The 72,089-nt window shown below is 41.7% G+C and overlaps 1 protein-coding gene across 2 annotated transcripts; it reads left to right on the forward strand.

Annotated features, from left to right (window-relative positions):
• The first annotated feature begins 8,529 nt into the window (after positions 1-8,529).
• Positions 8,530-33,024, forward strand: LOC121853537 (extracellular signal-regulated kinase 2-like). Of its 2 annotated transcripts, none has more exons than XM_042347735.1 (8): positions 8,530-8,773; positions 14,731-14,861; positions 15,479-15,648; positions 20,939-21,078; positions 24,233-24,428; positions 26,274-26,860; positions 27,732-27,940; positions 31,009-33,024. In XM_042347735.1, exons 1-8 carry the CDS (start codon positions 8,770-8,772, stop codon positions 31,237-31,239), a joined length of 1,668 nt encoding a protein of 555 aa, XP_042203669.1. In that variant the 5' UTR covers positions 8,530-8,769; the 3' UTR covers positions 31,240-33,024. The 2 variants fall into 2 exon arrangements, with proteins under 2 accessions (XP_042203669.1, XP_042203670.1); XM_042347736.1 differs by having other exon boundaries at positions 27,732-27,842; positions 31,009-31,171.
• Positions 33,025-72,089: the final 39,065 nt, after the last annotated feature.

Here is a 72,089-nt window from a genome sequence, read left to right on the forward strand (position 1 = left end):
CTGCGATATAATTAATTATTATTTAGATTTTTGATAGAAGACGAAATACAACTGAACATTTCCCATCTTCTGTGATAACTTAAGGGTGACTGGCATAATCATCCAATGTTTGTTTTTTGCGTTCTATATAAACATCGCAATTTACTAACTTGCTAATTTCTGCTGAGAAAAAGTCACAAAAGTATTTGACATGTAAAGAATAAAATATAGTATCAGTGATATATGTAGGTCAGTGATTAGTGTCATTGTGAATATTATATTATCATGTTGGTCGTGAGAGGACAAGTATAACACGCACCAGTATAGTTCAACACGCTCAATATAGATAATGTATACCTTATTACTAGACCTGTGGGTAGCGAGCACACGTGTCTCTGTTTTGAGAGAGAGAGAGCACCAGAGTAGCAGGGTGTGAGAAAAATATTACTGTGAACATTACGTGTTGGTTCATCATGATTTAAACAATGTCATTTCCTCCATACCAAGGAAAGACACCAGATAGATATTATAAAACACTAAAAGGGAGGAATTTATCTCGGTTGTTGAATGATATAACCTTGTGATGATAGATTTAGTTTGAGAAGATTGATATGTGTTTTTCTAATACAAATTGAGGAAGTGCTAAATATAATCAGATGATGATGATTATGATGGTTGTAACGATAACATAAAAAGGAATGAGATGATTTGTTTGTGTGAATAAAAGTCGTAAGACGACAGGATTGAAACTTCCACCGGACTTGTGACCGCCTGGACTACGTTTCTGAGAATTTACATGTAATAGTTCATGTTTTTGTGAATATTTTTGTTCGACTTTTTTATGATAGTAACTGTACCAATATGAAACTTGATTGCGGCTTTGTATTACATCTGAAGTGTTTTATTCCGCTATAATATATTTATAGTGTGGGTGATTGGGTGTCTTGAGTTTTGTCAACCGTTTATACCGGCGTTTATTCTCACACCCACCAAGTACCAAAATATATCGGTGCATCTATTTTCACATGCACCAAGTACCAAAAAATATTTCTCTTTAATTCAGTTATTTGGAGTTACAATTATGCTCATAATCTAATACTCATTTAGTAATTTACGGACAAAATACTGATGAGGTAGTATTGTAAGTTTGTCGGGGTAATGTTTTAAGAGGGAAGGGGAGCGCGCTAGTCACAGGCCACAGCGGGTGAGCTTCAAGAATGTGTGGTTCATATTGTGACATATTTGGCATTTTTGAGGAGCAGCGAGCTACACCATGTGACGTGTGGTGGCTGGGTTGTTTGTACAGTGTTGTGGTATTGTAGTGTTGTGGTATCGTACAGTGTTGTGGTATTGTAGTGTGGTATCGTACAGTGTTGTGGTATTGTACAGTGTTGTGGTATTGTACAGTGTTGTGGTATTGTACAGTGTTGTGGTATTGTACAGTGTTGTGGTATTGTACAGTGTTGTGGTATTGTACAGTGTTGTGGTATTGTACAGTGTTGTGGTATTGTACAGTGTTGTGGTATTGTATAGTGTTGTGGTATTGTACAGTGTTGTGGTATTGTATAGTGTTGTGGTATTGTACAGTGTTGTGGTATTGTACAGTGTTGTGGTATTGTACAGTGTTGTGGTATTGTACAGTGTTGTGGTATTGTACAGTGTTGTGGTATTGTACAGTGTTGTGGTATTGTACAGTGTTGTGGTATTGTACAGTGTTGTGGTATTGTACAGTGTTGTGGTATCGTACAGTGTTGTGGTATTGTACAGTGTTGTGGGTATCATAGTGTGGTATTACAGTGTTGTGGTGATGTTGTGGTATTGTACAGTGTTGTGGTATCGTACAGTGTTGTGGGTATCGTACAGTGTTGTGGTATTGTAGTGTCAGTACTTAGTGTTGTGGTATTGTACAGTGTTGTGGTATTGTACAGTGTTGTGGTATCGTACAGTGTTGTGGTATTGTACAGTGTTGTGATGTCTGTAATTGTGGATTTTTTTTTACACGGGGATTAGCCCACCCGGGGCACAGGTCACTGACCCACATCAGGGCCTGGGGGGCGAAAATGTAATAACCTATGACCCTTCAGACTTCTATGCCCTTAACTCATGAGACATAAAGGCAAGCCTGAACGTGGCATGCTTCCCAGATGGCCCATCTGAGATGGGCGCTGTAAACGCTTCTGCGCTTCACCTTGCACAGGATGTAGGGGGTGCGCCCCCCAAAAAAAAATAAATAAATAATAATAACAATAATAATAATAATAATAATAACTAAATTAATAACAAATAAAAAATATAATAAAAAATACATATAAATTTATAATAAAAATACAAATAAATTGGTGATAGTAATAATAATAATAAATAAATAAATAAATACGAAATAAAAAAAATACATGGAGAGTGAGAAATGATACACATTATGTATGTTGTGTTGTCAAAGTAAGAGAAACAATTTAGATCTTGCAATTGTGTGTAAATGAGGCAGAAAGTCAGATCATCAACCTGGGACTTGGTCACATACAGCAGCAGGGTCTACCATTAGACAACACATGCTTCCAATATCTTCCGCCTGTTGATAGGTTGACGGTTTATATTTAACTTGAACTTCCTTGTTTCTGATATATTTTTTTCCGAAATGAAGACTCACTGTGTTATCTCTTCGTCCCCTCTCTCATATCTTTATATTTCCTCATTGTCTTCATTTTTGTCATATTGTTCATTCTAGTCTTCATTCTTTTTAGTTTCGTATTACTTTCTACTACAGTATCTCTTTGTTCTTCAGCGTATTCATGTAATTCCTAAATTATCTTGCATGTTCTTTCGTCTCGTTCTTCGTGTTCTTCAAATATTATCTAAACGTGTGTGTGTGTGTGTGTGTGTGTGTGTGTGTGTGTGTGTGTGTGGTAACATTCGTGACTTAGCATGTTTACATTTTATGACTGCATGTTTTTTCTAATGAGGAGGATTTTCTCATATTTCCTAGTTAGACTAAGAATATGACACACACACACACACACACACACACACACACACACACACACAGGAATATGAGAGTTGTCCATACACTATACCGTGCACACCATGACTGCTATATCTGTAGAGTGAATGACGGTCCCACGTTGACCCGCCAGTCGCCTCGGGTATCGTTGAGTCACCTGGATATACATAACCCAAAAATATACACTGGATAAACCTTGTATGACTAAATTACAGCAGATAATGACAAGAGTGTATACTATATGGTTACATTAGTATTGTTTTGAAACTGTATAAATCGATTTAATTTCTTTCCGGGGTTGTTGCACGGTTCGGAAAAATACTTGTAAATTCTTGTTCATTGTACTGTACATGATTAAGGGATATTGTAGTTTTTTTTTCTTTTGTGGTCACGTTATAACACCAAGCATACATCTAACGTATTACAGTCAGGGGACACGTGGTATGTTACATACAATATATCGCATGTAAACAGACTGGCGGAGGAAGATCCGTGTGTGTGTGTGTGTGTGTGTGTGTGTTTGTGTGTGTAGGGGGTGTTTGTGTGTGTAGGGGGTGTTTGTGTTGACAATTGTCAGAGTTGAAGTTTGGTAATTAATAATAATAATAATAATGGTTGCCCCTCGTGTAACGAGGATAGCCGGCCCGAGGGCCACCTAGGCTCGAATTTCTTTTAAGGTGTAGAAGCTGTCGTCAACACAACCACACCCTGAGTTAACGAGTTACATGACCCAGCGTCAAGGAATAGTCCGAGAAGACCGGACAACTCGCCAACTGCACTGGCTAACCATTACCCCGGAACACGATCCATAAATCGATTAACATCCAGGTTTCCAATTACTGCTGGGTAGACAGAGGCAAATGGCGTAAAGAAACTTGTCCATAGTTTCATCCTGCCCGAGGATGGAACCCGGGTCTGCTCGCTTGCGAGGCGAACACGCTGAACATTACGCCACAGGTCGCAGGAGTGGTAATTCCTTCCGTCTGGTCCACACAGCCGATTAGACCTAACCTAACTCAACCCAACCCATGACCAAACTGATTAGTTAAACGTCTTTGGCTGATTCAATTTACTATTTATCATTGCTATCCTTACAGTGTCTATGTACCATTGTTCCTTGCGTGCACCATTGTTCCTCACGTGCACCATGCAGTCCTCGAGTGCACCATGCGTTCCTCACGTACGCCATGCAATCCTCACGTGCACCATGCAATCCTCTTGTGCACCATGCTTTCAGTAATATGTGATGGTGCCAGAACTGCCGTCCTCCTGTTTCCTTTTGTCCATAATTCTTAATCTTCCTCATCTTACACGTGATATGAGACTGAAGGTGAAGTAAGGCAAGAAATATCCCAACAGGTTATCGAAGTGAGTGTAAATGTCACTAGATTAAGTTTGTGTGTGTGTGACCAGACTTAGTTTTACAGGAAGAACAGCCAACCCCGGAAGGTCATTTTTGTTCAGTCGCGAGTATTATGTTTAATGTAGTTTCATTTTTTGTCGGTCTAGAGTCTAGATGAAAAAAGTAACACGTAGCAGGAACTGAGTGACGGCAGCACAGTACTGTGTTATTATACCGTAAGTAACGCAACCCATCGCCACAATTAGTTTCGTCTGTGTTTTTGTCTGTTTGTGTTTGTACTGTGCGTGTGTTTGTACTTGTATTTGTGTATGGTTGTGTATATTTGTAACAAGTATGTGTTTGTGTTTCTGTGTACCTGGTATAAGTGTGAGTGTTTGTTTTTAGAGTGTTACTTGGGCCCCTTGTACCTTTATAATTAAGCTTACATATTCTAATAAATAATTGATTAATCGTGTTGTCATAACTGCACTTAACTTCGTAGTTAAATTTTTCTTCGGTCATGATAAGTATTTCATTGAAGTTGCTTTTTTAATAGTTTGCTGTTGGCGAACTAATACACACTTGCTTTTCGTTTCTTTGTGGACAATGTTTTTTTTTTTTTATAGATTCTTGTGATGTTTGCTGAGATAACCGGAACGTTAACTAATAAAGAATAATAATAAGTGTTAGGATGTTCATGTTTGTCTCAGCCTTTGTGGTATAAACTAGAAACGTGAGGAGTGAGAGGTATCTAGCTACGATATCTTGGTTGTGATGGTGAACGTTTTTCCCGCCACAGTAGTACAGTACGTCATTGTTGACATCCGCTCCGTATTTTCAACATTTCCGTAGGTAAATAGAACGGTTTTGTATTATTTCACTGTAACGGTTTTGTGGTTACAGATTGTGTAATCCAATTAGTGATAGATATTGTTAGATCGAGTATATCGTGATGTGTGATTGGGACAAAAATTATTTAGTTTCTTGAGCTACGATGGGTACATTTTCTGTGACCTGTTAGGGAGGCTGTTTTCAGAGTGGTCTTATTAATGGTATTTATGAACAATGTGTGGTATTGGCAGTGTTTAGGTTGTGTGAAGGGTACCAAGAGCCCTCGAAAAAGAGAGAAGTAAGTTCAGTCAGCCAAATATTGTCTCGTCCACCACCCACACAGTTGTCATGTTACCCGTCAGTTTACAGAGGACTACTGTAGATCATCAGTCAGTAGAGGGGCTGGGGGGTTACGTGTGTTACTGTACAAAATTATGAATGTAAAACTTTGTAGTAAACCCGAATGAGAATTATACTCGTATCTTCGTTTATAAATTTGAATATTTGTATAATGCTTGTGATTTCCTAATGTTGCTGACTTAATATCACAAGAAGTGTTATCGAATTCCTGACAATAATTTAGTGTATAACATTACACTACTACGTGCTGTGTCGTGAAGGACGTGGGAATACTGTATACGTCAGCTGTAGCCGCAACCTTCACACAAGGTCCTCTCCCAGTGCTTTGTGTAATGACTCCATATTTGTAACACCCGTACGAATATATCTGATGACTTCATAAGGTTTCTCGTATCTTGTTAGTACACTATTACGCACGCTAGTCTTAGAATAAGTGCTATTGAGAAATTAAAGCGTCAGTGATTCTGCAGGCCAGGGTCAGTCAGTTCATTAATGATTATCCAGTACAGTACTAATAACCTTTCTATCTTATATTCACTTTACGTCTGATTTATTTTTTAATTTGCCTCAACTGAATGTAATAAAAGTATTACTGGGCATTAGTTTTATTACACTCAGGTGGTCACGTCGTCACTGCCCCGGGTCTGGTGGTGGTGTCTGCGGCGACCACTTGTGTAATGAGAGACTTACCTGGTTTAATATACTTACCGGTTAGTCATCACACGTCTCCTCCTCGTCAATTGTATTCTTATTTGTAAATCGTTACTTAACAGGGATTTGTTCAGAGGTAGGCATGTTAGTCTGGGTAGCTGGGAAGTTTAACCTTAACTTAGGCATCTCATGGCTATCCTTGGTCAATTCCATTCAATGTTTCCCATTGTTTGTATACATGCAGTGTCTGTGTACATTGTATACCTGCATTGTCCACATACATTGTATACCCACAATGTCTATATACTTGCTCAATCAATGTAAACTTGCATGACGATATTACTCATTAAATATCTATCTAAAGTGTACTAAATGCTGGAGAATTATTGACCATGACGCTACACGAGACAATATTGTTGTGAACGATCCATACATAATATGCTAGTGCCAGGGGGAAGGAGGTTCAGGGGAAGGATAAAGGGAGGATTGAAGTGAATTTTAGGAGGAGAGAATAGGTGCTTGATAACCCGTGTTGTTATATCTTGACGCGGCAGCCTGCAGGAGTCAACAAGCCCCGTACTCTGTGATCCCTCTTGGTATGTTTTAACAGTTTCTCTTCTCTTTCCATGTATAAAGCAATAGTTCTGAGTGTACCTTCCTCCAACATATTATGTATAATGTTACCTTCTTAGAATATGTGACTCGTACGTTTTCAATATCCAGGTGTTCGTCATCTGGTTGGTCTTGATTTCATTCACGGTTTTCTTTTCCCTCGTTGATCTTCTCTTTCTCTCACGTTTCCTTTGTACTCCTCTCACCTTCTCGCCCGCCTCAACCTCTCCCCAGAGCTCCTTGTCCTCATCCATAAGTGTTGTCGTTCTCGTCTGGCTCACTCACACACCTCCCTCACTCCCCCTTCCCCAAAATCATCCCCTGTGCCCTCACCCATCAAGTCTCCGTAAATGTTTAAGATTGATTCATCGGTCTGGGATTTCCAAGGCGACAGGTGACGTGCTTAACTCAGCCTTCACCACCAGAGAGAGGCGCCCAGTTTAAAACAGTCGGTGTGTGTGTGTTCCAAGGGGGTGTGTGTACTGTACCCTGGAGGAAAGCTAGCTGTCTTTAGGGTGTTATTGGGGATATTTTGTTGTTATTCCTCCTCCGTGTGTCTTGAATATGTGTCTGGCTGTGTGTTATTGTGCGTAATCTGAGACTCCCTTTCCTTCCCCCTAGTGAGAGACGGGAGGGGTGGGGGGGGTGTCGTATTGCCTTCTCCACCACCTACCTCTTCCACCTCCCTTTTTCCTCCCACCAAGATTCTCCTCTTTCCTCTCTACCTTCTTCGTCTCCTCATCCTCCTCCTTTCCCTCCAGTCTTTTCCTCCTCCTCTTCCTTCCTCTCTCCACTCCACCATCTAGTCTTTTCCTCTTCTTATCATCATCATCATCTTCTCCTCTACTCCTTTTCCTTCCTTATATCTATACTCCTCTCCATCTCAATTCTCTTCTCCACCTTCCTCCACCTTCTCCTCTTCTCCACCTTCCCCTCTTTCTCCACCTTCCTCTCCCACCTTCCTCCACCTTCCCTCCACCTTCCCCTCTTCTCCACCTTCCCCTCTTTTCTCCACCTTCCCCCCTCTTCTCCACCTTCCCTCTTTCTCCACCCTTCCTTTCTCTTCCACCTTCCCCTTTCTCCACCTTCCCCTCTTTCTCCACCTTCCTCCTCTTCTCCACCTTCCCCCTCCACCCTACATCTCTTTCCTCTTCTTCCTACCCTTCTTGTTTCCCTTACCTCCTCCTCCTTTTCCCCGTTCCCCTTCCTCCTCCTCCCACACCAACCCCCACAAACAAATACCAACCACTTCCCACACCCCACCTCTCCACACACGTACCAACCCCTCACCCCATACACAACCCCTGCCTCACACAACCCCCCACCCCCACACAACCCCCACCCCCCACACACAACCCCCCCTCACACAACCCCCACCCTCACACAAACCCTACCCCTGACACACCCCACCTCACATAACCCCCACCTCACATAACCCCACCCCCCACACAACCCCCACCCCTCACACAACCCCCAACCCTCACAACCCCCAACCCCTACCCTCACACACAACCCCTACCCCACACAATCCCCACCCCCTCACACATCCCCACCCCTCACCCCACCCCCACACCCTACCCAACCCCCACCTCACACAACCCCCACCCTCACACAACCCCCACCCCCCACACAACCCCCACCCCCTCACACACCCCCACCTCACACAACCCCCACCCCTCTCACACAAGGATTTTAGATTAGAGTAAATAACTAAACATTATGATGCAATTTACATATATGTACTAAACCTTTCTCCGTTATTGGTGTCTTCCCTTAACAGGCGTATGGTATAGTGTGGAAAGCCATTGACCGTCGGACGGGGGAGGTTGTGGCCGTCAAGAAGATTTTCGACGCTTTTAGGAACGAGACGGATGCCCAACGCACTTTCAGGGAGATCGTCTTCCTGCTGGAGTTCTCATCTCACCCGAACGTTATCCGCCTCTTGAATGTGTTGAGAGCTGATAATAACAAGGACATCTATCTGGTGTTTCAGTTTATGGGTGAGTTTTGATTGACTGGTTAATTTATTGGTTTGTTTTCGTTCTAATTCTTCTTCTTCTTCTTTTCCTTCTACTCCTTTTCCTTCTTCTCTCCTGTCTCTCCTCTGGTCCGCTCTCTATGACATTATTAATTGTAATTTCTGTAATGGTGTTTATTTATTCTACAGGAGAAAACTTATAATTACTGTATAAGTAACGAGGACATACAGAGTTGTTACACTAAACTACCAAGATGGTATCACTGCTTCTCTCTCTCTCTCCCGCTACACTTTAAGGTGACTGGTGCTGCTGAGAGTAACTTCCTGTTTGAGTGGGGCGGACACCTGTCACTTGGTTATGTCGGTTAGGAGGAGTTCGTGGGATGCTTTCACTGAAATACGTATCGGCACAAAATAATTTGGTAGGAGTAATTAACAGAAGACCCCACACCAGTGTAAGGAACTTTGTTGATAAATTATCGGAACTAATCTCTATCATAGGTTCAGAGAGGATCTGCAGAAATCAGTGACGAACACCTCAGTGATAAGCCCTTCTTCTTATCTGTCATTCTAAGCTCTTCTTCAACACAACCAAACTCAACAGAGTATATGCCACCTTTGCCACTGTGATAGTTCATAATCTGGTCTAACAACACTCCTGACAATGTTGTAAGTAGAATTATTTATAACAATATCTCAGATCACTTCCCTGTTTTTTGCCATGTATAAGAGCCAGAAGATCAGAAAGATCAAGTAAAGTCGCAATAAAATACAGAGACTACTGTGCCGACAACTTGCTCCTGTTCTACGCCTCTGACAGCCCTAACTTGATCTGCTGCAACTTCTGTATCTTCAATGACTCCTATGAAAAATGCTTTCCTGCTTCCACCTCATGACTAAGTTATAATGTTTCCACATAAAGCTGGTCCGTAAGCCACGCCCCTTGGCGCTTGTCTACCTCGTTATGCAGTCGGGCTAACTTGAAAGTATTGACACCTTCTCGTGTGGTACTCCTCCAAGTGTTACGATGTGGAGTAATCATTATCCAGGTGAGGGGGTCGATTTGGCACTGTTTCAGGTTTGTCTTAAGACTATCCTTATCTCTTTTCAGTTGCCCGCCAGCGTTACGTTTACTATTCGTTAGGTGACAGTAAAGTAACTGCTTTGGCAGTCTACTGTCGCCCATGTGGGTAACATGGCCAGTCCAGCGCAGTTGTTCATAGATTATGGTAGCCTTGATGTTTCTACATTCGATGTCAACAATAATACTGGCATTTGTTCTCTTGTCTTCCCAGCGAACTCGGAGGATGGAACGTAGACTACGTTGGTGAAAGTTTTCAAGTGCCTCGAGGTGCCTCCTGTATATGACCCCTGTCTCACTGCCATATAGCAGGGTGAGGAGGACCACTGCTCGATATATGTGTAACTTTGTAGATAATTTCAGCTCCCTACAGCTGAAGACATGATTTCGGAGTCTGCCAAAGGCTTGAGATGCACATATGATCTGATGGTGTCACCCGTATTATTAAACAACCTCTTCCCTTGAAGAGGGTCGTCGTGTTTCAACCGAGTTTTAAATTAACTAATTCCAATAATAATTTATAATATTGGAATTAGTTAATTTTACCGCCACACCACCCCGTTAATTACTGTACTGCGTTGTCCCTCAGGACTCATTTAGATTAAAACTCAGGTTGAAACACGACGACCCTCTTCAAGGGAAGATGTTGTTTAATAATACGGGTGTGAATCTCTTCACCGATGTCTGCGGTGGTGGACAGGTGGCAGCCGAGATACTGAAAGTGGGTAACATTAGAGAGAGTAGTACTGTTAAGCTGGATGGATGGTGATGGTGTGGCTGAACCAGGGGCAAGCTGAAAGAGAATCGGAGTCTTATGTACATTTACCTCAAAGCCGAAGTGTGCATGCGCATCTGCGTAGGTGTTCAGGATCTCCTGTAGGTCGCGTTCAGTGTGAGCGACAAGGGTGAGGTCGTCTGCATACTGAAGCTCAGTAATGGAAGCTCCCAACACCTTTGTTACTGCCTGGAGTCGTATTATGTTGAAAAGACCCTTCATCTGGTACTTGATGTCCACCCCGCCGGCTAAATTGGCAATGGCACGAGTAAGGAAGGCAGCCAAGAAAATGGAAAAGAGAGTTGGTGCTAGTATACACACCGTTGTTTAACCCCTGTTTTGTTTAGATGGGGAAGAACTCAGACTGGGTGCTATTGTGCAGGACACTGCCGTTCATGCCATCGTGGAGTTGCCTCACAATGGCGATGAATTTTGGTGGGCAGCCTTGGTTAGGTCAATGAAAGCCATGTACAAGTCACGACGCTGTTCTCTGCACTTTTCCTGTATCTGACGGGCAGCAAAGATCGTGTCAGTAGTGCCATGTGAGATTCTGGGAGGAAGTTTTCCGCCTCACGAAGTCTGTTTAGGAGGACTCGGGCGATAATCTTGCCAGCTACAGACAGCGCAGTGAGATCCTGTGGTAGTTGCCACAGTCTGACCGGTCTCCCTTGTTCTTATAAATATTGACAAAAGGCTTGGGGGATTTCCTCCATTCCCATATACAGTATTCTCCAGGAGAGAGTGGAGATGTCTGGTAAGCAGAGGTCTTTCTGCTTTTTACACTTCGGCTGGGATTCCATCCGACCCTGAGGCTTTGTTATTTTTCATCTGTTTGATGGCAGTAGCTTCCTCATCCGGGGATGGAGGATAGCTGAGGTGGGTCAGCTCCGGATGCTGAGGGACCTGCTTGGTAATCAGGGCATCCACATCGGTGCTTCGGTTGAGCAGTGAATGGTAGTGCTCTTTCCATCGCTGAAGGAGGTCTTCATCGTCTTTGATTAGGGAGTTACCATTGGATGAGCGGAGGGGGCTGTGCCACGAGTGATTGGCCCATAAAATATTTTAGTGGAATTGAAAAATTTGCGCATCTTGTGCTGATCTGTAAATTTTTGTGTTTCACATGCTTTATACCAGTCGTTCTTTAGGTTGCGAAGTTCCCGCTGGGCCGCCGCTTTCTTCTTGCGGAAGGTATCAGCTTTGGTCCGAGACTGAGGATTGTTCTGTCAGTAAGTTGAAGCAGCACATTTATCATCGACGAGTACATTGTTTGCCGGGTTATTTTCATAAAACCAGTCCTGGTGTATTCTTTTGATCTGGCCGAGGGTCTTTGCAGGTTTTTGTCATGACAGTGTAGAGAATATCCCATTTGTCATTGGGATTTTGGTTGTTTGTTGTCAGGTTGTTATCAGCCCATGTTTGAGCTGCTCTCTGAAAGCATGTGCTCCCACTGGATCCTCCAGATGCTTAGTGTTAAAACCTCTTCTGGGGGATTGTTGCCTTCACCGTTTTGGGGTGAATATGAAGTGAAAGCTTGGCCATGACGAGCCGATGATCAGTGTCACAGTGGTCTGAGCCACGCATGGCACGGGTGATGAGGACATCTCAGCGCTCTCTTTCTCTGACAATGATGTAGTCAATGAGATGCCAGTGTTTGGATCGTGGGTGTTGCCAGAAACCCTTGAACTTGTCTGCCTGTCTAAACAAGGTATTGGTGACAGTGAGGTTGTGTGCAGCACACTTGCCGAGGAGGAGTAGGCCGTTGGGATTACACTTAGCTTGTCCATTTCTGCCGATGGTTCCCTGCCAAATGTCAGCGTCTCTGTGCTCCTTGGTGACTTCAATGCCAGAGTTGGCAACCTTATCTTCTCTGGGATATAAGAAGGGCGGGGCCTACGGGTCAGTTTAGTGTGGAAAGGGTATGGTAAAAAGTATATGTATTTCCAAGCCCTGTATCACAAGTGAAATTAAAGCAATGATAAAAGAAAAACACAAACTCCAGAGAAATTTTGCAAGAGGATCCAGGTGATGCTTATTGAAGTATCCAACATAGAGTAACACAAGCAGTTAGAAATGCCAGATATAGCAATTATACAAATAAGCTAGAGTCAACATCGGGCCACAGTAAGAAAACCTGGAGTATCATCAATTGTATTTAGAACAGGAACATTCAACCTATGGCCCCCCACTCAGCTTCTATGATAAATGATACAGTTGTAATGGAAGCCTACCTGCAAAACCGACAACAAAATGAGTTGTTTTTGTCCATCAAAAATATCCAAGGATGAAGCAGTAGGTGAAGACAATATGCACCAATGAACATCATTAAGAAAGTCGCCCACCTATTACTACCTGTTCTCTTACACATTTGTAACTCCTTCTCTTGTGATGTCTTTTCTGATAAACTGAAACTTGCTAAAGTTCTCCTAGCACAGGCATGGGCAACCTTTCCTTAGTCATGGGCAACCTTTCCTCAGTCATGGGCAACCTTTCCTCAGTCATGGGCTGCATGATGATTTAGGCTTTTTTTCAGCGGGTCAACGCACCAAAATTTATATCCTACATAACCCAAAAGTAATGTTAAGATTGTTACCATTAGCACGGACAGTGAAACAGTTTATTGTCACGTCGGGTGGATCCAGGAATATTAAAAGGGGGAGTCCAAGAAGTTGTGGGTGGGAGAACATGATGAGCACAAAGAGCCCACCCAGCTGGGGGGAGGGGTTGGGGTGTGCTGTAAGGCCCCTCCCCCCACCCCCCACACACCCAGCTGGGGGGAGGGGTTGGGGTGTGCTGTAAGGTCCCTCCCCCCACCCCCCACACACCCAGCTGGGGGGAGGGGTTGGGGTGTGCTGTAAGGCCCCTCCCCCCACCCCCCACACACCCGGCTGGGGGGAGGGGTTGGGGTGTGCCAAGGCCCCACCCCCACACACCCAGCTGGGGAGGGGTTGGGTGTGCTGTAAGGTTCACCCCCACCCCCACACACCCAGCTGGGAGGGGCTACCCCCACACACCCAGCTGGGGGAGGGGCTGGGGTGTGCTGCAGTTCTCCCACCCCCCACACACACCCAGCTGGTGGGAGGGGTTAGGGTGTGCTGTAAGGCCCCTCCCCCCACCCCCCACACACCCAGCTGGGGGGAGGGGTTGGGGTGTGCTGTAAGGCCCCTCCCCCCACCCCCCACACACCCAGCTGGGGGGAGGGGTTGGGGTGTGCTGTAAGGCCACCCCCCCCCACACACAATTTTTTTTTAAATCTGACCGATATCATGGACATTTTGAGGCCATGTGCACTTGATATTAGGAGATAATCTGAGGTCAATAGTACTAACTTAACTTAACCTAACCTACATGCAATGCCATCATATATACAGCATATTGTGTTGTCAATGTGTACAAGTCATGTGACTTTTTTTCTCATAAGTGGACCATACAGTATATTGTAAGTGTCAATTCCCTACAAATTTAAAAGGGTTTTGTGGAGTGTGAAAAATAAAATGTATAAATAATGTGTGTTTGCAAATATAAGTGTTTTATTTTATATATGAGACTGGGGTTGTGTCCACTATTCACATAATGGGTTGGGGTTTTGTCCACTGGGGTTTTGTCCACTGGGGTTTTGTCCACTGGGGTTTTGTCCGTATACCTCTAAAAATATTGTGTTTGTAATGACTGTACGTATATATTTTGTATTTATTTTACTTATTATTAAATTTTTTTTTGGGGGGTGGGGGGTAATTGACAGTTAGTTGAGTTTGTGTCGTATTATGTAGTGCAAGTCAGGTTTTGCTGGTATGTCTTTTGTCCTTGACCTGGATGTAGGCTGGAGACCACATGTCTGGCTTTCCCTCCATGATTGGATTGTTTCCTTGGCATGAGAGGGAGATGACATGGGGGGAGGAGGGGGGGGGGCTCAGGTAGCTCTCTCTAATTATGCTGATTGTGAGTCCTTGTGATGGTATTACCGGTGTGTCCAACTTGGCTCAGAGACTTGACGTATTCTGGGTTACAAATTCGGTCGGTTTCAGTCGATCGGAGTTCTCTCAAGCAGCTTCAGAAAGTAGAATATTATGTAACAATGGAGATCTTACAAGGTGAATTTTGTTAATGGTGGGATATTCTTTTACAGAGACCGACCTTCACAATGTTATCAAGAAAGGCAATGTTTTAGAAGACATCCACCGACGTTATATCATGTACCAGTTGTTCCGGGCTGCTCGCTACCTTCACTCGGGCTCTGTCATACATAGAGACCTAAAGGTAAGTCACATGATAGTTAGTTAGACATACTGCCATAGTGAACATTATATACTGAGGTAGATGGTTGGGCTTACTGTTGGAGGAGGAGGGTAGGTGTTGGAGGAGGAGGGTAGGTGGTGGAGGAGGAGGGTAGGTGGTGGAGGAGGAGGGTAGGTGTTGGAGGAGGAGGGTAGGTGTTGGAGGTAGAATAGCACAGGGGTAAGTGGTGGATTGGTGATGGAGGAAAATGTTTCCCTCACACCACCCTGTTCTCCTCTCTCTTCTTAGTACTTCTGTATCCAGTTCTCCACAGTTCTCCAACCTGAACCTGTCCCCCTCCTACACAACACCTCACTAATACTCTCAGTAACCAGCTTCAACATTGCAATATACCAGTTGGCTTTCAATACCATGCAACATAAGATATTTTGTCATACAGTACAGTACTTTTGTGTTAAATTAGATAAATCTTGATATGTAGGCTGTACTGAAACGTGTTTTTACCCTTTATTTTTTATATAATTTATTAAGATGTGTTAGGTGGTTCTGGACTGCATCTTGAAGTAGTACCTTGAATGTATAAATTGTAAATTTTCAGTGTTTGAGTTTTGTTTCTTAATTATGCTTTTTTTTTCCAGCCATCGAACCTTTTACTGGACAGTGATTGCCGTGTTAAGGTTGCAGACTTTGGATTGGCTCGCTCTGTGGAGCCGTGTGCACTTGTAGAACCACAAGGTGACCCTACACTGACAAATTATGTTGCCACAAGATGGTATCGAGCTCCTGAAATTTTATTGAATTCAAAAAGGTTAGTTTTGTCAGAAGTAATGTTGTACTCCTAGTGTACATTCTTATTCTTAGCTTGTTATTAAACTAAAGTGCTTGAAAAGTTTATTTAGAAGGATGTTTAATTTTTATCCTAATAACATTGGGGCATATTGCGGAAGAGGAGACCAACATTGGAACCCAACGACTACACCAGCAGACAAAGGCAATGCATGATGGACAGGCTACTAAGGTGTAAGGTGTAACCCAACAAACCAGACTATTGGCAGTCCATTGCAGCTCTCCCTCTCCCCAGTCGTTGCAACACTTGCACCACCGGATCAGGAAAAGGGAGAGCCAAGATGTGTGGTTGCAGCCTGCACTCCTGCCTCACCACATAAATCAACTCACATACAGCCATCACCCAGTTCATCATATTCCTCATCAAAACCCCTATACCCCCAAAAGTCCTATGGTGACGGACGAGTGGCGACGGGGACAGGCAGAGATGACTGCTAGGAGTCTCTAGTCACGACTCTGCACATGGGCGGCACAGATAAAATGGTCGTTTATGCACTGGGATCAAGGCAACAGTGCAATCCAGTTCTGTCTGTGTGACTGAGCAGCCCTTTTGAGGACCCACTCTGCTCACCCCACATGGGGAGGGGGCTAGAAAAGGTACCCTAAGCATAGCTTGCCTAAAGAACCAACCTGACTGGGTAACCACACCCAGTAAGGTCATCCTTATGCAGTTGAAAACACAATCATGATCACAGATCAAAACAAAATCAAACTATACAACCTCTTATGGTCTCTGCATGGAATATCAGGACCCTTCTAGATACTGGCACAAATGAGTGTCATGAGAGAAGAACTGCCCTTGTGACAAAAGAGCTGGGTAGGTATAACACTGACATAGCAGCCATTAGTGAGTCCCGGCTCCCAGACCAAGGTCGACTTAGAGAACGGGGGTCTGGCTATACCTTCTTCTGGAAGGGTAAGCCTGCTGCAGAGAGAAACCGCATTTATGGAGTTGGCTTTGCCATCTGCCAATGCATCCTACACAAGCTAACTGAAATGCCTGTTGGGATGAACGAGCGCCTCATGATGCTCCGAGTCCCACTGAATCACTCGTCACACCTTTTTCATCAGTGCATATGCCCCAACACTGGATGCAGAGGATGACATCAAGGAGGCCTTTCACACCGACCTTGACTCAGTGCTAACCTCTATCCCCAGGAAAGATAAGGTTATGCTTCTAGGTGACTTCAATGCCAGAGTTGGCAGAGATGCTGACATTTGGCAGGGAACCATAGGGAGAAATGGACTAGGTAAGTGTAATCACAATGGCCTACTCCTCCTCAACAAGTGTGCTGCACACAACCTCACTGTCACCAAAACCTTGTTTAGACAGGCCGACAAGTTCAAGGGTTCGTGGCAACACCCACAATCCAAACACTGGCATCTCATTGACTACATCATTTTCAGAGAAAGAGACTGCCGAGATGTCCTCATCACCCGTGCAATGCGTGACTCAGACCACTGCAACACTGATCATTAGCGTCAGAGCCAGGCTCTTACTTCACGTCGCCCCAAAACGGTGAAGGCAACAATCCCCCAGAAGAGGTTTTAACACAAAGCATCTGGAGGATCCAGCGGTAGCACATGCTTTCAGAGAGCAGCTCAAACATGGGCTGATAACAACCCGACAACAAACAACCAAAATCCCAGTGACAAATGGGATAGTCTCTACACTGTCATGACAAAAACCTGCAGAGATCCTCGGCCAGATCAAAAGAATACACCAGGACTGGTTTGATGAAAATTACCCGCCAATCAGTGTACTTGTTGATGATAAATGTGCTGCTTTAACCAAAGCTGATACCTTCCGCAAGAAGAAATTGGCAGCTAGTGCGATCTTCACAATTTAAAGAATGACTGGTTTAAAAATAAAACATGAAAAACACCAAAAACGTGCAGATGAGCACAGGATGCGTGGATTTTTCATTTCCACTGAAACATTTTATGGGCCAGTCATTCATAGCACAGCCCCCTCTGCTCATCCAATGTTAACTCCCTAATTAAAAACAAAGAAAGGCATCCTTTAGTTCTGGAAAGAGCACTACCATTCACTGTTCAACCGAAGCACTGATGTGTATGTCCTGACTATCCAGCAGGTCCCTCAGAATCCAGAGCTGACCCACCTCAGCTATCCTCCATCCCAGGATGAGGTAGCTACTGCCATCAAACAGATGAAAAATAACAGCCTCAGGGACTGATGGAATCCCAGCCGAGGTGTATAAAGCAGGAGGACCTCTGCTTACCAGCCGTCTCCACTCTCCTGGAGAATATATGGGAAAAGGAGAATATCCCCCAAGCTCTTAAAGATGCCCCCAACATCAATATTTATAAGAACAAGGGAGACCAGTCAGATTGAGGCAACTACCACGGGATCTCGCTGCTGGCAAGATTATTGCCTTAGTCCTAAACAGATTTCTTCATGAGGCAGAAATCTTCCTCCCAGAATCTCAATGTGGCTTTAGACCAGGGGTGGGCAATTATTTTTGATGGAGGGCCACTTCATGAATGGTGGCACACTTCGCGGGCCACAGGTTAACAGCGACGAGCCAGTATTGCTGCTATGTCCACCCAACTTCCAAAATTGTCCTTTCTGTAATTAATAAGAATTTTTTTTTCTGATTGCCAAATGCAGTGGCTAATTTGGCGGGCCAAATACTTTGCCCAGCTTTAGACCATCACGTGGCACCAGTGACATGACCTTTGCTGCCAACCTGATACAGAAAAAGTGCAGAGAACAGCGTCGTGACCTGTACATGTCTTCGTCTTCGTCTCAGTCAACAGAGAAGCCCTCTGGCGGACCCTCAGCTGTTTTGGCTGCCCACCAAAATCCATCGCCATTGTGAGGCAATTCCACGAAGGCATGAACTGCAGTGTACTGCACAATGGCACCCGGTCTGAGTTCTTTCCAATCCAATCCGGGGGCAAAACAAGGGTGTCTACTGGCACCAACTCTCTTTTCCATTTTCTTGACTGCCTTCCTTACTTGTGCCAGTGCTAATTTTGCCGGCGGGGTGGACATCCAGTACCAGATGAAGGGTCTTTTCAACATAAGACGACTCTAGGCAGGAACAAAGGTGTCAGCAACTTCCATTACTGAACTTCAGTATGTAGACGACCTCATCCTTGTCACTCACACTGAGCGCGACCTACAGGAGATCCTGAATATCTACGCAGATGCGTATGCACACTTTTGACTTGAGGTGAATATACGTAAGACTCAGATTCTCTTTCAGCCTGTCCCTAGTTCAGCCACACCTCCACCATTCATCCAGCTTAATGGCACTACCCTCTCTAATGTTACCCCAAGTTCTGTATCCTCGCTCCCACCTGTCCACCATTGCGGACATTGATGAAGAGATTCAACATCGGATCAGATGTGCATCTCAAGCCTTTGGCAGACTCCGTACCCGTGTCTTCAGCTGTAATGAGCTGAAATTATCTACAAAGTTGCACGTATATCGAGCAGTGGTCCTCTCCACCCTGCTATATGGCAGTGAGACATGGGTCACATACAGGAGGCACCTCAAGGCATTCAAAACTTTCACCAACGTAGTCTACATTCCATCCTCTGAGTTCGCTGGGAAGACGAGAACAAATGCCAGTATTCTCGCTGACACCAACTGTAGGAGTATTGAGGCTACCTTTATCCCTGAACAACTATGCTGGACTGGCCATGTTACCCGCATGGACGACAGTAGACTGCCAAAGCAGCTACTTAACAGTCACCTAACGAATAGTAAACGTAACGCTGGCGGGCAACTGAAAAGGTTTAAGGATAGTCTTAAGACAAACATGAAAAAGTGCCAAATCGACCCCTCACCTGGGAGACGATAACTCCACACAGTAATGCTTGGAGGAGCACCACACGAGGTGTCAATACTTTCGAGTTAGCCCGACTGGAAACCGAGGCAGACAAGTGCCAACGCCGGAAAGACGCTGCTGTCGCCCCTCCCGCACTAAATGTAGCCTTACACATGTGCAACATCTGTGAACGACTCTGCCAGTCCCATATCGGCCTCTTTAGTCACCTCAGAATTCACCAGCGTAGGTGAAATCCTTAATAACTCGTATCATTGTACCATAGCTGGATGATCGTCATACTCGATTTCGAGTGACAACAAAGTAGTAGTAGTAGTAGTAGACTAGCACAGGGTTTTTTTTTTTAAGACAAAAAAACAAATACTGTATTTATTACTGAGACGACAGATTGCTAAGGAAATATTATATATGAGGTGTACAGTACATAGAGTACAATGTTTTTTCCTAAAAATTCCTACTTGTCTGTACTGTATATGTAAATGATCATATAGATAATGATAATACAAATAAACTATATATGGCATCATTACTAATCTGTTTTATAATAAGTTATAATATTTTGTTTTATTTTTTAAAGCACAAGTTCCTTTTAGAGAGAAAGTTTACTACAGTTTACAGATATGTTTGAGACCAACAAAACAAATAGAAGTATTAAATTATTACAGCTGCTAAAACAACAGCTTTTAAAATATAAACCAATGATCAGTTACAAGACGACAGTACAATGGAGGGATCCTTTACCCCATTGTTGGTCAGTCCGGTATTTCCCACCATGTGAGTTGCACCCAGTACTAGACTATAATCCAGACTCCCACATATGACAGTACAGTACAGTACAGTACAGTACAATACAGTGTATATGATCATAACTTATTGAATACAGAAAACAGGTAAAATAAATGCAAATATTAAAGCCCACAGTGGATGAAACCATGGAGTGGGTTGTCACAATATAACACAAATCTGACTACATGTGTGAAACTATTTGTGACACTCGTCTGCCCAACATGAAGGCAACCCACCTACAGCACGTGTGAGTTGTTGCGAGTTGTCCCGTGGCTTTCATTTTAAATTCGAGCAGCACTGAGCCTCACGTGACCTCTCACCCACAAAGCCAGCCCTCTCCTTCTGGCTAAATATTTTATTTAAATATCTTAATATCTTTGTGGGTGTGTATTGACAATAGTAATTTAGAAAATGTATAACGTGATTACCCCGGTACTTTTTTAATGAAATTTAATGAAGGCAAACATGTAGGGTGATAATAGAGAGAAAACACAGTGATGAGCATCTCCTTTTGTGGATGAGTACAGTACAATACCAAGGTCTTTATTTAAAATGTTGTTTTATTTTATCTTTAATTTGTTTTGTACAGTTATCCCAATTTGTGACAAAATATATTTCTGTTTTGTAATAAGTCATTTCTTCGGCAGATATACCTTAGGGGTGGACATGTGGAGCCTTGGTTGTATTCTGGGTGAGATGTTGCTCGGTAAACCAATGTTTCCTGGTTCATCAACACTTGATCAGATTGAGAGAATTATGTCAGTTATTTCTCCACCGTGTAGAGAAGGTAAATGTTGTTAAGTTTTAATAACCCTCACCTGTGGTGTGTAAGCCTCAGGTACCCATGGAAGTGTTATAGTACCATAGAAGAATTACTGCAGGTACTGTAGATGGTCAGAAAGGGTGACTTCTCCACCTATTTACATAGGAAAATGCCAATCACTTGGTAAAAATCAGTATCTGGCATCTTTCTCAGCTAGCTAACCACAGAAGACCTTCGTCACGAGTCAGTTACCCATCTAACATGAGAGAGTGAGGTACGATCATGAGTTGCTCTCACACCACCCTAGCAGCCCATATCTCAGAATGAGTTTTTCTAATCTTCAAATCCCTAAGGCTCTGCCATTTATGGGCTGATTCTAATAAAAGAAAAACTAAGAACTGTCATAGAATAACATATTGTGCATGGCTGAACATTTAGATTTTCTTTATTTTTGGCTTGGTTTATTATTTGCTAAGGCAGTAATCAGAAATACCTATGTCAGGTTCAAGAGGAGTAAATTGCCTATAATACACATGAATTTCATCATAATCTAGTAAGAAGTTATGGAGAACTAGGACTTTGAAAATTTATAAGGATATAAGGGAAAAATCAGGTATTAGCCAGAACCGATTCAGGGGTATAATAACAATGTCTTTAATTGGTGACAGGAAATTGATGTTGATTGATCAATTATTAACGAATTTCGTGCTTCAGCTGGACGCTCCCCTTAATCTATTTCATAATATATTCCTATAATAATAATCAACTTTTAGGAACTGCTTAGTTATAGGTAAAATTCTTAACATAATTTGTCACAACACACCAGATTCACACCAACAAGTGGCCTTGACCACCACAACAGCTGACGCTATGAACAGTGTTACCAATTCTGAAACTGAATTCCCGGCAGTTACCAACTCCTATGAGGAATAAGATAATATATTATATACCAGTAAATGTGAGGATTAAATTGAATTAATAAGAATACTGTAAATAAGATAATAAAAAAAGATTTCTTCCCATTTGGCTGCTGGACAATGAAATTTATCAATTGTTTGACTACACACAATAGACAGCAAAGATCCCTCACTCCACCTTCCTACATGTAGTGTGAACTCTTAACAGACAAAGAAAGTTTATTTCCTTTTATCCTTTTTACTTCATGATAAGTTTGTTTTTGCCCATTATTTATGTAAGATTGTGTGTGCATGTAAATGAGTAGAAAGACAATAAAGTCATGTACAGTACATCTACCTGAAAATAAGAGTTCAAAAATAACCATAACACCTCACAGCCCGGTAAGGTTGGCCTATTGTTCACCATAAATGTGCGGTAAATTTGTAATTCTACCGCCGTTAAACTGTCTGGACCATCAGAGGTTCTGGAGCAGTGACTGCCGCCAAATCGGTGATCTACCTGTAATTATAAAACATTTGGTAATGGCACAGTTCAGTCACATTAATTATGCATTTAACAAACAAAATCTCTTACCAAATATTACTTGTTTGTTTTAGAGTTGATCTTTATGAACAGATTTAATTCTCCCAATCTTGTATTTCTTATTACACTGTATTTAATTAAATTAAACTCATAAGTAGGGATGACTTTGTTTACACTGAGATGCCATTTATTTTTGGCTGGAGATAACTTAACACAGTCAGCTCACCCACTCAATTATACTGGTCTTTAAAATCTTGTATAAATCTCTATAAACTAATAATAAGAATGAGTTGGCTAAATTATTTGTCATTTTTCATGTTGCAAAACATGACTGTAAATGTTACCAGAGGAAGTTTACAGTATACGTATCTACATACCTGGAACTTGTAACAGTGGCTGGCCGTCACACTTCATCCTGATATTGCTGTAGACAATGTCCACTTTAGATATAGTTTAGTGCATGTATTTTATTATTATTGACAGACTCGCTTTCACTTCCATAATACAGTATTAGGTATTGCCTTGTGTGTGTGCAAAGCTTCATCAAACCTCTATTTAAAATACTTTGACTTCTATTAAGACAGGTGATGTGGCAGTTTTCAAATTAGTGGGGATTAGTGGTTTTGAGTTTTGAGTCAGTTTTATAATTTATTGTTTGTTGTATAACCTAACCATATGTATTATATTGAACTGTGTGAAGTATTTATTTTGAATAAAGTTCATATATTGTGGAGCCCATGATGTTTTGGCCAGCAATGACAAATGTGCACATGAATCTTAGGTGTAGGACCTTGTTCATGTGTAGAGACAACAGTACAGTATTGTGATCACTAAAATGTCTCGTATCCATTCATTCCTTTGGTGTGAATTGTATATGTACAGTTGGTTCTTCTCCTTTGTTTACTACTTATTGTTTCAAATCCTCTCTCTCCCTGAGGTGTGAAATCCAAACTCTGAAGTGTGAATTTGAAGCATTCGCCAGTGAGTTAATGCTCGCATTTTGTCGCAACTGAACTATGTGGCTCGCTGATTTTATACTGGACTGCTGCCAACTCAGCCACAGTATTTTTGTTCACATCAAGTTTTTATTACAATAAGTATATGATGCCCACTTCCTGATTGGTTTTGATTGTTAATTATCTATTTTATTCGGGCTACCGCCAGACGATTTTTTCAACTGCATGATTCAAACATATCCATAATCCATTTGCTCATAAATGTCCCCTTTAGCAAAGGAACACCTTACTTAAAACATGTATTCATTCTCCTCATCCTATTGTAACTATTATCATCTGGCTAGCACTTGACAATCACTTTCAGCTGAGGAAACCCCTTTGGTATTGTTGAAGAGTTACCCTGCATTGTAATCTCTCCCAACTGATATACTGTACAATTTTCCTCCTCCTCAGGGAGCTCCACCTGAATATACCTACCCCGACACACCCCTCCTTTCTCCTTCCCAATTCGAATTCACACTAAAGAGTTCAGGAGTGGAGCCAACTGCACCTCCTATGCTCACTGTCATTGATTCCCTTCCAGGGAAACCCAAGTTCACCCAAAGTTTTATAGTTGGGGTAGTGAAGGCAGTCAAGTGTAGCTCTGGCAACACTGCTTCCTTTTATACTGTAGAGCATAGTACTGCCCCTAATGGGCTACCAAGCCTTTGGGATCAGCTCTCTCATTGTATATATGAACTTTTTATAAATGGCTGCTTAGTTTATTTTTGTCTCTTCTGCAGATCTTCACCTCGTTTCCTCACAGTACGCCTCTACGCTTCTTAGTAAACCTCATGGAGGACGAACTCCTAAACCCCTTAAAGATATACTGGCAGGTGCACCAAATGATGCCATAGACTTAATTGAAAAGTTGCTGGTGTTTAGTCCTGACAAAAGACTTACAGCTGAACAGGCTCTCAAACACCCATATGTTGCAAGGTAAGAGGAAGTTTTTCTTAATTTGTGTACAGGTGCTCCTCTACTTATGAGCATTCAACTTACAAACTTTCAGAGTTACAAACATCATCACTGAGGGGGGGTTACCTGCCAGAACAGGTGTTTAATGTGGATGAGACTGGATTATTTTGAAGAAAATTCCAGATAGAACAAACATTTCCTTAGAGGAGAAGAGTGAGCCAGGTTTTAAGACTGTATTAAAGGGTATAGCTGTACTAAATATCCATAATCTTTTCATTTTTTACAATATGTTTGGTATCTACAAGAGTAAAGTTGGACTTACAAACAAGCCTCGGGAACATAAATCATTCGTAAGTGGAGGAGCACCTGTACTTACACTCTTGCCAACACCTTGGTACATGTATAATACTAATACTAATGATAATAATAATAATAATAATAATAATAATAATAATAATAATAATAATAATAAAAATAATAATAAATGACCATAAATAAAAGCAAAAATTAAAAAAATATCAATAATGTAATGAGAAACAATATACTGTATATATGTTGTGTTGTCAGTTGTAAGAGAAACAATTGAGACCCTGCAATTGTGTGTAAATGAGGCAGACAGTCAGGTCAGCAACCTAGGACTTGGTCACAATTTTTGTGATGCCATATGGCAGCAGGGTCTACCATTAGACAATACATTATGCTTCCAATATCTTCCCTGGTGGTAGTACCTCCCTAACTTCAAAATAGTATTTCCCCATCTTTTTTTTCTTCTTCTAATATAATCTTTTATTTATCTTTAAATTTAAGAACCCCAAAATATTATTTTAGCTGAAATGTGACTACTGTACAAGAGTATGACATGACAATTAAAGATAATAATGAGATTTTATAGTATAGTAATTATCTTCTAATCTGTGACTATTGGCATGTAAGACACATGGTAATTTGGGGTGAAATTTTTGAAAGAAAGACATTTTATATGGTGAGAAGTACAGTACAGGAGCTCCTCTACTTACTTACGTATTACGTTCCTGAGGCTTGATCGTGTGTCCAACTTGACTCCTGTATTTTTTACTTTTACTTTTATCCTGTTTGCCACTGATTGGTTCGTTAGCCGCTTGGACTGTTGGTCACGTCTCTTGTTACGCACTGTTGGCAAGTACTGGGCATGCACTGGCTCCTGAATGTATCTGAACCTGCTCCAGTGCTGGTCAAGTGTGGTCTTGAAAGAGCTCACACATGGAGATACCGAACATATTGTGAAAAAAATACCAATAAATAAAGGGTGTACAGTACAGCTTAAAAACCTGACATATTTTTCTCGTCTTTGACATTATTTGATCCTATCAGGCATTTCTTCCAATATAATCCAGTCTCATCCACATTAAACACCTACTCTGGCAGGTAACCCCCTCAACGATGATACAGTATTTGTATCTCTAAAATGTTGGTAAGTAGTGGAGCACCTGTGACTAAAATCTTCCCTCCAAAGTGTCATGTGCACTTCAGCTGTTTAGTACAGTACATCATGTCATTATTTCAGTCACCCATATGCTACTGTGTCAAACTAGCTGCCTGTAAGTGGATTTTTTTTCACAAGGAACTAAACTTGGGGAACATAATGCCAGCAGTAATTTAAATGTACCTGTGACAATATCTTAATATTTGAACTTCTATATTCCAACACCATTGTGTAGAACTATCTTACTGTCATATTCATTTTCATTCAATCTTTCCTTTTGTTGCTTGGAGTAATGATCACTACTATTTTTGGATTAGAGTAGATTTAGGAGCAAAACTATTTTAATTCCATGTTATATACTGTATAGCACCACATTTCCTAGTGATAATTATTTCCTCTTCTAGATTTCATAATGCTGCTAATGAGCCGTGTTTGGAACATGCAGTGGTGCCTTGTATTCGTGACGACGTGCAGCTTAGTGTCGACATCTACCGCAATAAACTGTATGAACTCATAGCCTCTCGTAAGACTCGATTAAAGAATCCATCCAGCAGTGACCGGGCCAATGGTATTAGCAGTTCGAGAAGCAACACAAATCAAGCAAGTGTTGGTCACAATCACTCCAAAGATCACAGCAGCTCACAATCTAAGTGTAATAACCAAAATACTTCAAATTCTCATATTGCAAACAACATCAGTCCAATAAGAGGCACACAAACCTTACAATCAAACCAGCCAATAAAAGTGAAAGTCGTGGCTCGTAAGGTAGATAGACAGTTGGTTGCTAGTGTAGATGAATGTGTTCGCCAGTCCTCTAAAGATAGTGATAAGTCATCAGCCAAGTCATCAGCCAAGTCATCTGCCAAGTCATCAAGTAGCTCTAGTCCAGCCAGTAATGGCCGTCGCAAGTCTATATCTCCTGTAATATCCCGACCCACAGAGTTAACTCCAGAGAAAAGACGTGAACGAATTTACCATCAGCATCCAACAGGTTTGTAAAATTCTATTGCTGATACATAGTATTTATCTATCAACTTATGTCTTTCAGCTCAGAATACAATGTCTGCCTATAGTCTGTTCCCTCGAACTTTGCAACTGAGGCCAAGGGTCAGTTTGTAGCAAGACAGCTGATTGGCTGGTGGACGGACATGTGAAAATTCATTACAGTTCTGTAATAATTAATCTCTTTTATTTGTATTCTGATATTTTAAGGGAAACTAACTATTCTGTTTTGATCTCTGACAATTTCCACACTTGGGGAAACAAAAATTAGCTTGTGAAATGCATTGGTAATAAAAATAAAATAATGAGAACAAGAAAAATATTACATCATTTCAACAACAACTTCCACCCGTGACATCACCTGTTCATCATGTTTGTGTTCCCTTTTTTAATGTGTTTTTATTACCAGGGCATTTGATGAGTTGCTTTTTGCTTCCATGTGTGGAATTTATGGATTAAATATTAAATACAGTACTGTACTGCATCAGGAACTGTGGTGACTATCCACTGGCCAATCGGCTGTCTTGTTACAAACTGACCCTAGGCCTCAGTTGCAAAGTTTGAGTGAAGACTAAATAACATATCCTAGCCTAACGTGTAATAGATTTAAACTCCCTGAACTTTTATGAGAGATATTATTTTACAGTAGATGGTCCCATCCTGATTCTTACCTTTAACCTGTCATAAACTCTCCCTCCAGAACCAAGTTATTTAGCTGCCTAGTATATTACATAAGAGATCTCATATACAGTACAGTATTTCATTGTATAATGTTTAAACAGTATTGTAAGTACAGTATCTTCTAACCCGACAAAAATTCATCATGGACTTTCCTGCATCAGGTTTACGTTTTGTTTCAGATGTATCACAAAAGCATCGTAGTCTTGATGGACTGGGTGTGCTCCAAGGTGTAGTCCCTGTTGCCCGGTCTGGAGGAGTTACTGTCACACTTGGTGGGGGAGGTGGGTCAGGTGAGAAGCGTGGGCCTTTCACTCGGTCTGTATCCCTCACCTTCCCTTCAACAAATGAAGGTTCACCCACCAAGGTTATTACTAGTTATAACAAACAAGTGAGTATCTCATAGTGGACTAATTTTCCCCCCTCCCCAAAAAAGATTACCAAAATTTAGTTTAGTGGGGAATTATAGAAAGTATAAAGTACAGTATAATAGAAAAAAGAAACTTACAACAGGGAATGAGTAAGAGGAAGAATTTTCAATACTATCAGAGAAGAGGAAGATATTTTCAAAATTTGCAGCACATCTGAGAAAACTTATATTATTGTTGGTTCTACACTGACCATCCTGTACAGCACTGTACAGTACACTGTTTCTCGCTCCTCTTTGTTGCAGTTACAATCTCTTCCGAGCTTTTCATTCTCGTTCAACTCTATTTACTCCTCCATAGTAACACCCATCTCACCTATCCTTTTCTCTTATGTCTTCCTTTTCCCATTTTTGCTTCTTACATGTTCTTGTATCTCTTCATTATATCCTTGTAGGTTACACAGTCCTGTAACACACAATCATACTCCTCAACACATGTTCTTAACCTCTTCAGTTAACACCTAAAACATATCTACCTTTTACAGCTCTCACTGACAAATTTATTTAGCTTAGTTTAGTACATTGGTGTGTGGTTACACACACACACACACACACACACACACACACACATATTTTGATTGATTGGTTGAAGTAATGGAGCTTTTACATTTCTTGTTTGAGAAACAAAAATGTAAATAAAAAAGGTGAATTTTGTTGCCGCAGTCATTTAACATTTTATTGCCACAGTCATTTTAAGTTAAATCATTTTATTCTGAGATATTAAGGGAAATACAATACAATATATCTGTACAGTAAACACTTCTACTTTCATTTACATGAAGCATCTGAACCAGAATTATTTCATATGCATCTGGTAGTGAAAGAATCAGGAGAGATCAATCTTTTAAGACGTACCTTTGTTTATGTTCAGGAAATTCACATTGAGATATTAACCTTGGTGGGAAAAAGGGAAGTTCATCTAATTTTTGCACGTTTTCTCTGCACCTGCGTTCAACCACTGATGTACATTAGAGATTGAATATGTTTCAGATGTTTCCACACAATTTTCATGCACATTCAAAAGTTATAAAACCAGCACAGTTGAGTTTTTATGACACCATCTGTGATACTGTTGTGTTCGTTCAGTTTTTACTCTTCCTCACTTAATGCCAGCTGTAGTATCTGCACAACTAAACTACACAATGACATCATGAAATGCCTCACAGATAAGGTTTGATTCCTGGAAAAACCTGCCTTAGATGCTTCTTTCATTGTCATTATCTTGGATTTGGATTAAAAACATTTATTTACTTCTTTTTTTTTAATATAAAAAAATTGGTACAGTATTTAGATAGTAGGAATAAATTATATTTTTTTTCATGTATCATAGATTCAGTATGAAAGGTAAAATAGTTGCCACTTGCAATATTTCATTGATGTCATTTGGGTTGAAATTTTAATCAAGCTCACTCTCTTTGCACAAAAGTAGTTCCATTAAAGATAACATTATTTAGCTTGTAAATTGTGTCTTGGTGTATTACAAGTGTGAGCCTAAATATTCAGTGAATTCAGTAACTGAGCTTAACTCATAATTGTGGTGTAGGTTGACAACCCCTTATCCAAAATTCCGAAAACCTCTGAAAACCGAAAACAAAATTTAGTGGAGCAAAACATGCTTTTTTGGTTCGTCGGATTTTTTATTTTTTTTATTTTTTTATATATATAGGGATCAGCCCACCCAGGCACAGGTCACTGACCCACATCAGGGTCTGGGGGGTAAGAATGTAATAATAATAATAATACAGTAAAGCCTCAAATAATGACAGTAATGTGTCCTCCAAAATTGCAGTGTAAGGTGAATCGTCTTATCACGAATCATTAATTAGCATTAAAATAAAGCAATAATAATGAGATGTGTTCCCAAGTGTGACCTTTTCATATCTTTTGTGTGGCTTTTTACCCTCTTTTTCCCCCCAAAACAAGACAATTAATGAAAATTGCAAACTATATTCTTTAAATGATGTTTCTGAATGCACCTTATACAGTACAATATACAGTAAATGAATAATAATATGGTCACACAAGAGGAGATGGGATGCCATTGTTTTCATTTGTGTTTACAGCCGGGAGTCCGGGACGATAGTTCTACACAAGAAAATTGAGAAAATATGACCCTGGTTGTAGCTGTAGTAAAATTAATGTAAAAAAATGAATAAATTTGTTTTAAGTAATGTTATTTAATGTTAATAAATTAAACAATAGAAGTAACTAACCACTAATGGTAAAGAAAAAAAATTGAGATGGATTGGGAACGCCAACATCTACGTACGTGAGCATTTAAGGATACCGCGTCATTTATCTTTTTAAGAATATGGACAAAAGATTCATTATTGTTGTTTACTGAATATGTATTTGATTGAATTAATCTTTATATGTGCGAAATGAACAATACAATTCATTAATAATACATAGAATATTAAAACACACAAGAGGAGAGTAATGTACATTGTACAGTATTGCCCAATGCAAATTTATGCAAAAACAGCACCAAGTGAGGGTTCAACCTTGTACAATGGCAGAGGACTATGAACTAAGTGTGTCATGATGCTAGGCTTTTAGGATGCATCAGTCTATCACAGGCATCCCATGCAGTCACATTAGCCAATTGCAGGACACAAACCTATGGCTCAAGTTACCCAAGCAGCTAGCTGATAGCCCACCCAGTCACCTGGAACCTAGGGATGTGTTGCAGCATGATGCAATGTCTCTAAACTCCCAAAATATTTGTTCCTAGGCCCCGAACAGAGAGGTTTGGAGAGATTTTTTATGAAATTTTTTTACCAACAATGAGGCTGATTTTCATCCGCGGAAACTCATTCCCAGAATCAGAATGGACAGAATTCTCCCAGAATTTTTCTGGCTCGATTTCAATTCCAGCTATTTAAGAGTTCCGGGGACCAGAATTCCAACTACCGGGAAGATTACTGCACTTTGCTTATTTGGGTGTAAGATGTGTAAGGTATTGTAATATTCATAAATTAAAGATAATATTGTATAGGAAACCACAAAAATGAATAATTTCTCATTTTCAGGCATCTCTACAAAAAATAAGCCCAGGTAAAAAGTCTTCACATGCTGTCTCATCTGTCAATGGGCTTACAAACAGTAGCATTGTTGGGCGTGAGGCCATGTATAGATCTCCAGCAAAATACTCTAATGCTATGTACAGTAGCAAACCCTCTCATCCACTGTTTGCAACATATTCTCAGCATGCTACAATATCATCTGCAGCATATAGGGAGTTACGGCAGGGAGTCAAGTAAGGAAATATTATAGGAAAATAGTCAAAGTTGCCATGAGATTAGTTATAGTATACATCATGATTAAGGGGAAGATGCAGCTCATAATGGTAAAAAATAATGATATTTGAGATTGTTACAGGTACAGTACTACTTATTTATACAGGTAAATTGATGGACCTCTAAATGTATGTGCTGTAGTATTGAAAATATCCAACAAATAAGATAAACCTTACAGTGTGAGTGCTGTACAGTACAGTACATGTTTACACACACACACATATATCATATATATATATATGATTAAATACTCATTACTTTGGTGCAATGTCAAATTTTGTCAGTGAGCAGTTTACTAAGTACGGGAAGTTTGGTTTCAACAATTAAAATATTTTTTATCCATTGCCAATAAACCACACAGGACTCTCCAACTTTGATGAAGACTTCTGCCTGTACAGGTGTGCAGTATTTTGGATGTTAAATTATTACACCATTATGGTATACTGTACTGAAGTATATGCTATTCTTAAGTACTGTATGCAAATTGGAACACTGAATAATGTGCCATAGAGGATTTGTGGATAGATAGAGAAGTAATTACTGTAATCATTTACTAGTCTGTCCAGGAGTGGGCACTACACTGGCATTTAATTTATTGTATATGTTCATTAGTTAATGACACTTATGAAGATGATTAATTGTGTATAACATTTGCATTTGTCTTAGTATTATATATTAAGAAAATTTATTTCAGGGTTTTAGTTATTATTATGTGTTAATTTGAGGCACAATCAGATTACGGTACATTTACCATCATGGTTTATCATTGCTTCGTATTCTGGCTCCTGTATGTTACATAAAAGCAATATAGCCCTCCACAAATTTTTATTTTCAAGTCTTTAGCCAACATTTTGATGTGCTACACAAGGATCTCAATAATACAGTACCGGTATGTGGAATTAAATTAGTGTTGTACAGTTCTCATAAAGTACCTCCTTGATTTTGGAGTGGTTTTCAGTTCTTCAGCAGAAGGCTTTATGGAATCATACTTAAACAGACTGATATTTCTTACTGTGGAGTCTTCCACGTAACTTACTGAAGGGGAAGGTCATGTTAATACATATGGTAGTTCTATAATAATCAAAAATATCTTTAACCTTGTTTAATTGGCAGTTTACTAATATCCATCAGTGACATAGTTTACTTACAAAGACTCTTTAAAAATATAAATTGGAGAACTACATTACACATTTATGTATCTTATTTAACATGGGTCCATGGTGAATCACAGTAGATATCAGTAATTGTCTCCGTGTTATTTTGCTGATTCAATTTGTAGCAGTTAAATTATAATGGCCTATCACTTTGCTGTAGCTATAGCCAGTGTACAACATTATTTAAATTCAGTTTATGACCTGTTGACTGTTTCATGCTGTGTGTAAAGTGGACCCCACAGGACCACCTCCACACCCTTCCAATATTAACACATATCTGCAGCTCTTATCAACAGTGGTCTCTTAGTTTGATTCTGTTTCTCCCTCATTATGTGCATGAAATTTGAGGCAGGATGAGTATTGGCATTCATGATACAGAAAGATTCAACTTGTGAGCCATGGAAATTGCTCAAGCTGCCAATTTGGATACATTGGGTTATCTTCCTGATGTATTAGCATGATGATTTTTCACCTCAGGCAAGTATCAGTCTCAATAGCCACTAATAATTCTTGAAATTCTGCTGGTTTTTACACATGTACAATCATGAAATTCAAATATAATGAACTAGAATTTGTTTAATTTTGTCCCAAATTAGTCAGCACTTCACATTATATGTACAGTTGGGGTCAAAAGTCTTGAACACTTGACAGTATTTAGCATGTAAGTACCCGAAGATCTTAGGTATTAAGGAGAGTTTTATCCCATTTTGTTGTTCAGGCATAGTATGTGATGACAAGTAGTGTTATTAGTATATCCCAATCATATACCGGTATGTTAACTCAACTCAGAAGTAGATGCCAGATATATTGCTAAGTGTTCAAGACCTTTGACCCTGACTGTACCTAATGTGCTATTTTTCATATTTTGTTAATTCTATCGGCATTAGAATGGCTTTTCATACTAGGTCACAAGCTATAAACATGTTCCTCGTTCCATTCTTATTTTTGTGAAAGCCGAGGCTACATAACCACTCTTGTAACAAACCATTCAAATATTATACATTTTGTCTTGTGCTAATACGTAGGTATTTACTTTAATATCTATGATGTACAATAATTTTTTAAGTTTGGTATCCCTCATTAATGATGGGGATGTGTTCTTGAAAACCTAACATTAAGTGAAGTTATCACTAAATGAGGGAAAGCGAGGAATAATATCCGTGGAGATGGCGTGTTGCTATTGTTACGTGTAATGAAACTATAAAAGTTGTCAAATAATCATTGCAATACTTTAATGTAGCTTAGAAAAAAAGAAAAGATATACAAATGATAAAATATGAAAAATTAAGAGCATGAGTGAGTATGTGTGGCGAATGATTGTATGCGTGGGCTCGTGGAGGCAGTTGATTGTAACTGTGTTGCCGACCTGCCACTCATAGTGGGTGAGGCTGAGCTGTGAACTATGTTATGGTTATTTTTCAACTCTTACTTTTGGGTTGATATACGTTTTTGTTTTTTGTTTTTTTTTACCTGTTACATGCACACAATTTTTCATATGGAATGAGCAAAAAACAAAATATAATTATCCTAAGGTCAAAAACATAAATGGAATAAACAGATCTGGGAAGGGAGGGGGTAGCAGAGTGGGGGATCTCAGCTGTTCACTGTGTCTCGTGTGTTGTGAAATGTTTGCCATATGGCAATGCAGTATTTTTTCTTTGATTTCTTTTATTTATTCACCCAGCTGACTCAAGAGATGTGTGTGGCTGCTGCGCTGTATGCCATGATGTCACTTAGGGAGTAGAGAGAGTGTGGCTGGTCTCAGTTATAGCTCACTGTCTCAATACAAAGGTTCACTTACCACATATACACACTCATGCTCTTCATTTTTCTTATTTTACAGTTTTATATTATGTTTTCTCTACAGAAAAGCCTCGAATAATGACGGTAATGTGTGTACTCCAATACTGCAGTGTAAGGTGATTCGTTGTATCGTGAATCATTAATTACCTTTAATAGAAAGCAATAATAATGAGATGCGTTCCCAAGTGTGACCTTTTCATATCTTTTGTGTGGCTTTTTACCCTCATTTCCCCCAGAACAATAAAATCAGTGAAAAGTGAAAACTATATTCTTTAAATAATGTTTATGAATGCACCTTATACAGTAAACCCTCGCTGTTTGCTGGGTTAGGCTCCAAGGAATGGCGTGAATTGGCAAAACCACGAATAGCAACTTAAACTACCTAAGAGCACTAATGTATACCTGTACTGTGTATGAGAAATTTAAGACACTCATACTACTTACCTTTGTATGTGGAAGTTTGGAGCTTGATGAAATGGTGTACTGTACATAAGGAGAAATCTGGTTACTGAAGCATAGGGAGATCATCAGGATCACTGTTGGAAGAGGGTGATGCAGTGGTGGGTGGTGAGGTGGCTGGGAGGAGGGTGGTGGAGTGGTGGCGGCAGCTGACTGAGTGAGACAAATCAGCTGAACGTGTGGCTGGTTCTTTCTTGAAAAAACATAGAGATTGGTAGTTGTTTCCTCTTGGCTTTAAGGTCTTTTAAACATTTTCTGGTAGGGAAATAATGCCTTGTTGATTTCTTGTGACCAAACAACTGACCAGCTGCGGCAGCACTCGTCCCCTCCTTTAACTTATCTAATACTGTAATTCAACTTTCATTGTGAAGGTCATCATTGACTTCTGCCTTTTATGTTTCACTCCACTAGCATCACTAGCACTGATGCTCGGCAGTCTTTTAGGGGCCATTTTCACACAGAAACACTGAAGTTTTGATAATACAACACAAGAGATGCTGCGTCGTAGGCATTGGTTGAGTGCAAAGAGAAGGAGAAGAGACACTGTGGGCGTGTGGGGTGACTAGTTGTGCTGCAAGAGAGGCTCTTAAGCTAGCCACCATAGCCACTATCTGCTTACCGCGAATCGTCAAAATTGTGAATCGCAAGGGTTTACTGTACAATATAAATCAATAATAATATAGTCTCAGAAGAGACAATGGGATGCCATTGTTGTTGTCAGTGTCTATATCCATGATGACAGTTCTCCATCTGAAATCGAAGAAAATAAGATGGTTGTTGCTGCTGTAAAATTAATGTAAAAAAATCTGTGTTTTAAATACTGTTAATTAATGTACTGTACAGTAGAAGTAACCACTGATGGTAAAAAAAAAGTGAGATGGATTGCGTAAGGACATCATATGTACCTACACTCATGTGAAAACATAGCATCATTTATCTACATAGGAATATGGAAGCAACACTTATTACTGTTCATGCTTATGAATGTAAAACAGAAATTCTACTAACCAATGTTGTCATAAATTTGTGAGATAGGGAGGTAAGGGTAATCTGTTAGTGTTTTTGTGTTCTGCTCGTACTCTTGTTCAAGTTGCATCAGTTCTTCATTTGTCAGGTGTTCTCCGTGACTGTTAAATAGCTCCTGAACATTCTTTTCATCAACTGAGCATTTTCTTAATTTTTTCTTCATTCTTACAGATAGTTTTCACTGCTGATTCTGCCATCCCCAAAGCATGTGAAATAGCCAAAGACCTCTCACCTATTTTCATATTGTTTCAACATACAGTATGTAGTTTCTTGGCTAAGCTTATACTCTTTGTTTTAGCTTTTAAACCATCACTTGTTCTCTTGCTCATGTTGAATAGGGGCACAAAAATACTGTAAGATACCCGAGAAAGTTTTTCTCCTGTTCCTGTTCAGATGCGTGAAAACAAAATGCCCACTAAGCTGTAACTGTTTATTTGTGATGCTGGCATCACTACTCACCAGCCCGGCAACATTCGTGAAAATGTAATTATATTTGACCTTTCAGTGTATTTTTGACGTAAATGTGAATAAAACACAGTAGTACCCCGATTTACGCGGTCAGTTGAACCCATGGGGTACCGCGGAAAGTGAAAACCGCGTAAAGTGAACAACAGAACATATGGGATTAATTCCAATAGAGACTGGCCAGATCCCCAAACTCCACTTTTTCAGACATAATACCTACGTTGTAGTAAAAATTACATCTTAATTTTATGATGGTATGCACACACAATTAATAATTAAGAGAAATATCAATAATATTAGTTTTTTTAACACTTACATTAGTAGGAAAGATGGCTGGGCACACAGGGATAGGGGGTTGGTTCCGAGGCAGAGGGCAGATTATTGGCCCTCACCTGTATCACTATCCACCACATAGGCTTGCAGGGCCTCTTTGTCAAACCCCTCAAACTCCATATAAGTCCATATCCTCACTATCACTATCACTGACTTAGGCCGGCTGTGGTGGGTGGCGGGTGAAGAACTCGGTAATGTTTTGATGAATGGGCGACCTTGTGCGCATCCTGCCCGCGCCGCTTCCCGCGTATATGAGTAGATGCACCGCGGAAAGTGAAAGTTCGGTTCTGGCGAGGCACCGCGTAAATGAGAAATCCCGGAAAGTGAAACCGCGTAAAGCGGGGTAATAGTGTAATGGTGAAAATTGGATATGGTTCGAAATTAACCAGGGTTTTAAATATGGATCGTCATTAGTAGAACCGTCATTATTAGAGGCTTTCCTATATTCCTAACTCACATTAGAGTACTGTACAGTACTATACTGTATTGAAATAATTTTTCCACAACTTTTATAGTTTCAACATGCCATCTCACAGGCCACCCCATCCCCGGTTTTTCTCCCATCATAGTAAGTCAAGTTATGGAAAACTGAATTTTGACCTAACATTAAACTAGTGTTAAAAATTTTACATCGCTAAACTGAATTATTGTTAAGTGAATTAATGCTAATCGGGGGATAGTTACCTTTTTTTTTTCTCGGTATTAAAAAGTGCCTTCGTATAGAACATTGAACTTATAAAATTCAAGTACTGTACTGTACAGTACTGTACAGTTGCAGACAAAATTCCCTGGACACTTGGCAGTATCTGGCATGTACATAAGTACTTGATCACTAGGTGAGGGGATTGGAATTTTAACATATTTTCAAAATATTCTTTGTATTAGGAGCAAGGAGGTTTAATATAGGTGGAGGCAGCAATCACCCCACACAGCTCAATGGGGAGTGAAACCAGCATGGGCTGGTGGTCGGTATACTGGTAGGGGGTATGGTGCTAGCAACCAACTTATCTTTAATTCTTCACCTTTCATTACTGCCAAATAAAATGGAGTCAGTTTTGTAATACTGTACAACAATATTTTTAATGACACACTTTATATTAAAGACTAAATTATACAAAATTAATGAAATAATAGGATCATACACTGCTTTTCGTGACATAGCACTCTGTGTACATTACCTACAATCCACTGAACAAAACCAACTTATCATGGGTTTGGCGACTTTTAAATTTTTCTGTTTGTGTAGATTAAACATGTATTGTTTTCCTGCAGAGGAATATCTTACTTCAAGGTAGATTTTACAGAGCTGCTTTGATCAATAAAAAAGATGATTGTTTAATGAGCCATGTGAGAAAGAAGCTAAAAAAAAAAAATTTTGAATGACTAATTTAAACAGACTGAACGATTTTCTGCTTATTGTAGGAAACTATTTTGTCATGTGGGTTAGAAGTCAGAGAAGTGATATTATTCCTGATTTTTTTCTTCAAAATTTTGACAAATCTTATTAACATCTAGTGAAGGAAAACTTAGTCTCCCTCTGTTCTGAAGCACAAGTGAATAATTGAAAGAGGCTATGGCACTGTCAGAACAGAGGTACAGGTTTCACAGTTAAGCTTCTTATTCAGTTTGGATACAACAAAGCCAGCAATGTATGTTACAACCTTCTCAGAGTATTCTGATAGACACGGAACCTGAACATCAGGATATTTTTCTCCCAAATGATGATTTAGCTCATGGTCGTCAAAGACTCTACTCTTAGTTGAGCTATTATTAATCGCATCAACACCTAATACATGTACAGAACGAGTACTGTACTCCAAATTTTGCCATTTTTTCAAAGCTACCAGAGCTGTCAAGATAGGAACAGATTCCAAAGGGATACAGTTACCTTGCCAAATTTCTTGTATTTCATTGTGCAAAACCAATTTCATGTAGGCAGCTGAAAATTGCTGAGTTGTGGGATTATTGTTGGCAGCCACTCACTTGCACGGGCTTCACTCAGCGCGCCTCATTGCCATCTCCACCTTTATTAAACCTCCTTGATTAGGAGTGTTTTTCCCATTTTGTGGATCCGACATAATACGTGATTAGAAACAGTATAAAACAATCATTTATATAACTCAGATGTAGGTACCAGATATTGCTAAGTGTTCATGGAAATTTTGTCCATCTGTACAGTATCTCAAAAAAGTATCTGCCAGGATGAGTCCGATTACTTCTGAAGTTCTACACGTAACTCAAAGTTTTAAAAAGTACCGGATTTTATTACTTAAGTAAAAGTATCAAAAGTTCAATGTACTCAAGTAGAAGTAAAAAAGTATCTAATTCATAAAGAACTGTACTCGAGTACTAAAAGTAAAAATTACCGTAACAACAAAACTATTGTTTCAAATTTTAAAATAAATCCACAGTAAAATAAAATAAAAACTGGTTAACTAAAGATAAAACTAAAAAGTGCATAGCATGTTGTAGGGTTTTCGTGATATAATGTTGTCTAGCACTCAGGATGGATGGAAACTCTAAGGTGGTTTTCTTGTATAATATAAGTTATATGATAGACAGTCTGGTGCTGGAGGTGCCGTGTGGTGAGGAGCTGCTCAGTAGAGATGTTCGGTGAGTAGCGTGTTGAAGGAGGTAGATGTGCAGGAGCTTCGTTAGAGAAGATGTTGCCTGTTGCTGGCCTTCAGGTTGAATGAAAGTTGGACAGCGAGGAGCTTGCTGGAGGAGGTGTTGCGTGTTCAGGAACCGAGAGCAGAATGAAAGTGCTGGTTGGTGAGGACGCTCAGAGAAGGACAGCTGGTGGGTCGCCATGCTCGCTGGCTGGAGCGAGGACCGCCAGACAGGCGGAGGAGAAGCGAGGGCCGCCAGGCAGCGGCGGAGGAGGAGAAGGTGTTGCGTGTTCAGGAAGTTTGGCCAGAATGAATCTCAATGGAGAGACAGAGCTTATATACCCAGCAGCCGTGAGTCATCTATGAGTCATGTTGGGAAAACCCGAGAAAGTCGCCGGTCTTTGGTTCCGTTGCTAGGATACTGCGGCATCTGGTGGAAGGCACGCTAGTTTGGTTGCTAGGGAAGATGGTAGCAGCTGATGGCTGTGGCTACGCAGTTGCAGGGGAGAAGTCCACTACAATGTGTTTATTTGCAAATATCTGTATTGAGATAATCAATAATTACAGTAACTCAAAATTATAGCTGTCCAATTTGGATCTTTTAGGCCTAAATATAAGCCCAGCATGAGTAAACAGATGCTCTCAAGCAGCAGATGCAGATAATGGAGTGTTAAGCTTGAGAGATAAGTCGTATAATGCTGGCCGCTTAAACTCGGTGTTTGTCGCTTGGGTACGTAGATAAAATTATATGAAAGAACTCGTGCGATTGGTCCAGACATGAAGAAACACATGTGATTGGTTAGCTACCAAGTTTGTTCTGTGTCCGGTTTGGGGCACGTAACGTATTGGAGTAAAAGTATTAGAAAAATTCTTGAGTAAAGGTAAAACTACTGAAAATTTTGAGTACATTTTAGAAAGTAAATACCCAAAAATATTACTTGAGTACAGTACTCACGTAAATTTACTTCGTTACTTTACAATTTTGGGACTAACTCATGATGTCCCGGGAGGGTTGGTATGTGTGGCTCTCTGGCATACTGATCCTGCTAAATTTGGTAACCAAACATCATACTAATTACACCAAAATAAATGCACATTGCATAACTTATATGAAACTATACACCTGTACCAAAGTAAATACATGTCCCAATATCTATCACCCGTGGTCTCATATTATTTCACAGTGTGAGCAGATACTGTTTTTGAGATACTGTACATATAATACAAAGATGTTATTTGACATTGGTTTTTGATTTGCTAGACATTCTTTGTGAGATACAATAATATTGATTCATGAGGTAAGAATCGACATAGAAATTTAATATGTTCAGGATTCACCCAAGCTTGAATTACTACAGGTATTTGTAATTTTGGACAAGACTTAATATACATTTTGAGGTTCAATTAATCCCTTAACATCTGTTCTTATTTACTTGTGAGGCCATTAGTGTTGCTCAATAATGACACTGCATTCTATGTTACACACCTGTCAGCACATACATGATTAAAGGTGAACTTGACTTATCAAGTTATTGGTAATTGTCAGAGGTTAACTAGGTACAGTAGTATGGCCAACTTAGACATTACTACAGTACAGTGTATAGGGTTATTATTGTCTTTAGGTACTCATTGTAATCAAGCAATCACTTGAAAAGTCATAGTTAGTGTTAAATATTTTTGCACAATATGTATTAGATCTGTGATCGTTAATTTTTATATTCTCGAAAATATCAGTAAAACTAGTACACTATGTATAATTTATTGTAGTGTATAAGAAAGCATGTCATCCATTCTGCATTTCTTATATGAAACTGATTATTTAATGTTCTGCCTATCTGATGTTGAATATTCTACAAGTTACCATTAACCCCCTTGGCAGCTTCCATACATGCACCAATGGACACTTCTGTATGGGAAAGCTCTTAAGAAGTATCATGCATTGTGGGAACACTACACTCGCCAACTGTGGGGGAAGGAATCTCCAATTCATTTAATGTTAATACAGGTATCCCTCGTTTAACATTCATTCACTTAGCGATATTTCGGTTTAGCAATATAAAATGTTTAACACCCTTTCTTGTTTAACAATTAATAAGAATTCAGTTTAGCGATGTTCGATTTATTGGGAAAGACTCGGGAGTGAAGTCTCATTACATACATTCACTCCCCACACATGCTTTTCATTTTTCTTATTTTATGTTCTTTATTTCTAAATCACATGAAAGTATTGCAGTGATTATTCGACAACTTTTATAGTTTCCTTACACATAACATTGGCAGCACGCCATCTCCATGGATATTATTCCTCGTTATCCCTCATTTAGCGATAATTTCGCTTAACGTTATGTTCTTCAGGAACACATCCCCATCATTAAACGAGGGATACCTGTACAATCATAATGAAATGTTGACTCTACATCAGGTTTAATAGAAACATTTGAAATTTATAAATTTGGGTCACTGGAAGAAATGACATAGTAACCAAGTGGACCACACCTATGAAGTCATCAGATACATGCTGGAGATAAGAGGAAATTGTCAAAATTAGGTTTGATTTTAGTGATTCTCGAATATTTCATAGTAAAGATATGCAGGTTATTAGTTTTACTGTTACATTCCTCCTGTATCCCATTATTTTTATTTTTTTTATCTAAAACTTTTTAAGAGGCTGAATTATGACTACTAGAGGAACAACAGTAAAGTTCATTACAACAACATATTTGTTACCATATGCTTTTACAGTTAAAATGTTCATTATGCATCAGTGGATTAAGCTAAGGAATCAAGTACATCTATATAAAGAAACTGAGACCAGATAAAACCGTGCAATAATTTAGTGTTTATGACAATATTAATTTGTGAATATGTTTTAAAATATTAAACTTTACCAAAATAATGTTTTATCAGAATTGCTAAATATCAAATTCTGATGATATGAGAAACTGATGTAAATAATCCTACACACATATTTACTAGTTACTGTATATACCTTGCAGATATTATATAAGTATGAATATATGCAGTATAATCACTTAAGTTCCTTGCAAGTCAAATGGACTGCTAACAGGTAGACACTTCACACAAATGTATGAATATTATACATAAAGAAGCAATCAAACACATTTATACATGAAAAATACACATTTGTAAATATTGTTTGCAAAATCTGTGTAAATATTTTTTCTTGGACAATCTTTGTCTTTTGTAATAGAGAACTTTCAAGGAATGTACCATTGTAGAGTGAGTTAAAGAATGCATTACCTATTGCATTTTATGGAATACTGTACACAGCCTTTGAAATGTGATTATTACTACAAGTAGGATAGTTCTGAAAACATGAATTGATATTCTGCATTTATGTGTTAACAGGAAATAGATTTTTGGTCCTTTTATCAATTAGTGATGTAGAAGTGTAATGTATCATTAATAGGGTTAGAGAGTTTGGGATATGTAAATATGACAATCACCTGTTTCATGACATTGGTTGATCAGGTAACAAACAAATGCCTAAAGTAGTGAAGTCCATTGTTAATCTATTAAGCTTTAAGTGAAAAAATGGCATTGAATATAAATTACAAACAATAAAGTGTATAACACGAGGTTATACGTACAGTGATCATAATTGTACGTAAAAATATAGACGTTTCTTTCTGGATCTTGACAGTGCCTTCACCAGTAAAAGCCTTTTATGAGCTGAGATTTAAGTGTACTTACACAGCCAGTTGAGGGTTGATGTGTACAGTACGTATCAGGTGCTCTGAAAGAAAACTGATTCTATAGGAGTTCATAAGCTTTACTTATTCCTTTGTATTTCCCCTTTATCATTAAATAATGAAGTTTAAGGGTAGAGTTCCTTCACTAACTGTAAACATTATTGTGAAAAAATAATAGTTTGCATAAAATAAGACATAATGAGGAGAGGTATTTTAGCTTATGTAGCCTATGAACACTGTACACCTATTAAAGCTACGGGAATGTCTATACTTTGTCCCATTATTAAGAGCATTTAAAAAAAAAAACTGAAAAATCACAAATTGGCCTTTATAACCAAATACAGTTCTAACAGGATCCAGTGTGCCTTCCCCATTTATTTTATAGAAATAAAATTATGAAGGATATTTTTTATACAGAAAATATTTTCTCTCCAGTGTTTAATGTATAAAGTTTATTAATTTTCAAATAAACTAATACGGTATACATCTGATTTTGAAAAATAATCTTCATTTAGGCAAAATCCAGACATCACCAATAATAATAAAACAATTTTTGTAGTTAAAATAATCTCATTTTAAGGTTTTTTGTTCTTGTCTTATGGTCCTATTCTGAGTTGGTGCCATGTGATGGTCTTTCATATAGCTATTAAGGTACAGTTGTGTTCATGCTGTGTTACAAGGTATTGTGCCATACAAAATAATGGCTTTTTTCTTATTTTGCACTGGAAGCTGTGATATTTAATTCCCATGATGAAAAAATATACCCCGGTATATTGAAGTACATTATGTTTCCTTTAACAGGGCATATACTTTCAAATCAATTATTTGTGCAATGGTACTGATCTCATGCTTAAAACTAACCATTATATAGCTGTGCATAATTTATGTAAATGTTAGAACACAATGTTATGCACATTAGTATAATCAGTATTTATTCTGATCTCAGTAAAGTTTTCATGTGTGATCCACCGAAGACATATCTAAAATAAAAATGTAATAATTTCTTCTTTCTTTTAATAGTTAACCTATAGCAGTAGCACTCATGATACTTTATTTTTCTATTATACCGTACTCATCATCAATATTTTACAGCCATTATCCGCACTTGTGTGGGTTAGCGGTGAATGCTGTGATTAACATCCAGGTCCCCAATTACTGCTGGTTAGGCAGTGCGGTAGACAATTCATTCTGGTTATTATCCAACTCGTAAAACGAATGCTACAGTGGATAATTTGTTTATGTAATTTAGTTTATCTCAACTATCCAGTATTTATTAAATGGAATTAATCCATCCATACTCTGAAGCTAAGAAGTTACTGAGTGACCTTACAATAGAAACATTCCAAAAGGCATCCTTCCAGCTCATAGAAGCTGACCAAAGACCTTCTTTACACTCCATCGCACCTCCTCAACATTAGCAATTCTGAGCTTAATATCAGGCATATAACTGCTCATCCATTGAAGGTTAGGGAGTATTGTATCTGTTTTAAGGAAGCAGTGTTGTGCGCTCTACTTTTAAAAGTAACAACGTTACTGTTATTTGGTAGAAAATGTAATGCCATTACCACTGCTGTTACACTTTTTAAAAAGTAACAAGTCAGTTACCTTTTTTGTGCACACAATATTGGTCATATAACTAGCAATTGGACAAGCAAAAATTTGTAAACAATGGATTTTTGAATAGCTATGTAGTAAGAAAACAAAATGAAATAGTGAGTCAGTGTAAATTTTTGGTACACAAGCCACTTTCTACTTTCGTGCTGCTTAGCTCCATAAACTTATAATAATCTGCTGTTTTTATTCTATATAACAGCATAATTTAGTTGAGAAAGAGCTCACAAACAATCAGAAAATTTTGATAATACAGTGACCCCTCGTTTAACGAACACCTCGGTTAACGTAATTTCGATTAACGAACTGCCTTCCATAAGGATCTTCAATTTGGTTAACGAAAAAAAATTAGGTTAACGAAGTTCTTACGAACCGACCTCAACATGTTTTCGCTTGCACTGACCGGGCAACCAGCTTTAGTATCAGTCCGCCAATACATTAATCGGTTCTAGGGCTTAAATTCCTTACTATTTTAGTAAATATCAAGAAGTTTATACTATTCAATAATTTTAAAAGTTTAATATTCAATTTTTTAGTCATTTTAACAATTATTGAACATAATTGAAGGTAAAGTGACTAGTTTAATGTGTGGCATCCAGCCTCTTAACACAGCAAACAGGCGTTAGTCTCTCTCTGTTTTCACTGGAGGTAACATCTTGCTTGAGACTCTCTTCAACTAAACGCTTTTTTTCTGTGTTTCCAAGCAAATTATTGGTCATTTTGAAATATATTTTACATATTGACAATATATAATGCAGTGCAGTGTTGATTTAAAGAAAATAATCTTGAATTACACCAAGAAAGCTAAAATTTTATGGGTGAAATGGTGCCATGGGGTGACTTCTCTTCCACCCCAATGCCTTCTCTTCTTCCTTCTCCTCCACCCCCATTCTAATTCCCATCATCATCATCATCATCATCATCATCATCATCATTCAGGAGCCTTCTACATACACACCTCAAAGTAAGTGAACTTTTCTACCATTTTTGTTGAATTTAGAAAATTTTCGGTGAGCTGGAACCAATTACCCAAAAACCCATTGAAACAATGGTTTCGGTTAACGAACGACCTTCTGGAACGGATTGAGTTCGTTAACGGAGGGGTCACTGTATATTATTTTATGACAGTACTGTCGAACTACACAAATAGCATTACCTATGCTCGATCCCCCTTATATCCACTCATGCATGTGCAATTCAAATTGTACCTCTAAAAATATAGCTGAATCTGGCGTCTTTCAGTCCTATTACTCATTTATTGGTTGGTTTAGGCAATGACATAATGAAAATCATGTTTCCAAATGTGATGTATGCAGGCGGATCATTTAAAATAAGTCGCCAATGTCGACGCTTGTCCTAAAGCATCTTGTATAGACACTACTTCGTGGGTTAATGGAAATGCGTAAATGTCACAGCTCAATAGGGAATGACGATGATAAAACATTCAGCTATTCATGTGCATTTTTTTCCACTGTTGATATACTTTAATTTATTCAAATATAAAAGTAACGATTTGAATTGTCCACAAAAGTAATGCTGTTGCCAATATTGTTCCAAATTTTCTTAAGTGCTGTAATGGCATTACTGCAACCTTTACTAATAACACCTTTACTCCCAACACTGCAAGGAAGTTTGAATTATGTTGGAGGTTCTTTCAAAACAACTATTTCAGATAAATATTGGGTACACTGAGTGCATCAAGAAATAAAGAATGAACAGAAATAATAAACTTTTTATATCAAATTCATTTTCAATTGATACATTAAGTACAGGTATAATCACTTCAATGAAGGCATCCTAGCTACTTAGGACATATTCCTTAAATTTTATTGGTACAATAATACCTATACAGTATAGTAATCTCCCCAGTAGCCAGAACAATTGGTGCAATGATTCTGGTGTTGAGACATTTTCTTATCCCCAGAAAAAATAGCACATCTACAAAATTTTTCCTGGTATATTGGCGAGTGGTTCCACATCTAAATTGTGTATCTTGAACAGAGACCCCTTCTATGGAGGCTTAACGGCAGTCGGACAGATACACAAGTGTACAGTACAGTTGGATCTCATGTTGAATGATTGACTAATTGGTACCGGTTTTAGCATTGCGAAAGTTAAAATCGCGAAACAAGTGACATTGAAATACATGCAAATAAGCCTAATCAGTTCTGCGGCATCACCCAAACCCCCCTATAATGACTTACAACCCACCAAGAAAATTACATTACAGTAATGTACTCATACATATTATATTGTACATACTGTTGATAACAATATTTATATATGCTCATACTCTATAATAACTTACCTTGATGGGGTCAGTGAAATGCTTGACGGGGTTGGTTGATGGGTTCCGAGGCAGGGAGGGCTGGTTACTGCTTCCTCCCTGCTCCCTCCTCTAACCTCAGGGTGGTATCCAATTAGAAACATAGAGTGTCCAGGAGCATTATCCATCACCAGGATCACTTTGAAGTCAATGTTCTTCCTCCGGCAATACTGTTGGGTGTCAGGAACAAAGTGCTTGTCAAACCAATCGGTGCATAAAGACGTTGTAACCCAAGCTTTCTTATTAGACGTCCAATAAACATTGAGCTGCGGCATATTGGCATGACGGTAGGCTCTAGGACGGGCAGCAAGGTTAACAACCAGGAGTTTCATCAAGAAATCTCCACTTGCATTAGCTGTGAATAAAACTAATCCTGTCTTTTGAAGTCTTTACACCCCTTAGGTGAACACTTCCAGAAAATACCAGTTTCATCACAATTGAAGATCTGGTCTCGGCAATAGACACCCTCTTTCACAAGAGCTTGAAAGACAGGTGGATATTTTTCTGCTGCTATGACATCAGCCGATGCACTCTCCCCATGGTAGTGGGCAAACTTGGCTTCATAACGCTTCTTAAGGCAGCCAACCAACCAACAGAAGCATTGAACGGTGGTGGAGAGTTAATGAGTTTCTTCTGTACAACTGCAGCGTAATAAACACATTCCTGATGCCTTATCTGTGGCCCAGACAGGTCGTCTTGCTCACGATTCTTCTTTCCACCCACTTGTGAAGGTAATGTTCTGTGATAACAAGCAGTAGGTGTCATTGTGAGGTATCGGAGAATGTCCTGCTACTAGAAAATCTTGAGAATACTTTCACAGAAGCAGTTAAGGCTTCCTTGTTCTCCTTAAGGAAACTTATGGTTAATTCGGGGTAGTTGAACCTACTCATGACTTCACTGGTACGAGCACCACTTTTGATCATTTCAAGCATCTCCCATTTCATTTCAAGGGAGTATTTCCTCTTCTTGACTCACTTACGGTAGTCACGCTTGGCTTGGGGCTTCCCTTGTTGACCTTCTCTACGGCCATCATTACCACCAGAACCGCTCCCGACACTTACATTACACACTTCACTTATCGTTAATACACAAGAATCATTAATAGTTAAACAAGAATTTCGCAAAACGTAAGCACAATGGGTTATATAATCCAAGGTCACTGCACCGCTCGCTCATTCAAACTAACTGCCGTTACGCCAAAAACAATAAACACTCGGCGGGTCGACGGTAACAGAAGACCGTGACAATGCGCGCTGTCCACTCAACAATGACTCGCAAAACTGGTAATGAAAATCGCTATTCTTGAGAGGCTGGAAATTTTAAAAGTGACGCGAAACATATGAATTGTGAATCTAAAACTTGCTAAGCTTGAGATCCTACTGTACTGTATTCATTTATGTAAACATTATTTTACAAAAACAATATACTGTAGTGGACGTCTCCCCTACAACTGCGTAACCGCATGCCACCTGCTACGTCTTCCCTAGCAACCAAACGAGCGGCCCAGGGGGGGGCATCACCAGATGCCACAGTATCCTAGCAACGGAGTCAAAAGACCGGCGACTTCCCACGGTTGACTCACGGGTGACTCACGGCTGCTGTGTATATAAGCTCTGTCTCTCCATTGAGATTCATTCTGGCCTCTCTTCTTGAACACGCAACACCTCCTCCGCCGCTGCCTGGCGGCCCTCGCTTCTCCTCCGCCTGCCTGGCGGCCCTCGCTCCCGCCGGCGAGCATGGCGACCCACCAGCTGTCCTTCTCTGAGCTTCCTCACCAACCAGCTCTCTTATTCTGCTCTCGGTTCCTGAACACACAACACCTCCTCCAAGCAAGCTCCTCGCTGTCCCGTTCTCATTCAACCTGGAGGCCAGCAACAGGCAACATCTTCTCTAACGAAGCTCCTGCACATCTACCTCCTTCAACACGCTACTCACCGAACGTGTCTACTGAGCAGCTCCTCACCACACGGCATCTCCAGCACCAGACTGTCTACCATATAACTTATATTATATAAGAAAACCACCACCTTAGAGTTTCCATCCATCCTGAGTGCTAGACAACATAATATCACGAAACCCTACAATACTTTAGAACAGTGGTTCTTAACCTTTTTACTACCACGCTCCCTCTAGTGAATTGGTCCTTCCCTCCACGCCCCCCTTGCATCTATGAATAAAATTCCCTCCCAGATTTTAAAGAAAAATGAAAAATATTGCGTTCTTAGTCTTTTTATTGAGTATAAATTAGTGAGATACTTGACACTGCTTCTTAGCTACAAGATCTTGAATGCGTGGTTGAATGCCAGAGAGTGCACAACATAAATCCCCTTCAACATTCAGCCTGCTTGACAGCAACGAGCGTGGAAAATGCAGCTTCACAAAGATACGTGGATCCGAACATAGTTAGAATCCGAAGAGCCTGATGTGAGATCAGAGGGTAAACAGGAAGGTACTTGACCCAGAACGTCTCAAGATCCAGTTCTTTGAAGTCTTCCTTAGCTGTGGAGTTGAACGTCAACTCAAGAAACTCCTCTTGCACTTCATCCGAAACATCAGCTACTTCACATTGAAATGGGTTCCTGATGAATTTCCAGGCTTCACGCTTCTCATCTATCTCTGGGAAGTATCTGATGAATTCTGTTTTCAAGTCAGTTAGATGAGTGATTATTTGTTTCTTTAACTCAAAATCAAGGTTACCGTGAATGAGAGCAGAATCCAAGTTATTAAAACTGGCTGTATTTCCCTGCTGAATTCGACACTTCCAGAGGTCGAGTTTGGCCATGAAGGTTCGAATGGTGTCGTGGTGCATGATGATGTTGATGTTTTTCCCTTGTAGTTTAAGGTTGAGAGCATTCAACGCTTCGAAGATGTCCACCAGGTAAGCTAGAGATAGGTGAAAGCCTTCAGACTGGAACTTGTCATGGAGATCTGCCTTCTGCTTCGAATCAAGAAATATTGCTACTTCTTCTCGTAGTTCATAAAGCCGTCCAAGCATGTTCCCCTTTGATAGCCATCGTACGTTCGTGTGAAAAAGCAAGGTTTCATGTTCAGATTCCATATCCTTACACAGCAGTTTGAAGAGACGACTGTTTAAGGCTCCAGCTTTGATAAAGTTGACTACCTTGATAGCCACGTTCAGGACATCCCTCATTTCAGCAGGTAAAGTTCTGGATACTAAGGATTCACGATGAAGTATGCAGTGTGTACCTACAACAGACGGATTTTTTTCTTTCACCATTGTAATGAATCCAGACTGCAGACCAAGCATGGCTGGAGCTCCATCAGTGCACACCCCTACCAGCGAGTCCCACGAAAGATGGTTTTCCTGAAAGAAGTTTGATACATCATGAAAAATAGCTGCTGCTGTTGTACAACTTTCCATGGGGTAACAGAACAGCATTTCCTCTTTTACACTGTTGCCTGACACGAAACGAGCATATATCAGTAGCTGAGAACACTGAGCGATGTCAGTCGTTTCGTCACACTGGATGGCAAAAACAGGAGAATCTCTTACTTGGTCGAGAATTTGATCTTTGATGTCTTGAGACAATTCATCGATCCTTCCCTTGACTGTATTGTTTGATAGTGAAATTTGGGAAAGCTTGTTTGCACTGTCTTTCCCCAGAACGAGCTCTGCTGCATGGAGTATGCTTAGTTTTATGAGAAACTCTCCGATGTTATGGCTCTTCTTGCTCTTTGCAATCAACATGGCGATCCCATAGGAAGCCTCAACAACCTTTGAAGTTTGTTGCCGAAATGCCCCACTGCCATCCAACTTAACTTGCTTCAAGGAGTGTCTTTTTGTTTCAAAGAATGCCTTGGGCTTGTCAGCTAGAGCAGGATGTGTTGTCCTCAAGTGGCGTTCCAAGCGTGAGGGCCGCATTCCATCATTGCTCAGAGTCTTGTAACATATCACACACTGGGGGACCTCTGTGTCACCCTTTTGGAGCGACACGAATCCAAATCGAATATATTCGTCAAGATACTTCCGCTTCTTTGCACTCATTGCGAATTATTTGATGTGCAGTGGACAACACAAATCTATGAACAAAACATAAGGCACGTGTAAGGTAAGATAAACATCACCACGTGCTCATGAACACCACAACATCATGATAATCACAACCACATGATCAATAACAAACATATGATCGTAAAGTTCGTAAACACTACAAGAGACTACAATCATACATGATCATAAACACCACTATATCATAAACATACATCACATGATCATAAACACCACTGTAGGAGTTCGTGGTATAATGTTGTCTAGCACTCAGGATGGATGGAAACTCTAAGGTGGTTTTCTTGTATAATATAAGTTATATGATAGACAGTCTGGTGCTGGAGGTGCCGTGTGGTGAGGAGCTGCTCAGTAGAGACGTTCGGTGAGTAGCGTGTTGAAGGAGGTAGATGTGCAGGAGCTTCGTTAGAGAAGATGTTGCCTGTTGCTGGCCTCCTGGTTGAATGAATGCTGACAGCGTGGAGCTTGCTGGAGGAGGTGTTGCTTGTTCAAGAAGAGAGACCAGAATGAATCTCAATGGAGAGACAGAGCTTATATACCCAGCAGCCGTGAGTCCTCTATGAGTCATGTTGGGAAAACCCGAGAAAGTCGCCGGTCTTTGGTTCCGTTGCTAGGGAAGGTGGTAACATCTGGTGACGCCGCTCGTTTGGTTGCTAGGATACGGTAGCATCGGAATGCGGATACGCAGTTGTAGGGGAGAAGTCCACTACAATACTCCCCCTTCCCTCCAGGCGGTGTAGGAGACTTGTTGTCTGTAGAGTTGCTTAGCACATGTGAGGCAGACCGGGCGGTGCATGCCTCATGTGAGACAACGGCGATGGCGTGAATGAGCCGATCGCTGAAATACAACTGTCTAGATACACACTATCTGTGGGAGAAGGGAGAAAAAGGGTGTGTGGAGGCGATGAATGTTGTGCTTCCCTCATGACAGGTACAGGGTCGTCAGATGCGCCTGCTGGGGTGTGTGTGGGCCTGGGTCAGGAGCAGGGGCTGCGTCAGCAGAAGCGGATTAGGGCTCGTGACAGCAGCTGGGTCCACGACAGCAGCAGGGTGCAGGACATTAGCAGGGAGTACCTGAGGGAGAAAAGAGGGTGTGTGGAGGCGATGAATGTTGTGCTTCCCTCACGACAGGTACAGGGTCGTCAGATGCGCCTGCTGGGGTGTGTGTGGGCCTGGGTCAGGAGCAGGGGCTGCGTCAGCAGAAGCGGATTAGGGCTCGTGACAGCAGCTGGGTCCACGACAGCAGCAGGGTGCAGGACATTAGCAGGGAGTACCTGAGGGAGAAAAGAGGGGTGTGTGTGTGGGTCCGCACTCAGGAACAGAGGCCGCGTCAGGGGCGGCAGGGGTTACTGCTGGGCCGGGGTCGGCGTCTGAGGCAGGACGGGTGTGCTGGGGTCGGTAGGATGTGGTGCTTGGGGCAGGAAGAGGAGCTGGTGTCTGCTTAGAGTAACAGAGCTGCTTCTGTGTGGATAAGCCAGTCTTCTATGCTGCTTGAAGACTGGGAGCGTGATCAGTGTCTCCTCCATCCTGTGTGAGTGCTAATCTCCGGGAGTCACCATTTGTAGGAATTCGTGGTATAATGTTGTCTAGCACTCAGAATGGATGGAAACTCTAAGGTGGTTTTCTTGTATAATATAAGTTATATGATAGACAGTCTGGTGCTGGAGGTGCCGTGTGGTGAGGAGCTGCTCAGTAGAGACGTTCGGTGAGTAGCGTGTTGAAGGAGGTAGATGTGCAGGAGCTTCGTTAGAGAAGATGTTGCCTGTTGCTGGCCTCCTGGTTGAATGAATGCTGGACAGCGTGGAGCTTGCTGGAGGAGGTGTTGCTTGTTCAAGAAGAGAGACCAGAATGAATCTCAATGGAGAGACAGAGCTTATATACCCAGCAGCCGTGAGTCATCTATGAGTCATGTTGGGAAAACCCGAGAAAGTCGCCGGTCTTTGGTTCGTTGCTAGGATACGGTAACATCTGGTGACGCCGCTCGTTTGGTTGCTAGGGAATAGCATCGGAATGCGGATACGCAGTTGTAGGGGAGAAGTCCACTACACCACCATATCATTAACAAACATCACATGATCATAAACACCACATAATTATTAACAAACATCAATGATCACAACATGATCATAAACACCACCACATAATTATTAAGTAAATATTAACAAACACCACAACATTATAGTAAACACATCATGATCATAAACACATGATTATTAAGAAACAAATCAATATCATCATAAATACAACTTTACCATAACCACCTGTTACCACCACATGATTTTAAGCACCACCAACTTCTGATAAAATACAAACGGAATTCAAAACTTGCGAATAACCAACAGAGCAACACATGCGTGTTCACAATTCACCAATAAACTTATGGCTGCTTACTATTTTTAGGTAAATATAACAACTGGGATAAAACATACCTCAACAGCCTTAACTGAATAAATGTGAGAGAAGAGGAATTATTGCCACGGACGTGTGCAGAAGACTGGGAGAGAACGGGGCTCACCAGTCACCAACGAGCAGTATACAGGTCCAGGACGAGTTAACCCCCCCCCCCATGGGTTTCGAGGGATAGGGAGGGGGGTCAATAAGTACAGAAAATGGTAAGCCCTAAGTCAAAAAAGTAGCCTATAGAAAACTAAAGTTATAAGGCGATACTTTTGCATTTTTTCATAAACTTCTCAATATTAGCCCACGCTCTTGTTAAGAGAATAAAAACTATAATTATAATTAGAGAAATTCCTACTTTTTCCCTAGGGCTTGCTCCCCTGGAAATTACTGACGACCCCCAGGTTAAGAAACCACTGCTATAGAGGATCCTCGTTATACATTGTACCTATATATTTCGTATCACATATTTGTAATACAGTCATTTCTACAACGCGTGTTTTGTCAACGCGAATTGGCTATCAACACGATTGTTGAATAGAAGAACGATATTTGTAAAACGCGAACGCGTGTTGGCTGTAACGCTTCCACTCGAACGTTTTAAGTGTACTGTCGCTTGGCGCGGGGTTATGTAGTGTTTACAGTTCACGTTCGACATCACATGTTCAATTGATTCATGTGTTTTGTTTGTGAAGTGTTATTTGATAGGGACTATAAATTTCATCCTTTTTTTGCAAATTTAGCTGTTCCCATAAATACTCATAGTCGGCCCTTAACATTCGCGGGGGTTAGGTAACAGAGATACCCGTGAATGTTAAAAATCCGTGTACTTTTGCCCCCCCCCCCCTAAAAAACCCCTGGCCCCCCATGTCCTTATTTACCGTATATACCTGTGTGTAGTTCAAGTTTTTAAGACCAAATTATTTGGCAAAAAATTGGGGGTCGACCTCTAAACGGGTAATAGTTTTGTTAGGTTGAAAAATATTACCGAGTAACTGCCAGTAAACAATGGAAATGACGCACCACCAGCTGTGAGTGTCGGTACAGTTGCCAGGGCAGATCTCTTGCGTCATCATAGCAAGCCCAAAGTAGCCAAATGCATGGTATGGTATGCACAGAACGATGTAAAACATAAAGTATTCATTTTTTAAAGTTTATTTATAGATACTGTACATAAATTTTTGTTCATTACATTTGAAACATCAATCTTTGTTAATTAAATTTGAAACAAAAGAAAACTTCGATACCGTATTTCTAAATACCGGGTATTTTCATTAAAATATTTCATCACAGGTATATTTTACCTTAACTGTGACTAAAGGAATATAGTCTCAGAAATAAATATGGAAATGTAATATTTTTGCTGAAATGATGTACGTATTACAGTGGAAAGTGGGATAAAATCATGACGAAAACAATGACTTTTGCTTTCTTTCATTGTTCAAAAGATTTTACCGTGGAACAAACCTGTACTGTACATGTACTAAATGATTACGGAACTTAAATTGTTATGTCTATTGCAAATATAGATTGTTTATACAGGTATTCAAATAAATCACTATCTTACAAGAATCCCAGCAATGTAAGTTATATTCACCCAGGTCGTTTGGGTGGCAAATTATGAGAAGAGCTTAGTCACTCTTAAGTAATGATAAATAAACACACAGGCCTTCAACGCCAACTGTCAAATCTTATCTCAAATAAATAAACAAACACCACACTCTGTCACCTCACCTCCCGCCCCCCATGCTCGCTGGCTACCTGCCTCCTTGTGTTCCCAGACAAAAGATTGGTGATAACTTTATTCTTTAAGGTGTTTATTTTATATAATATCTCAGACTAAAGTTAAAAGATTATAATTTGCATTGCTGGAATCCTTGCAAGACAGCCAATAATTTGAATATAAACGTCATATATTTTGCTCAAGATATAAAAATGTAGTACATTAGTGTACAATACTGTGTAGTACATTTTATAATACAGTATAAAGTTTTCAACTGTATTTTTGGGTAGATTTACATAAATTTCTTCATTTATTTTCATCCATTTACATGCACACACCGTACTAAAAGAAATAAATGACCTTAGTGCAAAGCTGGAGTGTACATGTACTAATTTCATTACGGTACTAAAATTGCTATGTCTAGTGCAAATTAGAGCATGTTGCTATTCAAATTAATCAGTGTCTTACAAGAATCCCAGCAATGTTAATTATATTCTCCCAGGTCATTTCACTGGCACTTTAAAATGGGAGAAGCATAGTAGGACTGTTAAATAAACAAACACACAGAGACCTTCGTCTCAAACTGTCAAACATATCACCTCAACCCGCCCCCTCCCCACCCCTCTCTGGCTGGCTGGCTCCGTCCCTCCCTCCCTCCCTCCCTCCATCCCCCTTCTCAGCTGGGGGTGTTTATTTAGGCTTACAGTTTTTATCTTATATAATATCTCAGACTAAAGTTAGGAGATTATAATTTGCATTGCTGGAATCCTTGCAAGACAGCCAATAATTTGAATATAAACGTCATATATTTTGCTCAAGAGATAAAAATTGTTGTACATTAGTGTACAGTACTGGTTTTCAGTTAAAAAACTGTTGTATTACAATAATATTCCTTCCTAATTTATGTGAATAAATACTTGAATGGAAATATACAATATTTTTGTTGAAACTACACGCGTTTCAGTGTAAAGTGTCGTAATAATAAATGGTAAACAATTTGCCTTCGGCACTCTGTGTTTCAGGCACGGCGAGCCTCAGTTTATAGGACGTAGAGTGTTTTACTGAAGGTTTTGTTGTTCCAATACCCTCAAAAACTTGGGTCGACCTATAAACAAGGAATATCATAAATTAACGATTTTTTGGTCAAAAAATCAGGGTTGACCTACAATGTTGATGTCAACACAAGCGTGGTTACAGCGAAACTGACTGAGTGAGGGAGCGCAGGGTGGCGTCACGCGTATGTGTGTGTGTGTGTGGGGTGGCGGGCGGTGTGCGGTGCCGCGCGCGATTTGAATGGCGCGCAATTTGAATGTACTTCAATTACTTCAATGTACAGAATATTCCTCCGGCGGGGCAATCCGCGTATTTGCGAATCCGTGTATGCTAAACCCGCGTATGTGAAGGGCCGATTGTATATGAAAAAAATAATTAAAAATAATGTTTTGCAGTGAGGACTAATAGCTTTTTACACCCGCGCTCTCTGTTTCCATCACACGATCAGTTGAAACATGTGAGTTGTTTTGAAACATCCTCAGTGATTTTTGTTTATTATTTCTCTAATTTTGTGGTATTAATTGTGTTACATTTACTGTATGATTTCATTATTAGATATGAATGTAACATTTATTTAGACTGTGCTATCTTTTGTGTTAGGCTAACTACTAATTTTTTTTCAATTTCGAGTAATCTGCGCCTTACCCTATTTTCTCCATAAGCCCTGTTATTTACTGCGACCTTTCTTGGAACGTATCCGTGTTATATCGACGTTCTACTGTACGTGTTGGGTTAATAAGACATAATCGTTAAATAATACATTTTCCTGAAGAAATAATTCCACATTCAATCCCAAGAAATGTAGAGGAAGGAACTATTACTCCTGCATATTAGTGTAGATGCCTTGGAATAATTTTGCACTAAATGTAGAGTCTTTCCCTGCGTGTTGGCTGTTTGTTTACATTTGTGAAGAATACCGAGGCATGTTCAACCTGTCAAATACGTATGTAAAAATAGTTCTGAAGACAAATACAGTACCCATGACTGTGCCATGTGTGGGAAAGACAAGAGGAATTACACCTATACAACCGTCTGAAATTCCATCATTTACCAAAAGATAAAAAAAGGTAAGTTAATATGTATTGTTTAGTGGTAATTAAATTATATAACCCTGTATTCGTTTTAGCACATGACCTTGAGATCTCTTACCTTTATCCTCTTCGCCATTGATTGGCTTGTTAGCTGGTTGGGCGGTCAACCACATCTCTGAAATGCACTGTTGACAAGTACTGGCTCCAGAATGTATTGGTCAAAACTAGTCTAAGGAATCCACACTCCGTGCCATGACACTGACAGATTGTTCCAAGATTTTACAATTCTCACTCCGAAAAAGTTTGCCCTCACAATTTTCTGAACTTGTGGCTTCTTCGACCATTGAGCTGTGATCCTTTGTGTGGTGGGCGTCCGCCAGCTCCAGGTATGGACACTCCACTGAGTAGTGCCCTCTGAGAGGTTTATAGTAGGCTACAGTATAATCTAGGCAGTTGCAGGCATTATAATCTCTCTGGATAACTGGTGGCCCTCATTTGTACATTTTCAACCAACTGACAGTCTGTAGCATATCTCGGGGACCAAATGGGGAATCACTTCAGAATGAAGGTTTGAATCCCACAAAACACAGCGAAATACACCTGCCTGAAAACCAGCTTTCATACTAAAGTCCAGGTCATATGTTAAAATGAATAATTACCCAGCTTAATACATCTAATGTGGTAATGTATGTTGCAGCCTCTTTACAACAAATCAATATACAATACAGTCAATGGACATCTTGTTTGCACAGTTGTCCCAGAAGCAGTTTAATCGCTCATAGGAGCGATTTTGGTTTGTGGCAGGAGAATAAGACCCTTGTCGTTGACACGATGAGTATAATTCAGTCTGTTACGAACCCCTCCACCCCAGCACTACGAACCACGCCATCTATTGTCCTGATCTACCTACCCAGCACCACGAGCAACGCCATCTAGGGACGAGACACGAGTATGACTCGTCTTAGTTACCACTCCGAGGTTTCCCTTCTTCCTATCCTGGTTGTTGCGTCACCTCCTCAAAGTCTTCTTTGTCAGCTCCAATTCGAGGAGAGAGGACTTGGCTCTGGGAAGTGACCACAGGATCATCTATCCTCTAAACCTACGTGCAGTGACTACCTACCGTCTTCTACAATACTCAGCCTTACTCGTCAGCCATCTCAGCTCCTCACTTAAGTACTTGTATTTTGTATTAACTCCCCCACGTCCACTTGCTTCAAGATTGTTTATGTTGTATTAATATGTATATACTGTTAATGTTTAGGTTAAGTTTGGTTAAGGGTAATTTATAAGCTGAATATTTTGTTAAGGGATTTATGGTACTCTATTATATACAACGAAAACTCGCATCCTTTGTCTACCCTTTTATAGTCCGATTGTCTGTTTTTTTTTTTTTTTTGTTACCTGTTGGGATCTGGGTAGACGTATAACTATATTCTAAATCCCCAACTCGTAACAAGTCAAAACCTGTTAAAGAACAATTCACATACATCAGATGCTGGTATATCATAACACACAGTATGAATAGTACAATCAATATACAGTACATAACCTATTAACCTCTTAAATATAACTCACATGTTACAACTGCTGATACATGAGAACACAGTTTGTATAATATGATCAATATACAGTACATAAATACACTTATTAAAGTTATTTACAGTTCTTAGAGGATTTAATAGTTCACAATCACACTCACGTTTTTGGGTCTAGGGTTTGTCCAACGAGAACAAATATAATATCCTCTTGGTAGGTTTTTTTTTTATCCTCTTCGCCACTGATCGGCTTGTTAGCCGCTTGGGCGATCGGTCACGTCTCTTTTCATTTATATTCTTCACCAATAGATCGGCTCGCTAGCCGCCCGGGCGATCGGTCACGTCTCTGTCACGCACTGTTGGCAAATACTGGGCATGCACCGGCTCCTGAATGTACCTGAACCCGCTCCAGTGTTGGTCAAGTCTTGTCTTGAAAGAGCTCGCACTCAGTGCCGTCACAACACTCTCTGGTAGATTGTTCCAAGAGTTTACAACTCTCACTCCGAAAAAGTTTGCCCTCACAGCTCCAAGTAAGGACACTCGACTGAGTAGTGCCCCCTGAGATGCTTATACACCTCAACTAGGTCACCCCTTGCCCGTCTGTAGTATAAGCTAGGCAAGTTCAGGCGCTTCCACCCCTCAGGGGCTGAGGTGCCGAAGTGCAGCCACCAGTCCGGTGGCCCTCCTTGAACATTTTCAACCAACTGACTATGAGGGCCTGAGCTGCCACCATTTATGAGGGCCTGAGCTGCCACCATTTATGAGGGCCTGAGCTGCCACCATTTATGAGGGCCTGAGCTGCCACCATTTATGAGGGCCTGAGCTGCCACCTCCTCATTTATGAGGGCCTGAGCCACCATTTATGAGGGGCTCTGAGCTGCCACCATTTATGAGGGCCTGCTGCCACCATTTATGAGGTGGGCCTGAGCTGCCACCATTTATGAGGGCCTGAGCTGCCACCATTTATGAGGGCCTGAGCTGCCACCATTTATGAGGGCCTGAGCTGCCACCATTTATGAGGGCCTGAGCTGCCACCATTTATGAGGGCCTGTGCTGCCACCATTTTATAACGGCCTGTGTGTCAGTAACAATTCCTTTTACTCTCATACTTATTACCATTGGTAGCGTGACGAAAGGAGGCTCGTGGGTAAGTGTAATGATAGTATCAAGCAATAGGGAAGAAATAACGGTAAATACTGTAGGTAAATAATAGACACAATATACAAATACAAAATTTATTTAAACATTAATATGAAATTAGGAGAAAGAATTTATATGTACAAAAAGACGAAATCTAGTACTAGGCCCTCCGGCTCAACATACTCACACCACTACTGGGTGGACATGCTCAATAATACTCCCAACCCTACTGGGTGGACATACTTAATAACACATAACTCTTATAGTCACTTAGCACCATAAAGACCAGGGCAACTGCCATTACAACACTCAGTCGTCAGGAGTGATACCCAAGCAACAGCCATGGGGTCCAGCCACCATGGAGTACTTTCCGACGAACTCTGAAGATCCCAGTGGATTAATCCCACCACACAAATAGCCCTACTGAGTTAGACACTCATCCACCAATGATGGGGTCTGGTAGTGGTGTGTGGCTTGGTGATCCGGGTCACCTCGCAGGCCGAGCGTTAGGGCCAGACGAGCCAGCTATGGGGGCCATAGGTAGTCTGAAGTGTCTGACGGCCGGGTCTCACGAAGGTAACTGATCCTACTGGACCTCGGACATCTCCCCAGACATAGTGGATACAACATCCACGCTACAGACACGGCCTAGGCTGCGTTAGGGACCTGTATGGATGAAGGGACGGGCACTTACTAACTGTGACAACGACATCACGTTTCAGGGGACGTTCAAGACGTAAATATGACTTCACTCGGAGCATATCAACTACGTTACTGTAACACTTGCACAATCAACTATTAATTGGGTCAAATCACTTAAAGAAGGGCGAATTACAACACAGTGGAATGGCCTACCTGTATGGACGAAGGGACGAGCACTTACTAACGGGTGAAATGCCCGCGGCACCCTTACTCAAAATAGGCCAGGGAGTCCACCTACTTTTATTTCGATGAATTAATTTACTGTACACTCTGACGTTGAAACTGAGACTATGAACTCGGTTTCATTCCCTACTATTATCTTCACTAACAGTGCTCTGACTCAGCTATCAAAAGCAAAATTAAATTGATTACAAAGGGTTGGATGGCAACAGGTCCCAACACACAGCGTCTGCTACGAAATCCGCGGATCATATTCAAAGTTCCCTTAAGACAAAGACGGGGAAACAGAGAAAACGGGGGACGTTTCCACTGGGGGACTCAGAAGGTTTTGTGGACGTTTGAGTGTAATATGAATCCTTAAGGTTTTCAGGTTAGCCGTTATCACGATCATGACATGACAGTCCCTAGCATATCTCGGGGACCAGATGGGGTGACAGTACTCCAGATGGGGAAGCACTTCACTCCTGAAGATCGTTACGAGGGACGGACTGTCTAGATATCTGAACGACCTTATAAGTCCCAATAATTTATTTGCCTGATTTACCTTCTCACAATGGCCCGAGAACTTCAGCTCATTGTCAACATACACACCTAGGTCCTTCTCACTCACAGTCTCAACTAGTGCAGTTTCTTCATCCCGTTGGGACATATGATACGCCTCCTTACCGTTGGTACGCCCCAGGTGCATCCTCTTACACTTCGTGACATTGAATCTCAGCAGCCATTTCTTCGACCATTCCTGGAGCCCACAGAGGTCCTTCTGTAGCTCTTCACAGTCCGCTTGGTTCTTAATTTCCCGAAATAACTTGGCGTCATCGGCAAACATTTGTATGGAGGAGTGTACAACGTCAGGCATGTCATTTATGAAACAAACAAACAACAGTGGGCCCAATACACTGCCCTGTGGTACCCCACTTGTGACAGGTACGGATGACGATTTCGTGCCATTAATCACCACACACTGCTTGAGGTCATGTAGAAAGTCTTCTATCCACGCTAGGACATTTCCCCGAATTCCGTACCCTTCCAGTTTGATTTTCAGCCTTTCGTGGGGTACACTGTCGAAAGCCTTGGCAAAATCTAGGTAAATATTGATATTACCACCCCGTTCCAGAATATGGGTCCAAATATCCAATACCTAGAGCAATTGTGTTAAGCAAGAGCGCCCCGGCATAAAACCGTGTTGGCAATCTTTTACAAGGTTGTTTCGTAGTAGATGTTCCATCGCTGCATCTCTGATAATACTCTCAAGTACTTTACATATTATGCTGGTCAGGCTCACCGGTCTATAGTTGTTCGTGGAGTGAGGATCGCCCTTCTTGAAGATAGGACTCACATAAGCCACTTTCCATTCAATGGGGACCATTTGTTCATCCAGGCATTTACAAAACAGGATCTTCAGGGGCTCTGCAAGCTCGTTGCACAACTCTCTTAGCACTCTAGGATGCACTATGTCAGGTCCGGGACTCTTATTGACCTTTAGCCTGGACAGTTTATTTCTAATACCCTCTTCTGTGAACACAATGTGGGTCAGTGCTGTGTCGAACCGTCTGTCCTCAAACGCAGGAAGGTTAGTTGCATCCTCTCTTGTGAACACTGAGGAAAAGAAGCTGCTCAATGCCTCAACTTTATCCTGGTCAGAATCTGCGTAACTACCATCCACCAGCCTCAGGTCTGATACTCCTACTCGCGTTTTCAATTTCGACTTTGCATAGCGGTAAAATACCTTTGGGTTTGACTTGACCTCGCTTGCAACCAGCCTCTGGAACTCCTTTTCAGCCCTTCTACACTCTATCTTTGCTTGGTTTCTGGCTCTTGCATACATCCTCCTGTCTTGCTCATCGTTTGACCCAACCCACGTCTTGAATTTCTGGGTTTTCTTCTTAATTTTGTCGACTGCCGCATGGTTCATGTGTAGAATCCCCTCGTATTCCTAGAAGCACTGGGTTTGCTCTTGGGTATATATTTATCGATCAAATGGGTCACTTTACTAGTTATGATATTCAGCGTAGTGTCTGCGTTCTTGTACCTTAATAAGTCAGGCCAGTTGATACCCCTCATCTCTTCCCTCATCCCATTGTAATTTCCCTTGTAATATTTGCACCTTATCCTGGCCTTATCTTGAACTAGGTAACAGTTAAATCTGAATGACAACACTGTATGGTGACTGGTGCCAACTGGGGCAAGTGTTCCAGTTTGGCCACCATACCCTCCTCGTTTGTTATGATGAGGTCAAGTGGCTTGGGTGTTTGCTCCCCTCTATAATGTGTTGGGTCTCTAACATGTTGGAACAGAAAATTATCTCTCAGAGTTTCTACGAAAAGAGTAGCAGGGTTATTCAAGTCATTCGGGGTGGACTCGTTTCTCCAGTCGATGTAGCCATAGTTAAAGTCCCCCATGATAAGGAGGGGGCTAGGGTTGAGCATCGCCGCGTTGTTTATTAAGGTTCTTAAGTTCCTTTGATTTAGTGGGCCACAGTTTGGGGATCTGTAGATACACCCGACGATAAGTAAGTCCCCTCCCTTTAATTTAATTTTACACCACTTGGACTCTTCAAAAACATCCTCTCCCTGTACCCTCGCCTGGCTGGCTCTAATTTCTTGCCTAGCGTAGATAACCACACCCCTCTTGCAAGTTTCTTGAGATAGGTTCGTAAATAAGTCATATCCAGCAATACTGAACTCACATTCCTCTGGGTCGATTCTCCTGTTCTTGTACAACAGTTCTACAACACCTACAATATCTGGTTGGTGTACTCTTAGTAGTGTTTCAAACTCCTCTCTCTTATCAAGGAACGTGTCAGTATTAGTGTACATGACATTCAAGCCAGAATTTGTTCTCGGTAACGTCTCTGCTTTTAGTAATAAACCCGCTCCCCCCACATTCTCAGAAGCTGCAGCATTTGCTAAGTACACTGTATTTTGCAGGGTGTGGTTAGAAATGTCATTGTTTACACGGCGCTCGCCCCCTCCTGTCCGGTAGGCTGAGCTGGTGCCGCCTCCCGGGTGGGGGGTTGAGTGGGTGGAGGGTGCACTGCTGCCCCCTGGCCCTGTGTCGGCACACTTGTTTCCACTACCCTCCCCCTGAGTATAGCCCATGTACACCTGTCCCCGTTCCTCCTCGACTCCTCCCTCTTCTGCTTCAAGTCCTGCAGGAGCTTCTTGTGCTGTTCCCTCTGCATTACCGTGCGGTCTGGGTGAATGAATACATCCCGAAATGCCTCGCTCCTTGCTAAGTTTTTTGCCTGCCGAATAACCTGCCATTTCTCCTCCTCACTCACTAGTGTGATCCTGAGGGGGCGAGGCTTAGCCCCCTGCTTTTGTCCCAGCCTCCTCACATCCTGAGGGGTTGATGGAATCTTCAGAACCTCTGTGCAAATATTTTGAAACAGCACCTTATCGTGTGTTTCCTTACTCACAGTTCCCTCCGCCTGGCTCTCTGTGACTCCAAAAACTATTACATTGTTCCTGCGCTGGAGCCGTTCCTGGTGTTCCTCCTCTCCCCTAACAGTAGGTCCGTTAATTTTCATTTCTTCGACACACTTCTTCAAAGTCCCAATCTGCTGTAGAACCTGTACTGATTCTGCATTACTCTCCGCCCCCCCCCCCGTGGCCCTCCTAATACGTCAGCATAACTCCTCTAAGCAACCACCTCCATTCTATCAGCTACTTCCTCAGTCTTAGCAAGGATCTCTTTCCCAACTTGCTCCAGTTTGTCAACCAGCAGGGCTCCTGCTTCATCTATTTTCGTCCCTAGAGAACTCGTTCCCTTATGGCTTGCAATCGCTTCATTCACCTTGACTATGCAGCCAGAGCAATACCAGCAACAGCCATCATGCTTTACGGCAGTTAGTAACTTCCTAAACGTTGCATTAGTTAGGCCTGTATCCTCCATATCCGACATCTCCCTGCAGTAATCACATATCAAACTCATGGTTGTTGTTGTTGTGGGGGGTGGGGGGTGCAGACTTTGTATAAATCTACACCTATTTCAAAAAAATAAAGAAAGAAAAAGTACTTAGCTACTCTCTGTTGCCTATAGAGTTGTCGTCTGCGACTGCGTACACTGTATCTCCCTGTGAATGGTGTATTGTAGGCACAGTTTCAGTCCTTGAGAAAGCACACAAACAAAATAAAATTTAAAGTCTCTGTGGCCCCTATGACACGACTTGGTTTCAGCTGGCACTGTGCCTTTCCAGCTTGCTTGCTAGTGAGCGCTCACTTTAAGTTATTTACAACTTCAGCGGTCACTGATGACACTATGAACTATCACTGTGTACACTGTATCTCCCTGTGAGTGGTGTATTATAAACACAGATTCAGTCCTTGAGAAAGCACACAACAAAATAAAATTTAAAGTCTCTGTGGCACCTATGGCACGAATAGGCTGGCAGTTGTCCTTACCAGCTTGATTGCCAATATGTGTTCACTTTAAGTTATTTATAGTCTCTTCTGCGGTCACTGATGACAACTATGAACTGATTTAACTAAAGGCACAGTACTACACTCCCTGGTTGGCCTTTATCACAGCCGTGACCACAACACCCTAAAAAATAAAATAAAATAAAAGCTTTGTCATGTGGCAGTGATTGTGTGGTTATAGGCCTGTGACCCTGGCTGTACCTCCAACTCGGTGGAAATTGAGTTTTCAAAAATACAATCGTGTCTAGCATGAAAAGTCCGACATCGATTTACACTTTCACCTCACTAAGACGATCTTGACGAACTTATGTAATCACTGTCCAATTTCTGCCGCTTTACATCGAAGGCCCGAATGCCGAACACGCTTTGTTACGGCTTTGGAGTGCACTGTACTTTCAAGATGTTGTCTCACGGTAGAAGGCGATAGACTGCCCCTCAGGCAGTCATACAGCTGTTCTTCCAGCTCCATCTCGCTTAGTAAGCTATCCTGAGTTGTCAACAGTTTCTTCAATCAACATGTGGCCGGCACGTGGCGATAACACCCTGTCGGGCTTTGCTCGAAATCACGGCATATCATTAGATTCACTCTCCTACCCTCCAACAGTAGAGTCTTGTAGGGTGTGATATTATGTTGTCTAGCACTCAGGATGGATGGAAACTCTAAGGTGGTGGTTTTCTAAATAATATAGGTTATATGGTAGACAGTCTGGTGCTGGAGATGCCGTGGTGGTGACACACATTGGTGGTAGCGTATTGAAGGAGGTAGATGTGCAGGAGCTTGTTAGAGAAGATGTTGCCTGTTGCTGGCCTCCTGGTTGAATGAAAGCTGGACAGCGAGGAGCTTGCTTGGAGGAGGTGTTGGGTGTTCAGGAACGTAGAGTAGAGAGAGCTGGTTGGAGACGGCTCAGGAAGGACAGCTGGTGGGTCGCCATGCTCGCGGCTGGAGCGTGAGAACCGCCAGACAGGAGGAGGAGGAGAAGAGAGGCCAGAATGAATCTCAATGGAGAGACAGAGCTTATATACACAGCCGCCGGAAACCGGTCGCTGGTCTTTGACTCTGTTGCTAGGGAACGGTAGCAGCTGGTTGCTAGGATACTGTGGCATCTGGTGACGCCCCCCCTGGGCCGCTTGTTTGGTTGCTAGGGAAGACGTAGCAGGTGGAATGCACAGTTGAGGGGAGACGTCCACTACAATTCTTCCTCCAGGCGGTGTAGGAGACTTGTTGTCTGTAGAGTTGCTTAGCACATGTGAGGCAGAACGGGCGGTGCATGCCTCATGTGAGACAACGGCGATGGCGTGGATGAGCCGGTCGCTGGATACAACTGTCTATATACACACTATCTGGGAGAGAGGGAGAAAAAGGGTGTGGAGGCGATGAATGCTTGCCTCATGACAGGTACAGAGTCATCAGATGCGCCTGCTGGGTGTGTGGGCCTGGAGCAGGGGCTGCGTCAGCAGAAGCGGATGAGGGCTCTCATGACAGCAGCTGGGTCCACGACAGCAGCAGGGTGCAGGACATTGGCAGGGAGTACCTGAGGGAGAAAAGAGGGTGTGGGTCCGCACTCAGGAACAGAGGCGGGGTCAGGGGCGGCAGGGGTTACTGCTGCTGGGTCGGCGTCTGAGGCAGGACTGGTGTGCTGGGGTCGGTAGGATGTGGTGCTTGGGGCAGGAAGAGGAGCTGGTGTCTGCTTAGAGTAGCAGTACTGCTTCTGTGTGGAAAAGCCAGTCTTCGACGTTGTGGTTGAAAGTCGGTAGAGAGATACGTCCGTTCTCCATCCTGTGTGAGTGCGTTTTTCCGGGGTCACCATTTGTAGGGTTTCGTGATAAGCCAGTCTTCTATGCTGCTTGAAGACTGGGAGCGTGATCAGTTTCTCCTCCATCCTGTGTGAGGTGCTTTTTCCGGGGGTCACCATTTGTAGGGTTTCGTGATATTATGTTGTCTAGCACTCAGGATGGATGGAAACTCTAAGGTGGTGGTTTTCTTAAATAATATAAGTTATATGGTAGACAGTCTGGTGCTGGAGATGCCGTGTGGTGAGGAGTTGCTCAGTAGACACGTTCGGTGAGTAGCGTGTTGAAGGAGGTAGATGTGCAGGAGCTTCGTTAGAGAAGATGTTGCCTGTTGCTGGCCTCCTGGTTGAATGAAAGCTGGACAGCGAGGAACTTGCTTGGAGGAGGTGTTGCGTGTTCAGGAACGTAGAGTAGAACAAGAGAGCTGGTTGGTGAGGATGCTCAGAGAAGGACAGCTGGTGGGTCGCCATGCTCGCCGGCTGGAGCGAGGACCGCCAGACAGGCGGAGGAGAAGCGAGGGCCACCAGGCAGCGGCGGAGGAGGAGGTGTTGCGTGTTCAAGAAGAGAGGCCAGAATGAATCTCAATGGAGAGACAGAGCTTATATACACAGCCGCCGGAAGTAAACCGTGGGAAGTCGCCGGTCTTTTGACTCCGTTGCTAGGGAACGGTAGCAGCTGGTGGCTGGTTGCTAGGATACTGTGGCATCTGGTGACCCCCCCCCCCCCTGGGCCGCTCGTTTGGTTGCTAGGGAAGACGTAGCAGGTGGAATGCGGCTACGCAGTTGTAGGGGAGACGTCCACTACAGCCTCGTCGCTGGGCGTATTAATACCGAATCCTTTGTCTTCACTTTATCACTTCGCACCAGGCCATCTTTGCTCGGTAGAGCCTCCAGTACTCTCCCTAGCATCCACTGACTCCTGGGGAGTGGTTGTCCCGATGATCATGATATTCCCAGTGTGGAGATTATGGCGAGTTTTGAAGAACTTTTGTCGCTGAGGTAGTGTTGGAAGATAATCCTTTACCCACCTCTTCCAAATTTGGTCCGCAATGAATTGGACATGCTTCCATCTTCGTCGGTACGCTTCTGCCATGGACCGATCGCCTCCGGTGGACAGTGTCTCTGGGTTCATCAGTAGTATGTGAAGCAGCGTTAGTGCTTCTAGATCCTTTGGGTCGTCAGACACTGGGGTGATGGGCCTTCCGTTGATGATCTCTTCTACGGCGCAGAACAAAGTGTTGAGGCGCTCATCGTCTAGTGTCTGGGTGCCCACCATTCCCTGGAGGACCTTCTTTACAGTGTGGATTTGTTGCTCCCACACTCCTCCCATGTGGGAGGCTGTCGGGGGATTGAACTGCCATTCTATCTGTTTTTGTAGGAGAGCATTCCCGACCTTGTCACTGTTGTTCCAGCCGCTCACCGCCTCTTGTAACTCTCGGCTAGCTCCAATCATGTTGGTTCCCCTGTCAGACCGAAAACGCTTGGGAGGTCCTCTACGGCAGGTGAATCTTGTCAGGGCATTGACGAACAAGTCGATGTCTAGTGAGGTGAGGACTTCTAGGTGTATGGCTCTGGTGGTGAGGCAGGTGAATAAGCATCCCCAACTCTTCGCCCGGGTTCGTCCTTGTTTAACCAAAAAAGGGCCAAAGCAATCAAATCCAGTGTAGGTGAACGGCTGGCCTCCTGGGCGCACTCGATCTTCTGGCAGGTCGGCTTGGCGTTGATCGGTAGGCTTCCAGTTGCTTCTCCGACTAGTCACACACGTCCGTATTGTGCGGTCGAGTAATTTGCGGCACTGAAGTATCCAGTATGTCTCACGTATTATGGCAAGAGTGTGTTCTCGTCCTGAGTGTCCAGCTCTACAGTAGTCGAGTGTACCTCTCTCAGCATGAGCCCCGTGATCCTGTTGTCCCTTGGCAACAGTATGAGATTCTTCCGGTCTGGGTGGAGAGCGGCATGTTTCAATCGGCCACCTACTCTGATCAAACCGTACGTGTCTAGATGAGGTTCCAGCCGACTTACGTCGCTACCTCTCATGGGTTGTCCCTGTTGTAACATTCCTAGTTCTCGAGGGAATCCTTTCCTTTGCATAAATCTTAAGAGTGCTAATTTCGCCTCTTCTAATTCGCTGACCTGGAGCCGATTTTCTCGCTGATGTTTGTTCTTTTGCTTCCCAAGCCACCATTCTATAAACCTTCTAATCCACGCTATGCTCTTCAGAAGTCGATGTCATGAGGAGTACCTGGCCCATAGCTTATCGAGGGTACCCTCCCCCTGGTCAACGTTCGTCGTCAGCACCGTGGTTTCCTTCTTCATCTCTGGGTCTCCGTCTGTGAGGTCTGGAATCCTCAATGGACTCTTTGGCCAACTGTCTTCTTCCAACAAGAGGAAAGCAGGTCCCCGAATCCACCTGCCCTCCTTGTTGAGCTCTGCTCCATGTAGTCCACGACTAGCGTCGTCGGCTGGGTTCAGTGCCAACACCACGTGGCGACATTGTTCTGCATTGCGAGTCCTCGTGCATCGTTGCCACTCGATTGGCCACGGAGGAATGGAAGTTTCTTTCGGTGTTTTGTATGTATTGAAGGACTGCCGTACTGTCTGTCCAGGACACTGTAATTCATGTTCTTGCAATAGTTGTTTGTCTTCCTTGGCACCCAGTACTGCCGCGCAGAGCTTGAATCTAGGTATGGTGTGCTGTTTCAGAGGGGCTAGCTTGGCCTTGCCACACACGAAGGAGATATGGTGGGTTCCATCTTCACACGTGATCCTCAGATACGATACAGCTCACTACGCTTGTTGGGAGGCGTCGCAGTAGTGGTGTAGTTGCACGGCAGCCACTGGATTCACATCCTCGAGTCGGTAGCACCGTGGAATGTGAACCCGTGATTGGTGAGGAACTTCATCCAGCTATCTTTGCCAAGCCACCCTGTTCTGTTCAGTGATTCGTTCATCCCACCCAACACCTCGTCTACACTCATCTTGGAATATGATTTTGGCACTTATGACGCTCGGAGCGATGAGTCCCAGTGGGTCATATATGGAGCTGACCATACTCAGAAGGCCTCTTTTCGTCTCCGGTTTCTTAGGGATCTGGACCCGGACCGCTAGTTCGTCCTTTTCCAGGTCCCACAAGATTCCCAACGCTCATTCAGTGGGGAGCCTGTCGTCTTTCAAAATTACTTCCTTTACTCCCACGGTTTTCTCTGTCTGTGGAATTGCCTTGAGGACGTCCTTGTGATTACAGACCCACTTCGTAAGTCTGAATCCTCCTTATTATCTGGGAGTCCCGGTTTTTCATGGCGAAACGGAATGGGAAGTAGGTAGTGTCAGTCAACTTGAGTAATTGAAGTTGACCACTGCATCAGGACTCTCTTGTCTTCGACAGACAGGATCATCGTTACTGTAGGTGGAGTCGCATTCCCAGAAGTGCCTGACTTGCTTTTCCAGATTTGTCTCCGAATTTAGTGTTGCCATTCTGACAAAGTGGTTGATCACGGCATAATCACGGCTCACCACTCCAAGCGGTCCATTTATAGTCCAAACTAGAAGGGCGCGTGCTGCAAACGGCTCTCCTTCCTTCCCAGTCCTTACTTTTAACGGTGCTAGTGCTTGTGATACGTCTAGACCTATCAGGAGATCCACTCTTTTCGGTGTTTGGCGTAGCGCAGTACCTCGAAGGTGTTCCTACATGGTGACGTCTTGGGTGTCTGTGCCCGACGCTTTCAGAGAAGACTGTAGATTCTCAACAACAATGACCTTGGGGATAGTGATTTATCAGCTCTTTCTCACTCCTACGCTAGCCACATTCACACTGATTTCTTCGGTGTTTACACTATTTCTTTCTTTCTTTCATGATTGTGCCAATGGAGAGGGAAACTGGCCTTCCCTCTGCCTGCAGCCAGTTAGCTAGACTATGCGTGCAATATGATCGGTTGCTGCCTGAATCCAAGAGAGCTCAGGTGACCACTGCTCCTTTCGCCTCTTGGTTCTTCTTTTCCACCCTGACTTTCACTATTGGAAGTGAGACTCTGCTGGACCCTTGTAGTCACAACTCACAATCGTTGGGTTCTTCACGCCGATCATCAATTCCGTTGTTGGTTATGGTTTCCCTGGCCCATCTATGTGGATTTCTTTTCCCCATGGTGCTTGTACCGGCTTCGATCTTCCATGATCTAGCTCTACTAGTTGCTGATTCCGGTGGTGGCATAGTGGCCTTAAGTTGACTCATTCTAGGTCGCTTGTGGTCAGGTGATATGTCTATTTGGTAGGCCCCCCCAGTGATTGCTCTCTTTACCCTTTGGAAATTGGTCTGGCGTTCTCCTCTTTCAACTTCGCCCCGTTGCACCTTGCCACTGCTCGTCAGAACTCCCGTGAAGTGCAGAAGCATCGAGTGTACTCCAGAGCAGCCATCTTCTGGCTGCACTACGCTATCCTGTGATTACGACCCAGGCAGGAGAAGCAGCGACGTTCTTCCCTTACAAGGGAAGTTCGCTTTCCTGTGGACATGCTGAGGAATGTCCGGCACATCTGAAGAAGATGATCTCCATGGCATAACGAGCAGCGTTCATCGTCCTTTTCTCTGGTTGTCTTTATTCTTGATGTCACCAGACCCACAAGTTTCTTCCTCGACGAGGATTGGCGTGAGGGTGAGTCTGCCTATATTCAGCTTGGTTCCTCCGGTCCTTGTCCCTTTGGGGCCTCCTCCGCCTTGTCGATCATATCCATAGTGAATTGCAACATCCACTCGATCCCAGGAGGCTTCCCTTGCTTCCTTTTGTATTTATGCACCTTATCCACCTAGTCGTACCTTATCCCTTGAATCTCTCATTAACGTATGTATTGATGTACTTGTCAATCTGATGTAGTTCTCCCAGAACCTTCAAGTTCCTCATGCAATTCCCCAGTTCGTCTGAGAACTGTTGGGAGCCTTTCGCGTCATTTAGTTTTGCAGTTGGACCTTATTAGTTGACAGACGTAAGTGTGCTTGTTGCCGTGACGTTTCTCTAATATGTCCAAAGCTTCCGTGTACCATGCTTTGGGATCTTGTATTTGCAGGCATCCTCGCAAAGCGTCCTTAGCGGAGCTGGCATAGGCGACGAAAAAATGTCTCTAATTTCAAAGCATCAAGTATCTGCGGCATCCCAACGTGTCGCTGGAAGGGTCCCTCTAACTCCCAATATTCACCTTGGCGGGTCGTCCTTTTGGTCCTTCATCAACGTTAGTGGTTTCGGTGAGTGAGCTTGATGCTCGGAAGTACTTCTGCGCTCCCCCTGGTGAAATGTTCCCAGCTCCACGGTTAAGGTGAGCGTCGGGAGT

Source organism: Homarus americanus, unplaced genomic scaffold, assembly GCF_018991925.1.
Source record: "Homarus americanus isolate GMGI-L3 unplaced genomic scaffold, GMGI_Hamer_2.0 scaffold4896, whole genome shotgun sequence".
In the NCBI taxonomy this organism is placed as follows: Eukaryota; Metazoa; Arthropoda; class Malacostraca; order Decapoda; family Nephropidae; genus Homarus; species Homarus americanus.

What these genes read in the sequence shown, in the direction of transcription:
- LOC121853537 (XM_042347735.1), top strand. An exon ending in TCATACATAGAGACCTAAAG is followed by an intron (nt 14,862 to 15,478) that starts GTAAGTCACATG and finishes TTTTTTTTCCAG; the next exon opens with CCATCGAACCTTTTACTGGA. An exon ending in ATTTTATTGAATTCAAAAAG is followed by an intron (nt 15,649 to 20,938) that starts GTTAGTTTTGTC and finishes TTTCTTCGGCAG; the next exon opens with ATATACCTTAGGGGTGGACA.